Source organism: Pinus tabuliformis, chromosome 5_2, assembly GCF_031772625.1.
Source record: "Pinus tabuliformis cultivar Carrire ecotype Pingquan chromosome 5_2, CPIR1, whole genome shotgun sequence".
In the NCBI taxonomy this organism is placed as follows: domain Eukaryota; kingdom Viridiplantae; phylum Streptophyta; class Pinopsida; order Pinales; family Pinaceae; genus Pinus; species Pinus tabuliformis.
This window is the reverse complement of record NC_142306.1, coordinates 175,567,142-175,639,230: the sequence shown is the minus strand read 5'-3', so window position 1 is coordinate 175,639,230 and position 72,089 is coordinate 175,567,142.

The following is a 72,089-nucleotide window of genomic DNA, read 5'->3' as shown; positions in this document are numbered from 1 at the left end:
CCACTCTCCTCTCTCTCATGTCCTCTCTCTCCCACCTCCCTTTGTATCTCCCCCTAATCTGTTTGTCTCTCTCTCTCTCTCTTTTCCCTCCAAATATGTCACTATCTCCCTCCCTCTCCCCTTCTCTCCCATCTTCTCTCCATTTATCCTTCTTTGTCTCTCTATCTCACCCAAAAACATACACATTCTTTCTCCATCTCTCCCTTGTCACACCCTCTCTCTCTCTCCACTTGTATCTCTACATGTCTTTCTTCTTCCCACCCTCTCTCCCATTCCAACTCCATCTCTATTTCCCTCCCTCTCTCTTCCTCTCTCTCATTCTTCCTCTCTCTCCCTTTATTTCCTACCTCCCTATCTCTCCCCACTTCACTCACTCACTCACTCTCTCTCTCTCTCTCTCTCTCTCTCTCTCTCTCTCTCTCTATTCCCTCCAACCTTGTAACTATCTCCCTCCCTCTGTTCCCTTCTCCTCACTCCATCTTTGTGTCTCCCTCTTTCTCTATTACCCTTCTCTCCCTCTCTCACTCCTATCCTTATCTCTCTCTTAATTCTTCCTCTCCCCTCTCCTTCAGTGTATTTCCTTTAGTGTAAGTAATCAAATAGGATTAGCAATCACCATCTACACTAAAATCAATGCAACTAGTGCAAGAAATATTCTTCCCTCTCTCCCCCTCCATCTATATCTATATCTTCATCCATATATCCTTATTTGTATCTCTATCTCACCTCTCCAAACACACATTTTATCTCTCCATATCTATCTATCTATCCCTCACTCCCTCCCTCTCTCTATCTCTCTCTTATTGTTGGCTTATTAGGGCCTAACCCAGGTCTAGAGTTGATTTATGCAAACAAATCCTGGTACTACTGGCCCTTTCAGCAATAGTCCGTGGAGCGCAGACTGAGGTCTCACCTAAAGTAGCATGGGAGGGTGCTAGAACTGGGTTTCTGCACCCTGGAGATGTTTAATGAGTTCAAGTGTTTCGCAGTTCGACCCTGCGCTCTCGTCGCTACGCGCACTTTCCTGTACCTTGCAGCCTAAGATGCTGCCTTCGCGCAGCCCTACTTGGGGGCCGAACGCTGTTATTACCCAAGTACTTACTAGTATTCCAATGTTAGTTGATTATTTTAGCCTATTTGCATGCTTTAAGGTATACTTCACAACATAAATCATTCATACAGGTGTGCGTAGTAAATAAACAATATATTTGCAATTTATATCAAACATGCATTAATCCAAGAACAAATAATACACAAATTGGTAACAACAATTCTCTTTATTGATTTTTTCCTTGGTTACAGACTCGACTCTGCCATGTGCACTCAGTTGCAGGGGTCTGGAAACTCAGCTATGGACTACTAGGCCTCTGCGCACTCAGCTACAGAGCCTTCTCCTACTCTATGACCCAAAGACACACTTCACTTAGACTCTTCCTTCTCTCTACTGCTTCGCTCTTATCTTTTACACTTAGAGCCTCACTCTATTTATACAATCCCATGGTCCGTGGACCATGGGTAGGTCGACATTACATTACAAGTCTATGGCAGACAACCCTGTGACTCTATCATACATTTCATGCTCCGCGCCCACAATTCGCGAAGTCTTTACAACAATATTGGGTCAAAACTTGGGATTTGAGCCCCAAAACATGCCTTGGGGGGATTCCATGCCCAACAGGCCCCCAAAAAAAACATCGTGACTCGCCCTCGAGTCACTCTGTCGGTGCGACAATCTTTGCATGGAGTCCCTCCAACTGTTCTCGAACTGTGCTGAGGTCAGCAGCGAACTGAGCTACTGCTTGCTGAATTTGCTGCATCCATTGTTCTGAGACCTCTATGTCTGGAGTGTTTCTCTGCATTAATGTGTGCATCGCTTGTATGTGCATGAGCTTTCCTTCAATGTTTGCCGTGATAGTGAAGGCCTCGTCGATCCAAGGCTAAATGCGTGCTTTGAGAACTGCCTCCTTGTGTAACGCCGCGTCCACCTGCTCCTTCAGTGCTTTAGCTTGCTGCATCCTGGAAAGCCTCTAGGTGAGGACTACTATCTTTGTAGTTCCTCAGAGACTGTCGTATTGCTTTTGGAGTTCTCGCGCTTCTGTCTCCAAGTGCTGGATGTTGGGGTCTTCCTGCAGAGTCGTGAGGACCTCAAGTGCTTATTCCAACATGCTGGTACAGTCTCGCACTACACCTCCTATTTCCTCTAGTCCCGTTGTGATAGCACTAGCACGTTGTTCTCTAACTTCGAGGGAGTGGATGGCTATGCCTTTAACCGCAGCTTGACGATATGAAGATTCAGCTCTGGCTAAACCTTGGTCATTTCTTCCCTGGCCTCGCAGACTCTTGTTACTACCCTGCGGATCTACACCTCCACTGGTATATTTGCTGGGATGGCCAGCTTCGGGACGCTGCAGCAAGCATCATATACCACCTGCACCAACTGTTGATTTTGTGACACCAATTCGTCACGCTGTAAGCTGAGTTGTTCCATGTTTATCTTTTTCTCACTGAGGACTTGGACCGCGTAGCTCTCCCTAGCGCACAACTCTGCTGTTATTTCATCCTGTAACAGATATAGTGTCTCATGTGGAAGGGCATTCAGATTAAGGCCAAGGCTTTTCATCATGCTAACCGAACATCAATAAGCCTCATTCGATGTCACTAGAGCCCCTTCTGGCAACACTATTGTGTTTGCCATCTGTGCACACAACATCTGCTCTACTGCCAAGGATCCTATTGCGACGTGGGTTGAAAGGGTACCAACTTGAGGGGGATGCACCTATAACTCCTACAACTGCGCTCTGAGGGTCCACAACATAGTCTGGTGCTCCTGCATGAAATCCTGTAGAGCCTCATTGGTGACATTGCGCACTGTCTCTCCAATGTCATGCAGATCACCCTCGGTTAGGGTGATTGGGTCAACGGCCAATTTCGAGGCCTTGACCTTCTTCCTCGGTCCTATTCGCTTTTTCATGTGTGGGTGTTTCAAATTTGTGGACGCAGTTCATGGGTCCGCACCTCCTTTTTCTGTTTCTGCTTCCTCTGCCTCCTGCCCCTGCGAGGGCATTGCTTGGCCCTCACCCACCTTCGCGGTTGCTTCCTGTGTTGCTGCGGCTACTTCTGCAACCTTTTTCTTCTTGGCGGTTTTCTATGTCGCTTCCCATGATGCCCATACCTCGGCTCCTGTTGTTTCCTTCTGCCTTTTCTCGGCCAACTATACGATGTGTAGCTTGGCATCATCTTTCTTTTTCTGTGTTGTTGATCGCTCAAGTTCCGCAATGTCTGGGGTGCGCCATTTTGGTGGCCATGCCTCCAAGACATTGAAAATGGTGTTGCCAGTGGCTACAAAGGGTAGCTTTGTCCATTGCTTCGTCAGATCCTTTCACACCCTTATGTATATATTATGCATGTCTGCTTTGAATTTTGCAAAAATCTACAGACTGTTGTACACCATGGGTGACAAGTGTGGCTTCTGGTTGATCCACATTCAGATGTTCATCTCCATGAGCACCCTGAAGATCTTGATGTTGCGTATCCTTTTCACATCCTTTGTGGCCCAGAGCAAAGTGTACTTTGCGGCCTCCAATGAATCTCTGTCAATTTTGGGGAATTGACTATCCTATGGCAATTCCCTTGCTACGAGAACTATGGATAGCAACAACCATGCATAGTGGAAGGTTTTATCCTGCTCCTAGGCTTCGTGACAATTCTTCAAGAATTCTGTGCAGACAAATTCAACCCAGTTAAACTGGACCCCCTCTGTGCACTGCCCGGCCAGTGCAATCACCGGTGTAGGTACCTCGTCTACACGGCACTTTCACATAACTTTACCTACCAGGATTTGGGTTGCTATGTGTACCACTTTGTCCTTGATGCTGGAGATGGAGTAGCGCATCTTCTTCTTCTCCAGCTTGTACTTCGTCTTCATGGCCTCCGCGAGGGCCAAATCACTACCCTTCCCTTCCGATATGGTTGCGGGGTCCTTTCCTTTGTATGGTAGCCGGGAAATGTGATGAATTAGGTCTGCTATGATGGGGATGGGCTCCTCTAGCCATAGATACCCATCATGCACCAAGTAGAGCAGCTGCCTCATGACGAAAATGGCTATTGGGGTGCGGTGGAAATGCGGCACCCATAGTAGGTTCAGTAGCCCAGCCTTTTCCACTCCATGTAGCCACTTCCATGGCTCTAACGTTGTCACCACCCCCACAGTGTTCTACTTCATGAGGTTCCCGGTGTATAGGTTAGGGAAATTCTCGCAATCAGCGAGGTCCCAATCTTCAAATTTCATGGTTGGCACGCGGCCCAGGTGCGTGAGTTCAAACATAATGTCATTTGGGAGCAGCGGGGTCTGGAGTGAACTCTGGTCTGGAGTGAACTCTTGGTTTCGTCCAGGTCCTTGGGCACTTTGGCCTTCCCTTTTTACGGGGGAACATATGCAGGAAGTTTTGTCGCAGAGTGTGTAGGTTGAATATCCACCTCCATGCCTTCGTCTTCTTCCTTTGTGATGATAAGGGCCTGCAAATCTTCTTCTTCCTCATCTGTTTCTATCATGACATCTTTCCCTTCTCTTCCATTGATCTTTTGCTGTGCAGCGGGTTCCTCGAGGACATGCGTATAGGGGCCATTGCTTGTTTATCCTTCTTGGGTCTTAGCGTACGCGGTGATTTGAGGATCTCTTCCACAACCCTGGCACCTTCTGGAACATCCTCCATAGTTAGGGCCTATGCGGCCTCGCCGGTAGTTACCTCTTCTATTCCCAGACCATCCTTAGTTGCTGTCATTGTATCTGGGTTGTAATCTGTCACTCGTGAATTCAGGGGCTCAATCAACGCTCGACTCACAATGCTAAGGGATCTGCTCAATAGCTCAATTTGAAAATGACCAAGTGTTGTTTGTTGGGAAGCCCGTTGTGTTTTATAGCGCTTTTTGAATTCAAATTCGATCATTCCCCCCAATTCCAGGTCATTAATGCTTTCTTGGCAGCAGATTTTTCCAAATCTTGCCCATAAATCGCGTCTTAAATGCCTGCTGCCCACTCCATTTGGCCTCAAGTCGAGCATCCCATCATGAATAGTGACTTCAATGATCACTTGTTGGCCAACTTGTGTGGCAGCGTAGCCCCCCGTGCGCAGTCGTGGACCTTGTTACTCTTTGCTTCTGTGCGCATCTCCAATATCGCGCAACTCTTGGGTAGAATAGTTTATAGTCTCGTGCTCCCTTCCAACTGCCTGGAGCACTAAGACTATCCTTCCCCTGGCTAGTCAGGTGGTCACACCACCCATGTAGAGCTTCATCCTGTCCTCCATCAGGGTTCTTGGAGAATCCCCACCTTCTATTGTTGTGGTCGGCATCACGCACTTCACCATTTGCAATGTGCTACCCTGGTCACTACGCTTGGCGATATGTGATCCAAGCCAAGGCATCAGACTAACCAATTCACAATGATAGTTCTCAAACTTGTCAGTATGATCATACACACCTTGCCTTACCATCCTAGTGTTTTCAGCGAGAAACTCTTCCTTTATCTCGTCCTCCAGCTTCTTGACCTCCGCGTCCATCAAAGCGCTTTTCTCTCTTAACCATACCCTTTCTTTTTCAAGTTCGTGGAGTCTAAGGTTTCCCTGTTGGATTTCTTCCTCAAGTCTCATGTGTTCTGTCTCTTGCGGCTGTGTGATTCCTTCTTTCCAGGCTTCGTGAACCGTTGTATCTACGGGTGCTGCCATGTGCAGACTAGGCTTTGCATGCTTTAGAGGGATTACAACATCTGCTTCATACTTCAGTGTCAGAAGTGCCCGCGTGGTCAGGGTTTTGCACATGGTCCTATAAGCCCATAAAACCGCTGGTATGCGTAGGTCCCAGTCAGTGTGTCTCACATGGTGGACCATGTTCAGTACTTCACACACTTTTTCAAAGGCTTGCCTGTGGATAATCTTTGGCACACTTAGTCTTATCATACTTCGTCATTCGTGCCATCATCTGGCCTACTCCTGCTTGTTGGTCCAGTTTCCTATCACGAGGACGGTGTGCGTTCGTGCAAGTTGCGCACCATACGCCTGTACCCATCTGGAGAGGTGGGCACGTAGGATATTTCGTCCATCATACTCAGCTTTCATTCACCTTTGATGGTTTCCAAACCACATGAGCATCATCCTTCTGCATCCGCGCCAATCCTCAAAACTTCTTTGATGCATACCCCACCATCTTGCAGGTGTTGCATGCAGTGCCCATTTCAGAGCATCGAAAAACTATTGTTCCGGTACTTGTCTTTGAAATTTGTTTAGGAAATAATCCACCTCGCTCAACCTATCATACATAGGCAGATCTCTTACCTCTATTGTCACACAATGCAGTGACCTTATCATCATGTTACAATTGAGCATGGTTACCTCGTGTAACCGGTTCTACCATCGTTCTATCTCCTTGTTCGAATCTGAGGTGTAGGAGCCTTCTCACTCCCACGAAAACCTGCCATCTGCTGTTAGATTCATCTAATCCTGCACCCACATGGTTATCTTGTAGATACAGTCTAGATCTTCATCATTTTCGCAGTTGCACACCGGCTCTGTGTAGCATGATCCTTCCGCAGGGTCTAAAGGCACCACTAAGCGTAGTGACTTTTTCTCAAAAATCATCTTGCGCTTCTTTAGATTTATCAATCCATTCATGTCAGTGGCCCAATATATTCCCAGTAGTGTGGGATAGGGATTGTTGTCATCAATAATCTCTATCACTTCGAAATCTGCAAGCGCACTTTCACCTTCGATATCCACCATGATTCCCTGCAATCTTCCCATGGGTAGGATATTTTGTTGGTTTGCCATTCGCAATTGAGTAGGAGACCATTGCAATGCGGGCCTACCCATGTGCTCCCATGTCTGCTGTGGCAGGATGTTCGCGTTCGATCCTAGATCTAGAATCACTTGATCCATTTCATATTCCCTGATTTGCGCAGTCAATCGCATCTCTCTTCCTTTTCGCGTTGTGTGCTTTTCGAGCTTCCGGACTACGCATGGTTCTCCTGGTCCAGCACATCTAGTGATGAGTTCTTGTAACCCCTTCACTCCTTTGTTGTCGTGCAACAGCTTCATGCATGTCTCCAGAAAGGTAGTGAGCATTGATGGGTCCATTTCTGGTTCTAGTTTGTCTTTACTACCTGAAGTGGAGGCCTTCGTGAAGCTCTTCTTAGCTTCCATGAATGTCTCCTTCGCGCGCTCCAAATCAAACTCTGGTTCCTTTGTTAGAGCCTTGCGAACCCAGGAACTCTCTTTGGGCTGCCTACCCTTGTAATCTCCTATTGTGATACTGCTTCGGAGCACGATGTTTACATTTGGGTCCTCCTCGCATGGCTCAGACCTCATCATTTGCAGGTTCTGAGTCGGGGGAGGCTGGAGTGTTCCTTTATCGCACAACCTCGCTATCAGTGTGGGGCAGTCCTCCATCTCATAATCAAACTGGGTACAATATAAACATGATGCTCTTGTTGGATTTGTACAATCGTGAGCATAATGCCCTGACCCTTGGAAATTGTAACAAATCAGCTATCCGCATCCCCTTCCTGGTCCCATTCCACCTCGACCTCGTCCGCGCCCCTAAAATCTAGTGCACGCCATCCTTGCATTTTGATCGAGGGCTTGCGTTTTGGTCTGAACTCTATAGGTAGGAGTCCGATCCATCATCAGTTCATAACTTCTATAGGTACGCTCATCATGGCCTACTGACCTACAGAAATTATAGAACAACTGTTGGGACGTCTGTGTATACTTCTGTAACAGATGGCAGTTATCCGTAGCATGCTTCCCTCCTATCTCACAAATCGCGCACCATAATGCAGGCACCGCACTCGGTCCTACTGATGCCTTTGGTCTCAATGGCATTGACCCTTCTCCCCCTAGGTAGCTCACGAAGACTGAACAATAGTCCTTGTCATGTCCCTGGCCCTTGCACTTTATGCACCATACCTCCTTGCGCACTTTAGGGCGAGTTGTCCTGTCTTGTTTCAAACTCTGCATCTCAAGAAACAAGTTTTTCAACTGCGCGTGGATCTGTTGGACTCCCAGGTTAGGATCTTCTATTGGGGTCTCGTGTAGTCTCATTGCGATTTCCAAGGCCTCGGCCTAAGTTGATAGCTTTTGTTGTGACAATGCGTTCCTTAGATGCGACGTTAGCTACGCTACAAACCATGCGCGGTGTTGTCCATCCGTCAAGGTCATGTTGGCTTCACAAACCATACAATTTAGTCTTTGATCTAGCTCCTAGGGGTCTGACCTGGAAGCATCATGATTTCCTTAAGTCCAATAATCGACTGTGTTTCTGATTTTGGCCTGCTAAATTCCCTGTTTAGCGCAGCTTGGATATCCGCGATCTCTGCGTTTGGATTGTCATTGGAATGATTAATGTACCATGTCAGTGCGCGATCCTGCAACGCGCTCACCAATGTTTCTTTCTTTATATTGTCATCTATGACTCGTTTTGCTTCCCATACAGTGTTTAACACGAACCAAAATTGGTCCGGATCTTTGTTTCCTACTCCTTTGAACACCGACAATTTTATTGCGCTTACCATATTGAATTGTGGTGGTTGCAGGGGTGGTGTGGGCAAAGATGGGGGTGAAGATGGTGAAACCGGTGGTAGTGTAGGTGGGGGTGGTATGCGTGGAATTCGCTGTCTTATCAGACTGATCGCACTTCTTGGTGAAACTTTCTTGAGCTCCTCCTCGCTCTCCCACGAAGGTGAAATCAAGGGACTAGTCTCTGATTATTTGCTACCTTCACTTCTTTAGATCCTCCCACTTCGCGTAGCCCCAAACATCAATTTATTCACATAACCCGCTTTTCACACAATAGCATTTTAATCCAAGTGTTCAAAGATTTAACGTACTTACCTCGCGGTCCTTTGAGGAAGAGTCATTTCGCCTTGCTATAGATGACTGAAGTATCTACCGCTAACTCCATGACAAACCCTCCTATAATCAGATCGAGCTAATGGTCCACAACGTGCGCGATCTTATATTTCGATGCTTCTAGTCTATGCACCAACTCTGGAGTCCACATAATAGGTTTGTCGAGCCTACACCTTCCTTGACTGTCTGCTAGCTTCGCGATCCACTCATACAACTCAGAGGGGAAGGATGCAAAGAAAATTTTGTGGATTTCTATATATAAGTAGTGCTCTAACCACTCTTCCTTCGATACTCGCAGATTCCTATTTTCCTGTGCCATGAACTAGTGAATTTTCCTGTCCAACCACTCTTCAATTTATTTCGTTGTTGTATTCCAATGACACGACATGAGACATCTCTTATGTAGATCCCAATCCCGACAATGGACCCATTTGTTGGCTTATTGGGGCCTGACCTAGGTTCAGAGTTGATTTAGCCAAACAAATCCTGGTACTACTGGCCCTTTCGGCAACAGTCCACAGAGCGCGGACTGAGGTCTCACCCGAAGTATTATGGGAGGGTGCTAGAACCAGGTTTCCACAGCCTAGAGATGTCTGATGAGTTCAAGTGTTTCGCGGTTTGACCCCACGCAAGTTGCTACGCGCACTTTCCCTTACCTCACAGCCTGAGATGCTGCCTTTGCGCAGCCCTACTTAGGGGCCGAACGCTATTATTACCCAAGTCCTTACTAGTATTCCAATGTTAGTTGATTATTTTAGCCTATTTGTGTGCTTTAAGGTATACTTCACAACATAAATCATTCATACAGGTGCGCATAGTAAATAAACATTATATTTGCAATTTATATCAAACATGCATTAATCCAAGAACAAATACACAAATTGGTAACAAAACTTCTCTTTATTGATTTCTTCCTTGGTTACAGACTTGACTCCACCCTGCGCACTCAGCTGCAGGGGTCCGCGTACTCAGCTGCGGACTACTAGGCCTCTGCGCACTTAGTTGCAGAGCCTTCTCCAACTCTACGACCCAAAGGCACACTTCACTTAGACTCTTCCTTCTCTCTACTACTTCGGTCCTATATTTTACACTTAGAGCCTCACTCTATTTATAGTAGACCAACATTACATTACAAGACTAGGGCAGACAACCCTGTGACTCTATCATACATTTCGCGCTCTGCACCCACAATTCGTGGAGTCTTTACAACAATATTGGGTCAAAACTTGGGCATTGAGCCCCAAAACATGCCTTGGGGGGATTCCATGCCCAACACTTCTTCCCTCTCTTCACCTTCCATCTATATCTCTATCTAACTTTGTCTCTCTATATCATCCCCAAAACATACACATTCTTTCTCCATATCTATATATATATATATATATATATATATATATATATATATATATATATATATCCCTCTCTCTCCCCCTTCTCTCTCTCTCTCTCTCTCTCTTCCCCTTCTTTCCCTCTCTCCTCCCTTCTATCTCTCTTCCTTCCTTCTCTCTTCTCTCCTTCTCCCTTACCACTCCATCTCTCTCCACCTTTCTATCTCTATGTATTTATTCTTACCTCCCTCCCTATCCCCCTCCAATTCCATATCTCTCTCTTCCTCCCTCTCTCCTTCTCTCTCTCACATCCTCTCTCTTCCTTACTCTCTCTCCCTTTCTCTCCCACCTCTCTCTCTCCCTCTCCCCCTCTCTCTCTTTCTGCCCTCCAACTCTATCAGTATATCCCCCCCTCTCTCCTTCTCTCCCTCCCTTCTCTCCACCTCTCTTACTTTGTATCTCTATCTTACCCCCAAACATACACTCTCTCTCTCCATCTCTCCATTGTCACTCCCTCTCTATCTCTCCACTTTTATCTCTCTATGTATTTCTTCTTCCCTCCCTTTGTCCCTTTCCAAATCCATCTCTCTATCCCCCCCCTCTCTCCTCTTCTCCCCCCCTCCCTCTCTCTCCCTTTCTAATCTGAAATGGAGTAGATTAGTAATGTTGTGCTAATTCCCCATTCAAAATAGAACCCAAGATGCTTATCATTTTCTTATCAAGTGCTTAAGGATTCACCATGTTTTCTTAATTAATTGATTCCCATGAGAGTTTCTTGTGTAAATTTTATAAACAATTTAACATAAAACATATGTTGAACAACAACAAATTAACAACAAAGAACATCAAAATACAACACACAACACAAAGATTTGAGAAGGAGTTCACCCCTCCTAGGCTACGTCTCCTTGGTCCAGCTTCCATTGCTTGGGCCTCTCTATTATGCTCAAAATTAAAAAAAAAAAGTATTTACAATGCTCAAATTCCTTTGACACATGTATCAATGAGTTCAAAATGCTAAAAAATGGCTATCTAGCCTCTTTTTTGCATCCAATTTGGATAAGAACTGAAGAAGTTATGACTTCTCCTAGTTTTCCCACTATTTATCCACATATTGCTCCAAAAACCGACAGAAACCCACAAATTCACTACGAAATCCACTAACTAAGCAAATATTTCACCGCGATGCGGGCCATAACCTGTCGGCCATATCGCAAATCGCAATCGGTGAGTGCTGCGGGCTCTTATGGTTTGTGAATAGAAATGGTCAATTTGTGATTGCGATATCACGGACCCGATGGGATATTAAATCACAACCTATAGTGGCATCGCATCCGGGAACTATCGCATTTCACAATCGGTGAAGTTTGGTGAGTTGAGGGTCTTGTTAATGGTGGAATGTTGTGCGATGTGATATCAGCATACCGGACAGGAACTTAAACTGTGACATATAAAATATTGCGTCTGAGGGCTTATCACTATCGGAACTCATTGCTCATTGCAATCAGTGTTAATCCATGTATATATATATATATATATATATATATATATATATATATATATATATATATATATATATATATATATATATATATATATCGCCAGGTACTGGGTGCGATATACGATTGTGATATGTGATATCGCAAATCGCAGTCGGCAGTGCCTGGGGGTCGATTCTTAACCGGATCCCCCTGTGACCTATGATATGAGATATGTGAGGGCTAATGGTGGCATACCACTTGGCTCCTCCTCATTCGCTGGGAACTTTGCCACGTCATCGAATCCTACCATGTAGTCAAGTCAAACTTGAACTTTGACTTGCTCTAACTTTTGCATACAAGCTCAGATTGAGTTCCATTCACATCGTTGGATTCATAATGACGAGCTCTTCGATTTGAAGCTAAGTTTGACAAAATCTTGACACTTTGATTTTTGAGCATAAACTTGAGCACCTGATCACTCCTCCCCACTGGAAGCCTTTTGGACCCCAAAATATCATATTTAGTTATTGAACAGATGAGGGTATTGTTCCCTCACCTTCCCCTCTTCAGTCCATTTGGGATTTGATGGATTTGTACTTTTGAGGCCCACTCGAAGATAATCAATATTTCCCCTCTTTGATGACCTCGTTCTTCTATCAAGTATGGTGTCTTGTTGAAGCTCATCAAGAAATTCTGGAGAAAAATCTTCAATTGATGGAATCTATACACTTTCTCCTTGATCTTCAATCAAAGGAAGCTCATACAATCTCAAATTCTCAACATTAACAATGGAGTAAATTTGCATATATGAAGGCAACTCAAGTTGAAAAGCATTATTACCAATCTTTTCTAGAATTTTAAATGGACCATAACGGATTGGTTTCAGCCTTTTACCTTCACCTTGAAGTCTTTCCTTTCTAATATGAAGCCAAACTGCATCACCTACCTGAAACTGATGATCCACATGATGTTTATCATGCCTTGACTTATACTTGCCTTGACTCTTTTCTAGTTGTTCTTAAACAGTTTGGTGAATCAACTGAATTTTCTCAATGAATTTCTTTGCTCTGTCTATGTTGCTATGTCCATCTACAACTACATCTTTCTCAAAGATGAAATCCAAAGGCGATTTAGGAAAATAACCAAGACATGCCTCAAAAGGTGAAGTTAGAGTAGAAGAGTGTTTTTCTCGGTTGTAAGCATGTTGAATATAATGCAACTGTTCATCCCCAAACTTAGGATGTTTACTGCAATATCCTCTTAGCAAATGAATAATTGTCCTATTAACCACTTCAGTTTGACCGTCTGTTTGCAGATGGAAGGCTGTACTTTTCTTCAATTGGGTGTCCATCAAGTTCCATAAAATTGACCAAAAATTCCCAACAAATCAGGAATCACGATCACTTACAATAGAATTAGGTAATCCAAAATGAACCCATCCATTTTGAAAGAAAATTTGAGTAGTTTGTTCAGTTGCAATTTGTTTTTTACAAGGCATTAATATGCACATCTTGTTGAACCTATCCACAACTACGTACAAATAATCATAACCTTTTCTTGATAAAGGAATACCTCCTACAAAGTCCATAGAAACACTCTCCCATGGATGTGAAGGCACTAGAAGTGATGTGTACAATCCTAGTTTCCTATTACTAGGCTTACTGACTACACACAATGAACAACCTCTGATAAAACGTGACACACTTTCAAGCATACGAGGCCAGTAAAAATACCTCTGAAGATTTTCCATTGTTTTACTTACACCAAAATGTCCAGCAATAAGAGAAGTGTGCACTTCCCTTGTGACATTTACTCTCTCTTCCTGTGGAACAAAAAGTTATCCCAAATGATACAATAGATTATCATGTACATGGTAGTCTAATTCCTCAACTTGGCGGCCTTGACTCAAGTTTGAATATACCTCTTGAAAGTCAACATCATGTGCGTATTGTTCATCATAACGTTAAGGAAAAACATAATTATTCTTGAGTAAAATGGCTACATTAACAACTGGTCTAGAAATCATATCAGCAACTTTGTTATAAATACCTTTCTTATACCTGATTACCAAGTGGAATTGCGGTAAAAATCCCATCCAAAAAAAAGTGCCTTGATTGATGCAATTTTGTCTAAGATTGCAGATATTGCAAAGGTTGATGATCGGAGTGAATAATCGTTTCTTTACCTATCACATAATGCTTCAATTTCTTCACACTTTGCACCAATGTGTAAAGCTCTTTATAATATGTAGGATAGTTAACAAAAACACCATTAAAAATCTCAGAATGAAATGAAATGGGCTTACCATGCTATAAAAGAACTACACCCATGGCATAGTCACGCGCATCTATTTGTATTTCAAATGGTTGTTTCAAATCTGGAAATGCTAAAACTGGGGTTGAACTGATATTTTGTTTTAAAGCATCAAATTCTTTTTTCTGTTTTCCTCCCCACTGGAAGACAACCTTCACGCTAGTCAAAGCATGTAGTGGAGCTGCTATGGAAGAGAAATTGGCAATGAACTTCCTCCAGTACTGCGCTGCTCCCAGAAAACTCCTTACTTCTGTGGTTGATTTAGGTATTGGCCAATTCACAATGACTGAAAATTTAGAGGGGTCAATCTTCAACTCACTTCTTCCAACTATGTGGCCCTAATACACTAAGGAAGTTTTCCTGAATTCACATTTAGACATCTTTAGAAATAACTGTTCTTTATTCAAGACATCCAACAATTTCCTCACATGCTTGACATGCTCTTCTCATGATTTGTTGAATATCAAAATATCATCTAAATAGACAATTACAAAATCATCAAGAAAGGATCTTAAAACATCATTCATAACTCTCATGAATGTCGCTGAAGCATTGCAAAGACCGAAAGGCATAACCAACCACTGAAACAATCCATGTTTGGTTTTAAAAGTAGTCTTCCAAATATCCTCCTCAACTATTCTAACTTGATGATATCCATTTCTCAAGTCTAAAATAGTGAAATATTTTGCATTCTTCAACTGATCTAGCAAATCATCTATTCTCGGCAGCGAGTATCGATTCTTTATGGTAATTTTATTCAAAGCTCGATAATCTACACACATGCGCCAGGTTCCATCTTTCTTGGGTACCAAAACAATTGGTGAACCACATGGAGAAGTAGAGGGACGAATTACACGTTTATCTAACAATTTCTGGACTTGTTTCTTAATTTCTAAACTTTCCAGAATTGAAATTCGATACATACCGATGTTTGGGAGTGGATAGTCTTGCTGTAGCTGAATTTCATGTTGAATTCCCCCTTTTGGTTGCAATCCCTTTGGTTCTTGAAACATGTCTCCATATTGATTGACCACATTAGCCAATTCGGTTTTTAGCTTCACGTCACAGCCTGCAAATAATTCATGCTCCGTGTCATTCTTCTGCTTGATCATAAGGAGCATGCGATTCTTGCTGGAATTGACCAGTCACTTCATTTGCCCTGCACTTGCAAAAGAAAGATTAAGCTTCTTGCGATGGGATCTCACAATATACTCCACTCCATCTCTGAAAAAATGATATTTGTTCTAAAATATATGGAAAACGGCTTTCCTGTCATACATATACGACATTCCCAACAAAATTCCAGAAATATCTAGCGACATTACATCTAATTCGACTTCATCAACGAAATTGGCAATAATAGCAAACCTAAAAACACATTTCCTTGTTACCTGAAGATTTGCATCCTTGGTTATCCAACCCAACGGATACGGTTTATGATGAGGCACAGTTTCCATATTCAATTTCTTGACCAAGTCTGGAGAAATTAAATTTTCCTGAGATCCACTGTCAAACAATGTATCAATCTTGGTGTGTTTGGAAATAACTCGGATATGGAACAAATCAATTTTTTTCCTCATTTGAAGCGTTATTGGAGTTATTTTTTGCATTGGTGCTTGCCACAACTTCCTCTTTACTTTATTTCGACACAGGTTTTCCCTTAGTGACTGTGGTTGCAATCTTTGATTCATGACCTGAGTCAAAACCCAAGTCTTATTGTACAACAATGTTTGTCTTATGTTTCCCTTTATTGTTAGATTTATTCGGTCTTAATTCAGGATGAAGCTTCCAACAATGCGCTTCATCATGACCCTCTTTGGAATAATTCTTGCACACGAGTTTCTCCCCTTCTTTCTTAACATAAGAATTTTTCTTCTACTTTCCTTTTCCACCACTCTGGAATGGCTTCTTCTTGTACATTTTTCCCTCTTACTTCGAGGTGTGTAGCTTGAACACATATCTCATCAAGATTCGTGGGATTAAACATAAGAATGGTATGTCAAAGATAGCAATGCAAAATTCCTATATATTTCAGCAAAGTATCTTGTGACTGCAAGTCTACTCCTAGCATAAGAGCTCTTCTCCTAAAATCTTAAGTATACTCTTGCACATTTTTACCTTTTAACTGTCTAAATTTTTTCCAATTCATGATAGCTTTTTGCATATGGGCTAAAGGGTAGAATTGTCTTTTTATAGCAGCAATGAAATCAGAGCAAGTAATAGAGATCTTACCATGTTTTTTAATCTCCTCTTGAGTCCTTGCTTCCCACCAAATGAGTGTTGCACACTCCATTCTCAATGAAGCCAACTGAATTTTGATATCATCCTCTTGAAGGTTCTGAATTCTATAGTACACCTCCAACTGATGAATCCAGTTATCCAGCATTTCTGCATTAACTTCTCCATTGTACATAGGCAACTCGAATTTAAGATCAAGCTTTCGAAAAGGTGATTTACTAGTTCCTTTTGCAGAATGATGATGAGTATGAGTAAGGGTTGTATTAGTGGAAGAGTGTGAAGATGCTTGTGAAGTAGAAGATGAAGAATACGTTGGAGAGGGTGGAGGCTTGTATCCATTCCCATTACCTCCTTTTCCATTACATCCTCCTGAAGAGCCTTCTCCTTTGGGAGGTTTGGAACTTTATCCTTGCAATCTGCTATTCCTCTCTTCATAAAGGACCTTCACCATCTCTGTCATATCAAAGAAAGCCTTTTTGAAGGTCATCTCATATTCTATCATGATATGTTCTCCTTCATGGGACGTTGTCTCCGAAGACTCAACTGCAACTTATGCAACCTGAGGATGTACTGGTGTAGAAGAATTTGACAACCTTTTTCTTCTTCGACTTGACCCAAATTCAAGGCTTCCAACTAGCTTTCCTTCTCCTCTTTTGAGTTTTAACCTTCTTAGCATGACAAAAAATTTCTAACAATTAAATCCTTCTTTCACAAAGAAAATATGGTAAGCAGAAACTAGTGCTTTGATAGCAACTTGATCTGAAATGGAGCAGATTAGTAAAGTTGTGCCAATCCCCCATTCAGAATAGAACCCAAGATGCTTATCATTTTCTTATCAAGTGCTTAAGGATTCACCATGTTTGCTTAATTAATTGATTCCCATGAGAGTTTCTTATGTAAATATTATAAACAATTTAACATAAAACATATGCTAAACAACAACAAGTTAACAACAAAGAACATCAAATACAACACACAACACATAGATTTGATTAGGAGTTCACCCCTCTTGGGCTACGTCTCCTTGGTTCAGCTTCCAATGCTTGGGCCTCTCTATTATGCTCAAAATTACAAAAACAATGTGTTTACAATGCTCAAATACCTTTGAAACCTATCTCAATGAGTTCAGAATGCTAAAAAATGGCTATCTAGCCTCTTTTTGCATCCAATTTGGATAAGAACTGAAGAAGTTATGGCTTCTCCTAGTTCTCCCACTATTTGTTCCACATATTTCTCCAAAAACTTACAGAAACCCACAAATTTTCTCAAAAATTCGCTAACTGAGTGAATATTTCACCGTGCCGCAGACCATAACCTAACAGTCGTATCGCAAATTGCAATCGACAAGTGTTGAGGGCTCTTATGGTCTGTGAATAGAAACGGTCAATTTGTGATTGTAATATCGCGGCCCGATGGGATATTAAATCACAACCTATAGTGGCGTCACATCCGAAAACTATCACATTTCACAATCGGTGAAATTTGGCGGGTTGAGGGTCTTGTTAACGGTGGAATGTTGTGCAATGCGATATCGGCCGACCCAATGGGGACTTAAACTATGACATATAAAATATTGCATTCGGGGTCTTATCGCTATCAAAACTCGTTTCTCATCACAATCGGCGTTAATCCCTGCATCATCTATATATATATATATATATATATATATATATATATATATATATATATATATATATATATATATATATATATACATATATATACATACATATACACACACACACACACACACACATATATATTGGTGGGTACAGGGTGCAATATGTGATTGCGATATATCGCATCGCAACCCTCACTATGCCAGGGGTCGATTCTATAACTCCTCCTTTACTACAATTGCAATATGTGATATCACAAATCGCAATCGGCACTGCCTAGGGGCCGATTCTTAATCCGATCCACCTACAACCTGCGATATGCGATATGCAAATGTCAATGGAGGCCTGTCACTTGGTGCCTCCTCATCCAATGGGACCTTTGCCACGTCATCCAATCTTGCCATGTAGTGAAGTCAAACTTGAACTTTGACTTGCTCTAACTTTTGCATACAAGCTCAGATTTGAGTTTCGTTCACACCGTTGGATTCAGAATGACGAGCTCTTCGATTAGAAGTGGAGCTTGAAAAAAATCTGACACTTCGATTTTTGAGCATAAACTTGAGCACCTGATCACTTTCTCTCCTACCTCCCTCTCTTCCCCTTTCTCTCCCTTTCTCTCACTCCCTCTATCGCTCCACCTCTATCACTCTATGTCTTTATTTTTCCCTCCCATATATATCTAGAGTTAACATATATCATGATATATTAATATATATTAAATATAGCAAATAATATTACATTAAATTTAATATTTTATTAATCCAAAGTTATTAAATTGAATAATATTAATATTATAATTTGTTAATATTAATATTAGATTTAATGATGTTTTTTACATGGTATGATAACAAAATTTATAATAAAACTACATCAAATTAATATTTTCAAATATTACAACTTTGATGTGGAAATATTGTTTTTAAATATTTTAATATATCCATAGGATATGGTTTTTCCTTTTAAAGATTTATATTACAAATATTTAATTAAAAAAAATATTAAAAGATTTTGGAGCAGGATTTTTGATTCTTTGTGTTGAATTAACTGTTTTCCTTTGATTTAAGAAATGGTATTGGGTTTAGTGAGTAAAGATGTTTAAAATTTTACCTAATTTGGAATTTTAATGTGGTAAAAAAATTTGTTGAATGTAAATTTATGATCCATTCAAATTCAACATATATGATAAAAGGACTATTAAATGAATGAGATAATTGTATTGCAGTTTTTTTTCATTTTTTTAGGGCCAACATTTATTATTATTATTATTATTATTTTATTGGACTGACATACTTACACATCATCCTTGAATCCCTCGAGGTGCAAACCTTCTTTTTGGAGTGTAGAATTTGAGAAAGGTTTGCACCTCGAGGGATTTGATCCCTCTAAGTGCATGATATATATGAAGTTAGATGGATCTATGTTGGTTATAGTTGGGGAAATAATGTCACATTTTTGGATTATCATTATTATGTATATGTTTGAGATAAACTTCATGCTTTGAAATTTACATCATGTTTTCTTTGCTTGACATGACCATATCATTCTCTTCTTTAATTTAGTCTACATTGCTTGCTTTGAATGATTTGTACGTCTATGTTTGGATGCTTTAAGTGGTTTGTGTGCTTATGTGTTTGGATTTCAATGGTAATATTTGATAATATTACAATTGTTTTGTTATATTTCTATATGTGTATGTAATTACCTGTTAGTAATTAGTTGGTGATGAAGAAGGGAGACAATCTTGTCAATAGTTTGCAAGAGGATTGATATTACACATCTATTTCATTTAATATTAGGTATCACAACATTTGACAACTAATTAATTATTAATAGTGTCCCTCTAGGTATTACTTAAATATATCTTAAAGAGTAGTTTTGATAATTTGATGCATCAAGATTACTCCTGAAATTATAGGTATCACAAGTTTTGATAGCTAATTAATTCTTAATAGTGTCCCTCTAACTCCATAGTGTCACACCTTTTGACATATTCATAATGACACTATTAGTTTTGTCATATTTTCATATCGATTATATGAAAAGGGTAGTGGAAATCATAAACCATTCAAATATTTAACTCAAGCTATTGTAGTAATAATCATATCTTGTCTCTCTTGATCTCCAATATTAATAGGTTGAATTACTATAACAAAAAAATCAATGCACATTGTGAATATTTTTTTTGTTCTTACACTGAAATTAATTTACACTGTTAGTATAATTACATTAGAATTAATGTACCATCGTACATCTAGTTACATCAAGTCAGAAATCAACGTATACAATGAAATCAATGCATCTAATGCAAGCAATCAAATAGGATTAGAAAACAACATCTACACTGAAATCAATGCATCTAATGCAAGAAATCAAATAGGATTAGAAATCAACATATAATGTACATTAAAATCAATGCATCTAGTGCATGAAATAAAATATAATTAGAAATCAACACCGACTTTGAAATCAATGCATCTAGTGCAAGCAATCAAATAGAATTAGAAAATATCTACACTGAAATCAATGAATCTAGTGCAAGCGATCAAATAGGATTAGAAATCAACATCTTCACTAAAATAAATGCATATAGTGCAAGTTATCAAATATAATTAGAAATCAACATATACACTGAAATCAATGCATCTAGGGCAAGCAATAAAATAGGATTATAAATCAACGTCTATATTGAAATCAATGTATCTAGTGTAAGAAATCATCTTCCCTCTCTCCCCTCTCCATCTATATCTATATCTCTCTCCAGCTCTCCTTCTTTGTCTATTTATCTCACCCCTACCCCCAAACATGCACACTCTCTTTCTCTCCATATCTACCTATCTCTCCCTGCCTCCCTCCCTCTTTGTATCTCTCTCTTCTTCCCTCTCTTCAGTTTCTATCTATATCTCTATCTACCTTTGTCTCTCTATATCACCCCAAAAAAATACACACTCTTTCTCCCTATATATCTATCTCTCCCAACCTCTTCCTCTCCCCCCTCTCTCTCTTCTCCTTCTCTCCCTCTATACCCCATTCTATCTCTATTCCCTCCTACTCTCCCCTCTCCCTCTCTCTCCATCTCCCTTATCACTCCCTCTCTCTCTCCACCTTTCTATCTCTATGTATTTATTCTTACCTCCCTCTCTCTCCCCCTCTAACTCCATCTCTCTCTCTCTCCCTACCATTATCCTTCTCTCTCTCATGTCCTCTCTCTCTTCCTTCCTTTCTCTCCATTTCTCTCCCACCCCTCTCTGTCTCTGTCTCTGTCTCTCTATTTTCCCTCCAACTCTGCCACTATCTCCCTCACTCTCTCATTCTCTCCCCTCTTCTATCCATCTCTCCTTCTTTGTATCTCTATCTCACCCCAAAACATACACACTCTTTCTCCATCTCTCCCTTTTCACTCCCTCTCTCTCTCTCTCTCCACTTTTTGTCTCTATGTCTTTCTTCTTCCCTCCATCTCTTTCCTTCGAAATCTATCTCTCTGTCCCTCCCTCTCTCTTCCTCTCCGTCCCTCTCTCTCTTCTCCTTTCTCTCAAGTCCTCTCTCTCATTCTTCCTATCTCTCCCTTTCTTTCCTATATCCCTCTCTCTCCCCACATATCCATTTCTCTCTCTTTTCCCTCCAACCTTGTCACTATCTCCCTCCCTCTCTCCTTCTCTCTCCCCCTCTCCCCCTTCCATCTTTGTGTCCCCTCTCTCTCTTACCTTTATCTCCCTCTCCCACTACTCTCTTTCTCTCTCTCTCTTCAGTCCTCCTCTTCCACCTCCTTCTGTTTATCTCCTTCAGTGTAAGCAATCAAATATGATTATAAATAAATATCTACATTGAAATCAATGCATCTAATGTAAGAAATCTTATTCCCTCTCTCCCCCTCCATATCTATATATATATATATATATATCTCCCTCCATCTCTCCTTCTTTTTCTCTCTATATCACCCCCAAAAGATACACACTCTTTCTCCATATCTATCTATCTCTCCCTCTCCCTCTCTCTTCCTCTCCCTCCCTCTCCTTCCCTCTTCCTCTCCCTCTCCCTCTCTCTCTTCCCCTTCTCTGCCCCCTTCTATCTCTCTTCCCTCCTTCTTTCCTCTCTCCTTCTCTCTCCATCTCCCTTGCCCCTCCATCTCTCTCTAGCTTTCTCTCTCTATGTCTTTCTTCTTATGTCCCTCCCTATCCCCCTCCAATTCCATCTGTCTCTCTCCCTCCATATATCCTTCTCTCTCTCACTTCCTCCCTCTCTCTCTCTCTCTCTCTCTCTCTCTCTCCCCAACTCTATCACTATCTACCTCCCTCTCTCCTTCTGTCACCTTCTCTCCCTCCCACCTCTCCATCTCTTTGTCTTTGTATCTCTATCTCATCCCCAGACATACACACTCTCTCCCCATCTCTTCCTTGTCACTCCCTCTCTATCTCTCCAATTTTCTCCCTCTATGTATTTCATCTTCCCTCCCTCCCTCCCTTTCCATCTCCATCTCTCTATCCCCCCTCTCTCCTCCTCTCTCCCCTTTTCTCTCCTACCTCCCTCTCTCCCCCTTTCTCTCCCTTTCTCTCACTCCCTCTATCTCTCCACCTCTATCACTCTATGTCTTTGTTCTTCCCTCCCATATATATATAGAGTTAACATATATCTTGATATATTAATATATATTAAATATAACAAATAATATTACATTAAACTTAATATTGTATTAATCCAAAGTTATTAAATTTAATGATATTAATACTAATATTAATATTAGATTTAATGATGTTTTTTACATGGCATGATAACAAAATTTATAATAAAACTACATCAAATTAATATTTTCAAATTTTACAACTTTGGCGTGGAAATACTTGTTTTTAAAGATTTTAATATATTCATAGGATATGGTTTTTCATTTTAAATATTTATATTACACATATTTAATTAAAAGAAATATTAAAATAGTTTGGAGTAGGATTTTTTATTCTTTGTTTTGAATTAACCTTTTTCCTTAGATTTAAGAAATGGTATTGGCTTTAGTAAAGAGTAAAGATGTTTAAAATTTTACCTAGTTTGGAATTTTAATGTGGTAAAAAAATCGTTGAAGGTAAATTTATGATCCATTCAAATTCAACGTATATGATAAAAGGACTATTAAACAAAATGTATATAATAAAAGGACTATTAAATGCATGAGATAATTTTATTGTTGTTTTTTTTTCATTTGTTTAGGGCCAACATTAATTTATTATTATTATTATTTTATTGGGTGGGCATACTTATACATCACCCTCATACTAGACTGTAGATTGCACCTTTAAACATAATGAATTGTATATTAATAATTTTATAGTGTATTTTAGGGTGGTATCCATAATAAATGTCTATAGTTGAGAGGTGAATTACTTCATTTCTCGCATAAAATTTAAATTAAAAATAAATATTTCTCCTTGTTTTCTATGCATATATTATTTTTATTTTTTATTTTCCAAAATATGAATTATATGTGTCAAATGGTACATTAACTTTCGTGAAAATGTAAGTAGGCATGATTCATTATAATATCCATGGTCCAATGATGTTATCTCATATATAATTGTTGTAGAAATTGCTCGTTGTTATGCATATGTGAAGTATGAGTGTATGAGTCATACTTGTGTTATGCATATTTAAATTATGCATTTAGTTGCATTATGAATGCCTTTGAAGGTTGTGAAAAGTTTCCATTTGGGTCATAAGCAACCATTAAGCCAATAGTGGGGGAAAATTTTGAGGTTTTGTACCATTTTGTCAAAGGAAAGGCATATGGGTACATGACACATGATCATGTCGTTACCATGAACCATGTACCATGAATTTCAAGTGATTCAAACTCTAGCTTTGGGTGCCTACATGATAATTCCTAGTGTGTAGACCTGTCACTCTTTCTCTATGAGAAACATATATTAATAACTTTAGATGATATTTATTTAGAATAACAATTGGTACAATAAGGTTGCTTTTATTAAAACAATGTTGTCACAAGGTAAAATATACTTGCATTGGACATAAAGAGGTGATGAGTGGAGAGAATTATAAGTTCGCAACATTCCTAGTATGAAGTGTGACTTAGCCAAGTCACTTGGGTTGTGTGATTTAGTGTTTGATTACGGATGAGTAGGAAAAAATTCGCACTTGGTTGATAGGATGATTTATTTAAGATGATGTAAATAACATGATTAAAACTCATTGGAAGAGTTTAGTTAGATCAACATGATTTCAATTGAACAACTATGACAAGTCTAAAAAGTAGATCACGTGTCCCCTCAATCTATGATTAACACCACATGTGGCTTTAACCTTACTAGCCCTAACAATTCCTAGCATAAATAGTAATGATAACGTGTATAATGTGATTCTCTGTTAGTTCAGGATATGATTAGCCACCTTGTTGTGCATCACTAGAAATCTTTTGAGTTTGGTGAAGATGGTAAGACCGTGTCCAAGTGGAACATGAATTGAAGGAAGATGTCACATAAGTCAAGGGAATCACGACCCACAATGTAGAAATGTCTATGTAAGAGTATCACTTTGTGGATCCCAACAAGGTTGTCACTTCTAGGAGCATAGATCATAATTCACCTGTTGACATATAAGCATTGAAGTCCATAGTTGATTTTGATCTACATAATCTAGTTGGCGTCCAAAATGCCTCATCTATGGAGGATGTGCTTATTGATTTCAATTTATTATTGAATAGGAACAAGAAATATGGTGAAGGAAGGAAGAATATTGAATAGTGGTGGGTTATGATATTCTTCCTATGAAAAGTGCTTAATAAATATGCTTTCAAAAAATGGTGTATTATGAATTGGGTGATTAAAAAATTCTTAATGAATTTATATTGAGACCTCATATCTCATTATGTATCTCTCCTATTTAATTTAGATCTTGCTTCTATCTATGTTATGTAATATGGAACTTGGAACATTGTAGGGTCATTGACTTATGTACAATATTGGATTAAAAGGTTAAGAAAACTACCACTTATGGATGAAACCCTTGGCCTTACAATGAATTTGCGGACTTTTGTTGAAATGTTCACACAACACCTTGGTAATCTCTTAATCCTAGATGGTAGAAGAAATTATTTTAGGGTCAGCCCATGGGTTTGTATTTAAATTTATTTATAAAGGAAGCTACCTCAACAAATTTTAGTGTTTAGTACCAAGGGAGTCGATGAACAAAAAAACATATGGTAATCTAATATACCTAATTTGTATTTTCATTTCAATCACAAGACCATATCATTCATGACTTCCCTCGTAAAAGGAACAAACTAAATTGAGAACTGAATAAATATTCAATTTAGAAGGTAGAGCAAATCCCTTTAGAGACAGGTCAAAAAGATTATGCCATGGTGTTCTCAACCTAAAGAGGATTCTCATTCTTCAATTCAAATTTATTTGAGAATTTAATGCATGGAGGCCATTTGATTCAAACTCCTAAGCATTACACACCACTAATACAAATATCTAAATTTGGTGAAGAAAAGACTCTTGTTGCATTGTTAAAAGGTTTAATAGATATTAAAAATGGACAAAAGGAAATGTCTTAAAGACTTGAACCACCATTTCATTACCATTATGAATAAATTCCTTACTAGTTCTGAACCAACTGATACTATGTATTCAAGTACTACACATTTGCATTGCATGCATCTACTACCATGTTTATAAATAGAGCTAGGAAAATTACTCTAGTTGAAAATTTTGATAAAGCTAAAGTCAAGAAAGAAATGTCTAGTTTGGTATGGATTCTATGGAACACATATACCAAAAATTTCCATGGTGCTAATAAACCACCTACATTGTCTAGATTTTGTTTTTTGATGGCTTCAAGTCAAAGGAAAGGAGTTGGGGTAGATTGCATATTCATTGCTCCACAAAACATTTGAACTTCAGTTTGAGTGCACCAACAACATCATTGAGTGTAAGGCTTTAATTTAAAATCTTAAAGATCTATGAATTTAAAGGTAAATTCTTGAAATTGTTTGGAAAATTAGAATTAATTATGTGGCAAGTAAATAATTCTATACACTTTATTTCACCTTCTTTTAGAGATGATCAGTCAAAAGTTTGGAATTTAATCAATAATTTTGATTCATTTAATATTAGTTCCATGCTTTTCTCTATGAATACAACCATTAATAATTTTTCTACTATTGCTTCTTGGTTTTCTCCTTTAAATGATGGTTTTTCTATTAAACTTATTTTCAAGCCTTAAATCCTAGATAATGCCACAAACCATAGGGTGTTTAATGATGGTGAACAACTACCAACTTCTTGACTAATAAAGACATGCAAAGATGTAATTATAGATGACGAGGAGCACTCAAAATCCATGCAAAAACTTAAGGGTGGTATGGGTAATATCAGATGTAACCCCTTTAAGGGAGTCTTGACACTAAAAATTATGCTTAATATTTAGAGAAAATTTACAAAACTAGTCAACATCAAGACAAACAACTCTTCCATGAATTATGAGATAATCAACTTGGGCAATGAAGAAAATCCCTAGAATATAAATCTAGGGACCCACAATTTTATAAAGATAAAAGTTGATCATACAATCAACTACTCGGACAATACAATGATTCATTCACCTATATCTGTGAAGACATGAAGACTTATGATACAAAAGTTGTCTAGAATGCCAGTTCCTTCAAGGGATATGAGTACCTTTTTAGTGAAAATTATGTGGTTGCATTCAACTCTTGAACCATTGATCCATACATAATTTAAGAAATAATTGAATTCAAAGATCATTTTCATTTTTTTCTCATTCTAACTAGGTTGCAAGTCCATTACTTATTAGATAAAAGTTAGGGAAAATATGGCTTCGTGAAAAGTTTCCAACTTAAACATAACATTCGATAAAGATAACTATTTTGTTCCTCAAATGGAGTAAATTTTATAGCTTTTCTATGGGTTTGAGATCTTATCATTATTAGATAGATTCTCTAGTTATAACTAAGTCTTGGTGGTTGAGTCCAATTGGGTGAACCCACTTTTTTCACAAAATGGGAAACATATGCCTACTAAGGAATTATTTTTGGCTTAGTGAATGTAGGTGTTATGTTCTAATGAGAAATTGATATAGCTTTTAGGGCATTGATTGGTTATACCATGGAAATTTACCTTAATGACATCACAACATACTCTAAGAAAAGGGTAGACCACTTACAACATTTAAAAAATTTGAATGGTTCTAAAATATATTATTTCTCTGAACCTAAAGAAAATCATATTCATTTTTCTAAAGGGAAATTACTAGGAAACATATCAAAACATGGAATATTAGTAGACCTATAGTTAATCAAAGATATCATGTAGATTCCCATACCCACTAGCTACAAATCAATGGAGTCCTTTTATAAGATAAATTTTATTCAAAGGTTTGTAGTTGACTTTGTTGAAATTGTCAAGCCTTTTGAAGAGAAGATAAAGTAGGATGCTAACTTTAAGTAAATTTGGGTGAGAAGGAAGCTTTTGAAAAGATATAGAATGCAATATTTTCTACCCTAACATTGCATACCTAGATCTTAGCAAATATTATTCATTTTATACATTTGCATCGAATCATTCTCTTATAGTATTTTTCATTGAAAAAAATAAGCAAGATAATGATTATCTAGTTTCATTCATGAGCATTGATCTATAGGGGGAAAGATAAACTATCTAGTGATTAACAAGAAAGCCTTTTTTGTTTTTAAGGTTTTCAAACAATTTAGGCCTTAAATTTTGAAGAACCATACTAAAGTGATTGTTCCCCACCAAGTCGTGAGATCATTGTTTGTGTAGAAAAAAATTGTCTAGGAAAGAGGAAACTAGATGACATCTATCTGAGAATATCATCTAGAATTTAAGCATGCAACTATAATTAGAGGCTAAGTTTTGTACAACCTAGTAGATGAAACGTTGCACCTAGCTAATCTATTGGAAGAAGGTTAGGAAAAATGAGATGTATCTTTATGTTTAGGAAGTGTTGTATGTTCTTGAAGATATAGATTCTTATGCAATACTTGCAGCATGGAACTACACCTAGCTATTTAAATATAAGGCAAAAGATAGTTTTAGGTCTTCCTAGTTCTAGCTAATAAATGGTGTCCTATTCTGAAGAAACGATGATGGAGTACTCCTTAGATATCTTAAGAAGTAAGACAATGACAAAATACTTAAGAATATACACATTGGGCCTACTGGGGAACACTTCACTAATGAGACAATAGATCAGAAGATTCCAAAGCTCATTACGTTTCGCCAATAGTATTTAGATATGAAAATTCAGACTCCCAGAAGTGAAAAATTTATCAAATGTGTGCTAAATGTGAAAAGAAGCTAGTTATTGTTTTGAGGCTTCTGCAATTAGTACTTTGTGTATATTTTTCTTCTGGAGTTCTCGCATCCATAATTGTTTGAATCAACGTTTCAAGCCATCCACCATGGCTCATCATCATGATAGATTAGTAAGTGTGTAGGACAGATCTCATCAGAATGAATAAATAGAGTTAAGAGATGGAATGGGATGATTGTAGCCGACCCTATGAAGGGTCTTTTACATTTTAACTTATATATTCTAATTAATCTTAATTTAGAATTAATCCTTTATGGAGGATTTTGAAACTAGAGCCATTGAATCTTCTCCATTAAAACCCAAACTTTGGAAAAGATTTGTTGATGACACTTTCATTCTTTGGCCTCATGGAAAAGAAAAATTAAACACTTTCTTGCAACACCTAAATAGTTTATCTAATTCTATCAAATTTACCATGGAAATAGAGGAAAATGATAGCCTTCCCTTTCTTGACATTCTGATCAACAGAAACAAAGATGGTTCCATGTCACACCAGGTCTATCGTAAGAAAACCCACACGAAACATTACCTACATGCCAACTCTCATCACCATCCATCCCAAAAAATCGGTGTTCCCAACACTCTAGCAACCAGGGTTGTTCGTATTTCAGATCAAGATCACTTTGAAAATGAGAAGAACTATCTTATGGATGTATTAGTAAAGAATGGATACAATAAACACCAAGTGATCAAAGCCTTTAAGAATGCGGAGAATCCCGAAAACAAACAACCTCTAGATGATCATGTGGGGAAGGTTCACCTCCCCTACATATCAAGCACAACAGATAAAATTGCATACATTTTAAAAAAGAAAAAAATTAGAACCACTTTCAAACCCATGAATACCATCAGCAATTGCCTAAAATCGGTCAAAGATCCCGTTGATCCCAAATGCCACAAAGGAGTTTACATGGTTCCATCTTCATGTGGAAAAACCTACATTGGAGAAACTAGTCGATCTATCCTTACTAGGATTCAAGAACATGCTGCCGACATAAAACACAACCGCTAAAAAACCTCAGCTCTGGCTCAGTAAAACCAATCATCATGTCTGTATTGAAAACTCCAGTGTGGTAGCCAAAATTGATCATTATCACCATAGAAAATTTAGAGAAGCCATAGAAATAGGTAAACACCCTAATAACCTCAATCGAAACAAAGGATGGAAAATAAGTGACAATTGGATTCCTACTTTAACATCCTAAATTACCCTCTCCTAACTTATCCCTTCCCCCTTTGCGCTTGACCTTTCACCTCCTTCTCTAACCCTACTTCTCTCTATACACTTCACATTCGTATTAAACACTAATCCTAATTTTCAATTTTTCACTGTTTATTTACATTCTAACTAAAAATAAAGACTTACAATTTTTAAATATTTTTTAATAATTTTAAAAATTAATCAAATTAACTAAATTATTCCTAATCAAAATTTCAACTTTTGGATTAATACTAATATTAACATTAATATTAATTAATATTAATATCTAAATCACTTTTCTAAAGAATTAATTCTAAATTAAGATTAATTAGTATATATAAGTTAAAATGTAAAAGGCATTTTATTTTAATAATATTCTTAATTGTATTTTTTTATATAATTTAAATAATTTTTAAATTTAAAAAAAAAATAATTAAGTTAAAATTATTTTAAACAAAATCTATAATTTAGATTAATAATAACATTAATACTAACATTATTAATTACTAATACTAATATTGATATTAATTCTTAAATCATTAGAATAAAAAACAATTCATTCATTCTAAAATTAATTTTAAATTATAAGAATTTTTAAAACTTTATTTTAAAGAAGATTGATAGAATTCTAAATTAAAATTAAAATTAATTTATAGATCATAATTAATTTCAACCTAAAATATAAAACTTTCATATATTTTTAAATAAAATAAAAATTAATAAAATTATTTTTAGTAAAATTTTTTAGGATCAATACTAACATTAGAAATTATTATTAATTAACATTAATAGTGAGATTAATTCTTAATCATTTATTCTAGATTAATATTAAAATCAATTCAATTAATTTATTCTAAAGTAAAAACAATTCCAAATTAAAATTTTATAAATTAAAGTAAATCAAAATTAAAATAAAATAAAAACTTTTAAATTTATTTTTATTCTCAATAGATTTCATAAAAATTAAAATTAATTAAAATAATTTTTATTCTTAATCTAAATTTAATTAATTCCAACTAAATTAATTTCATCTAAATATTATAATTATTAATTGTACAAATTATAAGCAACATTAATAAATTATCAGCAATCATGACAGGGTCGGCTACTATCATTCCCATTCCATCTCTTAACTTTATTTATTCATTATGATGAGATCTATCCTACACACTTACTGATCTATCCTAATGATGAGCCACGATGGATGGCTCGAAACGTCGATTCAAACAATTATGGATGCGAGAGCTCCGGAAGAAAACTATACACAAAGAAGCTAGTTGTTACTCTCCCTTGTAACAATCAAAGGGGTTGTTTGAGTTATGGGGCCTAGACATCATAGGGGTGATTAATACAAACTATTTCAAGCAACATATGTACATATTAATTGCCAAGGATTATTTCACACAATGGATATGAGGCATGTCGCTAACCAAGATTGACAAAGTAACAATCATTGAATTTTTGGAGCAATATCTAATTTCCAGGTTTGGCATTTCATCAACGCTCAATTTCATTAATGCTACCTTTCTTCCTTCTCTAAAAATGATTGATTTTTCTTTAGATAAATGAATACTTTTATAATATTTATCTAAATGTTAGTTATAAGGTAATGGATTAGCTAAGTTCACTGATAAGAACTTGATTCACATTCTAGAGAAAAATATAGTTGACCATCAAATAAATTGGTACAATAATTTTCAAAATGCCATGTGGGATAACTAAGTGTCCCTGAAAGCTACTCTAGGAACTTTCCCTTATTTCCCAATATATGGAAAATAATCCATGCTTCCCCAAATATTTTCAAATATTTTCAAACCCCCCCTCTAGCTATACCAAGCCTCATGTGGGAAAATCTACCCAACCATTCAGAGTTGGATTCACACTCTACTAGAGTTAGAGGAAGAAAGAGAGAGGAATAAAAAAATGTTTGATACCTATTATTTATCACATTAAAATGTGGTTTGATGAGAAATATATATGAAAAATGGACCATCAAGTGGAAGAGTCAGTGTAAAATGGGACAAGTAACATGAAGAAAAAGGGAAACACACTAAAATCCAATAGTTATGGATTGGTCATTTCCTAGTGGTTGAAAACAATTGTTTTAGGCATATATAAATTGGAAAATTCAAAAGGAGAAGTAGACATCCTTCCTATTATAATCCATATTTTTGAAGCATTAATTCAACTAGCCGCCCTCAAGGCCATTAGCCTATACATAAGTATCTTTTATTTTATTATGTCTTGTTTTCACAATTTTCATTTGGTGCCTTGCTTTGATTTATCTTTTCTTGTATGTAGGTTACTTTTAGTTTTTGTTTGATACTTTATTTCTCCATTTCAATCTTTTTATTTTAAATTTTTTAGAATAGTTTTTGCTTTCTAGTTTTCTCCTTTGAACTAATTATTTGACATTGAAATATCTCATGGCTTCATTTTCTAATCCCCCACATGGGTAATTGTTGGGTCTTATGAAATAAATGCACACTCACTAATATGTATAATCTCCCATTTTACTATTTAGTCATGCCTTAAAAAAGCCTGAAGCTATGACTAAATTCCCCACATACTACCTGAAGAAGTTAAAAGAATGGTGTAACTTGAACCTCTTCAATTAACTAAATCACAAAAAAAATTAATTAAGTGGGGATTCAACCAACTTGAACATACCACCCATTCACATTAAATGAACACACCATTCAATTAGACATTTACGGTTAAATAGATTCAAATCATGTTCTTATTATGAAGGCAAGATCTACCCTTCCCTAAGAATAGGCATCATCCCTACCAGGTTGTAAAGACCAGTCATTTACCCCATCCACCATTTTTGTAACATGTATATTAATTTGGTAAAGGATTGGGAAAGGATATTTAGTCATTTTTCAGGGAATGCAGACATCTTTAATGAGGCTATGGATGCTTATTGATAATGTAGCAAGGTATATGACATCAATTCGACTCCACTAGGACCACAATGGGTCATAGATAGGGAAAGTAAAACAACTTACATGTTCAAAGCCTTCAACTCCATTTAAGTAAAATCTTGCAATTTGGACTATTAGCTAGAACATAAAAAAAATTGTAAAGGAAACAACACCATACTTTTGAAAGTTAGGAAAATATGTTGAATCACTAAAGTTGTAATACATTTAGGGATTCTCTAGTTTCATGTTATAAAAGAAGAGTTGAAGAATACATTTGTTGGAATTTTAAGAATGTTTTTTTTCAAAATTTTGGTTTCTTGTATAATATATGGTTGAATAGTAATGATGTAGATATTTGTGTCTTTTCTTGGTGTGTCACCATTTCTTGAGGCCTTAACAAGCCCTGTGTTAACTTTTCAAAATTGTAATTAGGTCTTCTGCATCTTGGTCTAAAGCTCATCTTAATCCTACTCTTTTGGGAAATGATTTCATTTTTTGTTTTTGTCCCTTTACAACAATTTTTACTGTTTCAAGTTTTAAAATCTCTATATCTCAAAATTTTCACCAATATTTGATAAGCTTGCAAAACTCTTGATTATTTTGCTAAGTGTTTGCTAAGATTTTCATTTTTGGATCCAAAACCCAAGTTTTTCTCTGAAGTGATACCTTCAATCATTTTTGTTGTGGATCTATTTTGAAGTTTTTGTGGCATAAATTTTTAGTTTGCATGGAGGTAATATTGTTAAATCCATTAAAAAGGCTATACTTCAAAGAGTATAAAATATTACCACAAGATTGTTTGGAGGAAACATTTGGATCTCATCATCGACTTAAAAGTTTAATATTTTACTGCATCAAAGTTTCAACAATCACCACAAGCTCCTTTTGTGTCAGCATCAATGCACACTTTTAACATAGGAAAGCTTAGAAATTCACCATAGAGGATGATTGAAACCCATTGCAAAACTCTAATTTGAGAATGTTTTAATTTTGTACACAATTTTTGGTTTATCAAAGTTTAATAATTTAACATTGTGACGGGTTTTCAAGTTTAATTTCATAAAATATTTGGTTTGTGCTAATAGAAACTATTAAAATATCATTGTAAAGGGTTACTACAATTGTTTGAAAGGCCCATAATCAACTCTTGGAAATTTTAAGACTCTTTATAAATAGTAAACCTTTGAAAAATCATTAAGCATCGTTGCAGTGTTATAATATATAGTATCAATACCCCCCCCACAATAAAGTTTAATAAATCACTACAAACACAATATTAGTGTTACTTGGTGACTTTCCCTTAAGAGGAAGATCTAGAGTTTAATTTTAAACATGAAAGTATCCGTGCAAATGTTGGTAAAACTTGTTATATATCTCAACTAAAATAACATTGTGACATTTTCTTTAATAATTTTTAGAGTCAATTTTTCAACAAGCGACTACGAGGAACACCTTCTAAAACTCACCACAAATATTATAGCTGAAAATGTTTCAAGCTCTCCTACAAGGTTATTAATGGCAATCTTTGAAACTTACCAAAATACAATATTTGGTCTATCATCGCAATACATGACCATGGAACATATTTTCAAATACTATCTCAACCTTTGATCATGATAGGCTTAATTTATAAATGTTGTGATCAAAAAATTTTAAATTTTAAATACTCCTATTGTGTAGAACTATATCCCAACCTTTGATTATGATAGACTTAAGTTATAAAGGTCATGATCATTTTTTTTAAATAATATGTCATTTATGCATATAGGTTATAAAGGATGGCCAAAGGGAGAAAAGGCCCAACATAACTTGAAACCCTAGAATTTCTCTCCTTGATGGGGGTGTGAATGTGGGCGACAGTTGGGCCTCTTCATAACCTAAGCCCACTGTATAGGTGTTTGTATTTGGTTATGGCATGGTTGAGGTCCATGAGTTGGCATTGGGGCTGACACAATAGGTCCCTTTGTTATAATGTAGGGTAAATGTAGTGGGCTAGTGAAGGTACGCTCATTGTGGGAAAGGAGGTGAGGTTTCATCCTCATCCTCTTTCCCCTAGTTTAGTTTTCAGTTGTTGTTCTTGATTTCTCCTTTGCATGCTATTGCAATTGGGTTCACTGACAAGCTCATGCCCATTCCTCTTCATCTGGCTGGTCTGCTAGGGTACATTGAGGTATTTCATTTCCTTTATCAACAATTGGCTCTACCTATTGTTAATTTAGGTTTGTTACATTGTTTCTTACAATTTCATAAGTTTCTTTCTTTTTTGGTTAAAAGGGTTTAGATGGGTTGCATTTGGTTTACCTTCTTGGAATACTCGACATCTATATACTTTTTTTTTAATAGTTTTCTGTCATGTTACTCTCTTTAATTTGATGTGTTTTCACTTTGCAGATGACATTGTGTGATGTGTTAGCTGGAGTCCTTCTGGTTGTTAGTTTAGGTATTGCGTTCCCTCATTGTTCAACTTAGTTCTAGGGAATTTGGTGTTCTATATCTTTGTGTTTCCTTGAATTAGGAAATCTGCTTGAGTTTGGTCCTCTAGTGTTGTAAGTGGGGGATAATCTATTTTTTCTTAGGTTAGGGGTTAAAGGGCCAGTGGTTTGTCCATTTTCTAGTTTCGCAAGTCATGGCTCTTGTAATTTCTTTGGTTTTTCTCTTGCTCCAGTACTCATGCCTCCTTGTCAGAGAATGATGAGCAAGAGAGGCAGTGTGGGCAATGATGGATTCAAGAAAATTCATAATTTTTCCTACGACTCAATTGGAACATACTTTGATGTTGTTCCCCTTGAGGTGTGAAGAGAAATTATTTTGTTGGAGTCAAAGGAAATTGGGCCCTTATCATTTCTATTTAGAGGTGCTAGGTGTAAAAAAGAAAAGGGTTCTAGATCCAAGTAGGTTATAGAAAATTTGACTTCATTTTTTGTATTCCCCAGCTTTACATAAAAAATTGGATACTCTGATGCGCCTAATTTTTAAATACAAGAAAGTTGAATCTTATGTTGGAATTATCATGCATGTGTTGTACTTGATGGCAAACCACTTATAGCAGAACAAGTATATAGTAACTAGATGAATCTACATGACAGATCAGAGGTGACAAAATGATGGAACAAAATAATGGTCAAAGGTTTGATATAGAGAGATTGTTAGTGTGCATTTTCCTTGATAATATTTGTTCTTTGATGAATGAACTAATTGATAAAAGTATAAACATGATGTGACAGAATGCATGGCAATTGTGTTTACGGATGTGGCAAAATGCAGGGCAGTTCAAAGGAATCAGTTCAAAAGTAATATACAATGGAAAATCACATTATAATAGGTCTATTAAGAGGTAACATAGTAATGGTACAGAAGAACAAGATGATGGAACAAAGGACTATAGATCAGAAGCATGGAATTGAGGAAAAATAATGTTTTCAGGTATGTTAAGTTGTATACGTGGGTTCACTGTACGAGTTCACTATACAAAAAATTGCGTATACAAGCGGGGTTCACTGTACAAAAAATGCGTATACAAGCGGGGTTCACTGTACAAAAATAGCATATATGTATGCACACACTTTCACAAGAGGAAACACGTGTATGGGTCATAAAATCAAGGAAATTTAAGATTAAAGAATACCAAGGGTCAATACCATGGTATTATCCCACAATATTGAGCGGAATAACTGTTACTTGATCTCGTCCACGAATACCACAAGTTCTAAGTGTTGTTTTGGTCCGAGGTATTAAGAAAGGCTAAAACTATATAAGGAAGAGAAGATCAAAAGGCTAAGTGCACAAGTAATGAATATCTTATGAAGTGTTAGATCAAAAGAAAATATGCATGTTATGGGTTTCTGATGCTTTGCTTGATCTGAACTAAGTATGCACCTGAGTGTTTGATGATGGATCATGATCATAATGACTTGTCATTATGTGATCTGATAATGGATAGGCTATATCTAAGTGCTAACAAATGTTTTGTCCTTTAAATGTTATGATATGGGTATATCTGAAGTCTGGAATAGCTGTGAAGTTATAAGTTTTTATTTGCAAATCTATACGCTGGTTCACCTTAGTGAAGGCGCGTATACATGTTGGTTAGGCACTTCCAAGTAGTGTATGAAGAAGAAAAGCTTGTTGTTCAGGGATGACTGATTTATCTAATCAATGCGGTTGTTTCGTTGTTGTTTGTCAATGATGTCTTCATTAGATCTGAAAGTGAAATTGTTTGTATAAGGAGATTAAGTCTACCTTATTGATTGATTGAGAAAGAAGGGTGATCCTTGCTGCTATCTGTTTAGAACTATGTAGATATTCAGAATTTCATTGGTTGGTAGAGTTTTGATTCAGAAGCTTTATGATTCAGTATTTTTAGAGGTACACACAGGTTGGGTTAAAGGAAGTAGTGCATACACAGAGGATGGCTTCATTGAAGTAGCGTATACATTCTAACACATGATTTTTGAGGTTACAGTTGGTTTTGGTTGTTGATGCAGTGTTTTGGATTCATATCTATGTGATCTGACTATTCCAGTTGATTGGTTGTATTTTGATTAAGTATCAGTTGATTCACTTGTGTCAAAGGTCAAGTCATTGTTTCAATGATTGGTTGATTCAAAAAGTGATGATTGGGTTTCAGTTATATTAGAGATTGATGATTGAGTTTCAATTATTGGTTGGTGCAGATTGTATTTGATAGTTGTATTACTGTGGTGATTGATTTTGGGCTTCAATGTTACTGATGGGTTCAATATTAAAATTGTATGAAATGTGGCCTTCATATTGTATTGATGTTTATCAGGAGCATCCAGTATGAAAATTTATGAAACGTGGTCCCTGGAAGAAGAGAGAAGTTCGTAGCCTTCTGTAGACTAGCGCCTATGTACTGGTAAACATATCGGCCAGTACAAGAGCTAGGGTGTTGTAGCTCCCTTCCAGTAGAAGCTGGAGAATGAGAGAAGGTTGTAGCCTTCTGTAGGTGGGTGCCTGCATACTGGTATGATTCTGCACTAGTACAAGATTGTAAACATATTTTCTTTATATTAAAAATAAGACAGAGATGATAGCAGTGGGTGGTTTTTCTCCCACATCGTTTCCACCTTAAATCTTGGTGTTCATGTGTGTTGCTTATATGTGATGGTTTATTCTATTATTACTACACATGGTTACTATTTAATGGTTAATAAAGTACTAATGCACTGATTAAAGATCAACATATGAAGAACTAACTGAATCATAGGTTCACTAGATATATGCTGGTTGCCTTAAGAACAATTGCATGCACACGTGAGTTCCCTTCACTGAAGTAGCGTATATAAATATGATTATGAAATGAAAAAGTTATAGAGTTGTAAATACTGATTCACCCACCCCCCCTTCTCAGTATTTTTCCCAACAATTGGTATCAGAGGAGGTCCTTTGGCAGAAGCTTGATCACTTGAAGGAGATCTGTAGTAACAATGGGAAAGAAGAAAAAGAAGAAAGAACCTCAGAAGAAGAAGACATCTCAAATGAATTGTAACAGTGGGAGAGACGATTAGATATTATGTGGAATAAAATCTTCAGATTCAGAATCACCTTAGAATGAAGATGAACAAGAAAAATAATTATCAGGTACAAATTTGTTGTCCTCTGGTGATACATTTCTCTGTACATTTGAAGACAATGAATGTGACAATGAAACAACTGAATTTGCTCTTATGGTTGAAAGAGAAAGAAATCGAATATAGGTAGAATATAAAAATCTCACAGACACAATTAGAGATAAAAAAGATCTAATTGATAAAAGGGAATGTGCCTACAAAGAAGAAGTTACCAGGTTAAAAGCTCAGTTGGAGGGAGGAACAAAATAAGGAAGCAATACAAGGAAAAGGAAGATCAATGTCAAAGGTTTCAGGATGAAGTGAAATCATTCAGAAATGAAGTAAATGAAAAGGATACAAGAATCAAGAAACTTATAGAAAGATCTAGTTACTATAAAAGTATTGAAGTTGGGATGGTCTCTCTAAAGGAAGATTTTGAAAATTCAAATAAGCAGAATGAAGAACTACCTCAAGAAGATGGAGAACAATAAAATGAGATTCTCAAATTAAAACAACAAGTGGTAGAAGGAAGAAAAGCTGAAGAAATCATGAAAAATCAGTATCTTGAAAAGGAAGAGCAATACCAGGTTGAGGTAAATATCCTAAAAGGTAAATTAGAAGAAAAGGATAAACTTTTACGGTTTCAAGATATTACTAAGATTCTGGATGATATTCTTAGTAATCAAAGGTCTCCTTCCATCAAATCTAGTCTTGGTTTTCATGAATTTGTTAAAGGTGAATCTAGCTCACAAACTGAAGGAAGGAACTCTAATGCAAAATCTGAAATGCTCAACAAGGAGATAAGAGTCCAACCTAATCAACAACCATGGAAAGAAAGTCTTCAAACAAAATCATTTACTCCTAACCATGGAAGTGTTAATCGATTCTTTCCTCTAATGAATAATGTTGAATGTTTTATATGTCATAATTTTGGACATGTTGCAGCTAGATGCAGAAGTACAATGGTTCAAGCTAAAAACCATCTCACAGAAAGATCATAAGCTTCCAGGTAATTTAAGGGATATTGTTTTTCTTGCAATATGTTTGGTCACAAAACCATAGATTTCTATAGAAGGAATATGAAACATATAAGATGTTATACTTGTAACAATTTTGGGCATATAGCAAAAGAATGCAGGAGAAAATTTTGGCCAACATACGAAAAGGAACAAACATCATCACACTCCAAGGTATGGAAGAAGAAGGAATTTCAGTTAGAAAGATGTGGCATAGCTTAGTATACAGACAGAATAGACTCAAAAGGAATTGAAAGTATGAAAGTTCAGTGTTCTAATTCTCATACACAATTATCATGAAGACAAGTCACATATATACATGTGTTAGAAGATGCACAGTCACATATATGTTGGTTTGATGAAGATGCAGTGGGACAAACTCAAGAAAAGGGGTCTAATATGGTTCAGACAATTATCAATTATCTTTTCTGTCTAGATGATTGATGACTATAGTTTGTGGATGTTACTTAGAAGCGATTTTGACCCTCATAAGTTGTTTATGACTTGATGTGTAGCTAGTTGACGATGACGCCTTGACGATTCTTATTGATATGTGCAATGATCAGATCTGAGAGTGAACAATTGGCATAAGTTCAGGGGGAGAATATGCTATGCTTCTAATAATGCATTGTTGGCATTATGTTTAGAAGTCTTTGGTACATAATGATTCTTATCAATGGTGAGGATTCTTATGTTGTTGAAGTGTTTAAATGATACATCATGCTATGCTGCAGTCATGAGTTTCCTATGATGAAATCTCAGATGATACTTATATTGCTTGAGCCACATAGTTTTTATTCAGATCAGATTTATGGATGATTGTGGATGACTCTTTTGATGATGCATACAATACATATGGTATGTTTCTTACATGGTGATCTTCATAAGGACAAGGAGAAGAACAAAGCTTGAGTACACAACTTCATTATTTGATAAGTGTCATTTCTTTTATGTTGTTGTCATCATGCCTTCAAAGATGCATAAACTTCATATGGTGCAGTTATGGATGAGGATTCCTATAGTTCTTGGCTCTCACATGGTTGGGGATTACTGCTATTGATAGTATCAAGAAAGCTTGAAAAATGACTATTAGCTCATGGTTTGCTAGATAAATATTGCTATCTCTATGATAGATACATATTATGTTGATACATGAATGATTACTTAAAATTACACATTGGTAAATATTGTTGGTTGGCCAAGAGAATGGTGTTATTTCAGGTTTCATGAAGACATAACTATTTGAAGACATGGAGACATGGCTTACATAGTCACATAATGATGATGACTTCTTACTTTATGATGATAGGTTTGATTCTCACATATGTTGATTATCATGGTTGATGCTCAAATGTGGGATGTTGGAAAAATCCCTAGGAAAGATAAATGGTTGATATATTGAGGGATGTTATGGAAAGATCATACAGTTCTTGGTACGATGATGATGGTATAGTCATGGATGATGACTATGGTGTTTTCACATACATATGATATGATATGAATTATTTTGTGTTACTGCTTGGAGATATGACATATTCTTAGTTGATTCATGGAAGGTTATGATAAGGCTCTTTTTACTAAGGAAACAAAGCAAGTTGATCTTGATGATATCAAGAGGATGAGTTGATATCTATATGCAACATATTTTGTCACAGGTTGATGATATTAATGGTACATTATCTTATCTTGTGAATTGATGATGGACATATACAGGTTACTATTCTAGATGTTGCTAACAGATGCTTATGGTGCAGATCATATATGGTGTATGATAGTTGCTGATGACTATCATGGTCTTGTTTAGATCGTTGGTCTTTGTTATAAATGTCATGTATATCATTTGATGTAAAGGTCATGCAAATACTTATGATGTAATAATTGTTATATTTAGTCATGTAAGGACTTTTGAGATCATGTCAAACATGTAAACTCACTTGGTTGGGTGGTTGAGTCATTTGGTGTATCCCCACTTGGTTGGATGATTGATGTATGTATGAGTCATTGGTGATAGGAAGGTCATACTCACATAGTTGAGTTATAGAGTCATGTTATTATTTTGAAAAATATTTCTACAGACTCTGCATCTGCTCAGGGGGAGCATGGAAAATATAGTGCATCTCAGCATGTACTAAGGGGGATTTTGAGTAGAGAATTCAGCATGTGCCTAGGGGGAGCACGATCAATGTTCATATTCAATAGATCAGATTTGGAAGCCTTCATTTTACATTGGTCAGCCCTTTGCCCTTGATGTCAAAGGGGGAGAGTATCTTGGTGTTGTTTGATATATCTAACAGGTTCTACAACTTGACGTGATAAACACCAAAGTAGTTTCCATCAAGTCCAAAGGGGGAGACTGTTGGCATTATGATGCATGTGTTGTACTTGATGGAAACCCACTTGTAGTAGAACAATTATATAGTAACTAGATGAATCTACAAGATAGATCAGATGTGACAAAATGATGGAACAAAATAATGGTCAAAGGTTTGATACAGGGAGATTGTTAGTGTGTGTTGTCCTTGATAACAATTGTTCTTTGATGAATGAACTAACTGATAAAATTATGAACTTGATGTGATAGAATGCATGGTAGTTGTGTTTACAAATGTGACAAAATGCAGGGCAATTCAAAGGAATGAATTCAGAAGTAATATACAATGGAAAATCACATTATAACAGGTCTATTCAGAGGTAATAGAGTAATGGTACATAGGAACAAGATGATGGAACAAAGGACTACAGATCATAAGCATGCAATTGAGGAAAAAAATGTTTTCAGGTATATTAAGATGGATATGTGGGGTCACAGTACAAAAAAAGCGTATATAAGCATGTTCACTGTACAAAAAGAGCATATACATATGCATGCACTTTCACAAGAGGAAAAGCACGTATGAGTTGGAAAATCAAGGAAATTTAAGATTAAAGAATACCAAGGGTCAATACCATGGTATTATCCCACAATATTGAGCAGAATAACGATTACTTGATCCCATCCATGAATACCACAGGTTCTAAGTGTTGTTTTGGTCTGAGGTATTGAGAAAGGCTAAAACTATATAAGGAGGAGAAGATCAAAGGGCTAAGTGCACAAGTAATGAATATCTTATGAAGTGTTAGATCAAAAGCAAATATTCATGCTATGGGTTTCTGATGATTTGCTTGATTTGGACTAAGTATGCACCTGAGTGTTTGATGATGGATGAGATCTAATGATGGATCAGGATCATAATGCCTTACCATTATGTGATTTGATAATGGATAGGCTAGATCTAAGTGTTAAAAAATATTTTGTCCTTTAAATGTTATGATATGGGTATATCTGAAGTCTGGAATAACTGCGAAGTTATAAGTTTTGATTTGCAGATTTATACGTTGGTTCGCCTTGGTGAAGGCACGTATACACACTGGTTAGGCACTTCCAAGTAGCGTATGTAGAAGAAAAGCTTGTTTTTCATGGATGACTGATCTATTTGATCAGTGTTGTTGTTTTACTGTTGTTTGTTAATGATATCTTCATTAGATTTGAAAGTAAAATTGATTGTATAAGGAGATTGAGTCTGGTTGATTGATTGATTAAGAAAGAAGGGTGATCCTTGTTGCTATCTGTTTAGAACTCTGTAGATATTCAGAATGTCATTGGTTGGTACAGTTTTGATTCAGAATTTTTATGATTCATTATTTTTAGAGGTATTTGAAGGTTGGGTTAAAGGAAGTAGCGTATACACGCAGGATGGCTTCATTGAAGTAGTGTATACATTTTGACACATGATTTTTGAGGTTACAGTTGGTTCTAGTTGTTGATGTAGTGTTCTGGGTTAGATCTATGTGATTTGACTGTTCCAGTTGATTGATTGTATTTTGATTAAGTATCAGTTGATTGGGTCTTGAATGAATAGTTGAATCAATTGTGTCATAGGTTCAATGATTGTTTGATTTAGTTGTGTCAGAGATTCAATGATTGTTTTAATGATTGGTTGTTTCAGAAAGTGATGATTGGGTTTTAGTTATATCAAAGATTGATGATTGAGTTTCAATGATTGGTTGATGCAGATTGTATTTGATAGTTGTATTATGGTGGTGATCGATTTTGAGCTTCAATGTTACTGATGGGTCCAGTATGAAAATTGGATGAAACGTGGCCTTCATATTGTATTGATGTGTACCAGGAGTATCCAGTCTGAAAATTTGTGAAACGTGGTCCTTGGAGGAAGAGAGAAGGTCGTAGCCTTCTATAGGCCAGTTGCCACATACTGGTAAACATATCAGCTAGTACAAGAGCTACGGGGTTGTAGCTTCCTTCTAGTAGAAGCTGGAGAACGAGAGAAGATTGTAGCCTTCTGTAGGTGGGTGCCTACATACTAGTATGAGTCTACACCAGTGCAAGATTGTAAACATATTTTCTTTATATTAAAAAGAAAATAAAGATGACAGCAGTAGGTGGTTTTTCTCTCGCATTGGGTTTCCTCCTTAAATCTTGGTGTTCATGTGTGTTGCTTATGTGTGATGGTTTATTCTGTTATTACTGCACATGGTTACTGTTTAATGGTTAATAAAGTACTGATGCATTGATCAAAGATCAACATATGAAGAATTAACTGAATCATAAGTTCACTTGATATATGTTGGTTTCCTTAAGAACAGTGGTGTGCACACCCGAGTTCCATTCATTGAAGTAGCATATATAAATCTAATTATGAAATGAAAAAGTTATTGATTTGTAAATACTGAATCAACCCTCCCCGCCTCCCAGTATTTTTCCCAACATCTTTCAATGTATTTTCTAGGCTAAAGGATACTAACCGCGTGTTACGAAATCGATGTTTCTATCTTGATAATGTTGAGTCCAGACTGGTTCAGGTGGAAAGCTTTCTTGTGTTGGATATTGCCTCTAGAAATCTCACTCACCGTCCTGGTGATCCTACTAATCCACCTGATAATAGCTCAGGACCTCACTATCATCTCATCTTACCAAGATTAATTTATGAGTTCAAATGTTTTTTATTACCATTTTGCAAATCTTGTTACAATATTGTAGATGGTTCTTCTTGGCTCTCAATATGGAACTTGTTGGGTATATGGTGGTTTTTTTTCTCACCCTAAGTACTGATTTTTTATGTGCAACTCAATCATGTTAATAGATGGTTCTTTACAGTTGGATTTTATCATTCAAATGTTATCGAGAAGCTATGGAAACACTCCTTTGTGTCTCATTTTGGGTTATGTCTGTGTTGCACCTTGGCAAGGATTTTCTTTTTGTCTTTTTGTTTAATTCCTGGAGCCTGGTGTTTACATTTATTATTTATGAAATGGAGGTGTTATTTGTGGTGGGGGCGTGTTTGGTGTTGCACCCTCTCTATTTTATGGGTTCTAATGATAATTTGGATGTTTTTCTTTATGTGGTATGCTTGTCAATTGGTTCATGGCCAAATTCCGCTCTCTGTCACTTTTGTTCGCAGCTCTTTGTTCCTGGCATTTCCTCCCTCTAGTGTTTTGGGCAATAACTATTTGGATGGGAAATTGATTGCTTACAATTCCTTCCTCTAGAATTTTGGGTCATGGCTATATGGTTGTCAATATGGTTTTGGCTTTGTAAAGATTAAATCTAATTAGTTACATCTCTATTGCTATATCGACACTGGTCAAATAATTGTTTTGATGTCTTGGCGTAGCCCTAGCCTCTTGGTTGTTAAGGAAAATGGTCTAGTCACTTAGTTTTTATGATATTGTCTTTCTTGATAAAAATGTGTTGTTGTTGTATGTTGGCAATTTTTTTGCAAAGGTTGACTAATTTGAATATTATTAAAATGTATATTTTCTCTTATTAATCGAAATCTATTTGCAGCAGTTTACAAGGAAAAAAAACCTAAAATGTCACATGTCAAAATATAGAAGTGCATATGTCCAAGATGAGAGAAAAGCAAGAACCAAAATAAAAAATGGCCTTTCATATAATTATTAAAATAAATAAATTAAAAAGATGAAAATTCCCAAAATAAAAAATGGTCTTTGAGATAATTATTAAAAAGGGTTAAAATTGAAAAAATGAAAATTCCATTGGGTCTTAGGTTCCCCCAAAAAAAGTAGTTATTTAAAAAAATCTATAATGAATTGAATAAAAGAAGAGAGAGATTTTCCTTTTGCGATGAATCTTGTAAACTATTTAGAAAAGTATGAACAAGGAGAAGCCATTTTGGCCAACGTTTTTGAGGAGCTTTAATTCTAGTGTTGTGGATAAGTTATGGAAAACTACTATTATTTGATACAATAATGGGATTGTTATAAGGCTATGTTTCTTGCTAAATTATTATTAATGTGTTACAAATTCGTATTCTTATTTTTATTGCTTTGGAAATGTTCTCTTTGCTACTATAGTTTTATGATTATAAACAATAATTTCGTTATAGAATTTTCTCAACTTTATTATTTATGTATAATTTTAATATTATTTTTTAAATAAATTTCCAATTTGTTGCAGATATATATTTTGATAAGTATTTACTAGTTTAGATGTTTTCTCCTAGCTCAGATAAGTAGATTATAATTGCATCTTGTATGTAGATTATAGTCATTCTTGTATTCAACATTTGACATTTTCATTTTCATAACTAAAACCTAATAATGGTTCTTGATCTATGAATATGGATGGGTTCTCTATTCCAAACAATCTGAGGTCTATTTAGAACTTCATACTAGTGAGAACCCTTGTTATTGAAGAGGGGAATTTTTCTTACATCGACATGGTTATAATCCATTAGCTCATCCGTCTACCTCTATTGTTTTCCTCTACTCCCCATACTTTTGGTGGGAGACATGACGCCCTTGCCCATAACGCACTAGAATAAACATGTTGATATAGATGTCCCACTTTCAATTCACATTACTTTCCTAGATTGGCATGTCTTTATAGCTCCGAGAGACTATTGATTGGTCTTTCGTTACACAATTTTTTTTTCCTTATTCAAGCATAAACAAATCCCTAATAATTACTGATATCTTAATTATTTCTCAAAATGTAATAGAAATGTAGTTTTCTATGTTTATTTTCTTCTAATGATAATATGGTTTGGTAGGAAATAATATGATTTAGAAGTGCTAAATGGATAATTCGTTATATATTTTAGGCCTTCCATTCATACAAGCTTTAATAATCAACCTTCTCCTTTGAAGAAGGCAATTGTAAACTACTTGGTCACCCTATTTGGTGATATATTCAACCAAGTCAAAGTAACCTCAGTTGATAATTACTTGAGATATGTGAGGGAAACATATAAGGTTATCCTAGAAAATAACCCAAGGCATGAGTGTTCTTTAGTATTTTTTGAGAAACATTAGAAGGCTCTAGTGAAGGATGAAAGAGAGAAGAGAATGATACAATAAGGAAAGACATCACCAAATGGAAAAAGGAATATAATATATTTAATCGAAAATGTTGTTTCTTTTAAGTTTTACAAAAGAGAGTGAAATATTTTAAAATTTTCTTATGACTAAAGATACCTCAAAGTTCACTGATATGAGATTATAAAAACATCACCACCAAAAAATTAGATAAGGCAGTTACTATAAGTTGGTAGACAATATTGGAATACCAAATAATTGAATCATTTCATTATTAATATTATTCAAGATTGATTTAACTGCATCAAATATTTAAATTTTATAATGTTATGCATTGCGATGGGATAATGACAACTCCCTACCCACCCAAGAATAAATCAAGATTTTTTTTAAAGCCATTGTTGAATGGAAAGAAAAGAGGGAGCAATCACAAAATCTCATGTTTCTTGTTAATTAGGGATAAGGACAACTCCCTACCATGTTGGCATTATGACACAGATTTGGCACTATGACACAGGTGTTGTCCTTGATGGCAACTCACTCAGATGATAGATCACAGTTCAGACTCACGGAATGAAGAAAAAGAGGTATATGCAGGTTCCCCAATGACCAAGCCGTGTGTACATGCGGGTTCGCAGACCAAAAGGCGTATAGCATACACACACACTTTCACGAAAGGAAAGGCACATACATGTTGGAAAACTTAGTTTTGGTCCATGGTATTTGGTCCATGATATTTTGATCCATGGTATTGGTCCCAGGTATCGTGTTTGAAGTGTTGACCCTAGGTATTTGGTCCAAGGTATTGATTCTAGGTGGTTTTGGACCATGGTATTGAGTAAGGCCTAAGACTATAAAAGGAAGAGAAGATCATTAGGCAAAGGCACTCACGAATTGAATATCTAATGAAGAGCAAGATCTAGAATATAGGTTATTGGGTTATGGTGCATAGCTGGATCTGAATCAACGATGAACCTGAGCACTTGATGAAGGATAAGTTCTATTGATGGGTCAAGATCTTAAGGCTTGAAGACAAGTATCTTTGTGTGGTTTTGATCTATTATCTGAATAATTGGCGCATGTTGTAATATGTAAATATGATGATCTGGTTATAATTGATGTCTGGAATTGTTGTAAAGTTTAAATCATCATTTACAGATCTATACGCAGGTTCACTATAGCAAAGGCGTGTATACATGCTGGTTTGGCATTTCAAAACAGTGTATACGCAGGTTCGCCTTGATAAAAGTGCGTATGCACGCAGGTTAGACACATTTAAGTAGCGTATACCTCATAAAATATGCTTTAGCTACTTTTGTTTGTTGTTGCAGTGTTCTGGGTTCTGGCTTAGGTTTTGGTTACTATTACTATATTCTGGTTATAGTATTTTGAGAAGTGATTGATTGATTCAGTTTTGGTTGGTGCAAAGGAGATTGGTTGATGTAGAAAAATTTGATGTTTGATTGATGTTATTGATGGATCTAGTCTGAAAATTTATGAAACGTGGTCCCTGAAATAAAAGAGAAGGTTGTAGCCTTCTGTAGGCCTGCACCTACGTACTAGTAAACAGATTAGCTAGTACCAGAGATAGGGGGTTGTAGCTCCCTTCCAGGAGAAGCTTGAGAACTAGAGAAGGTTGTAGCCTTCTACAGGTAGAAGCTTGCGTACTAATATAAGACTGCACCAGTACAAAAATTGTAAAAAGAAGTTTCTTATTAAAAGAAGATAGAGACGATTACAGCAGGTGGTTTTCACCCACATTGGGTTTCCACCTTATATCTTGTGTTCATGTGTGTGATTGTCTGTTCTGTTTTACTGCACCTGGTTACTGTTTATATGGTTCTAATGCACTGATTAAAGGTCAACATATGAAAAATTAACTAAATCATAAGTTTGTAGGATATACGTTGGTTGCATTAATAAAAGTTGCGTATACACACAAGTTCCATTAACTGAAGTAGCGTATATGAATCTGAGTATGGAAATTAAATATTATTGACTTTCTAATACTGATTCACGCCCCCTCTCAGTATTATTTCCAACAATTGGTTTCAGAGCAGGTCCTTCAGAAGAAGCTTGATCGCTTGAAGGAAGATATATCATCATGAGTAACTACAAAAGAGAGGGATCCATTAGACCACAAATATTTGATGGGAGAAACTTCATTTATTGGAAGGTAAGAACCACAACCTATCTTCAATCTCTTGGAATAGATGTTTTGGATATCGTGGAAGAAGAATATACATTTCCATCAGCAATTCCTACAGATATGGCAGGTAAAAAGCAATATGAAACCAATGCCAAGGCTATCAATACATTATTGGGGAGTCTGTCACAATCAGAATTTGTCAAGGTTATGTAGCTCAAAACCACCAAAGAAATATGGGACAAGATCGTTCGAAGCTATGAAGGAGACAATCAGGTAAAACATGCAAAACTACAGTCTCTCAAAATTCAATATGAAACTCTCAAAATGCACAATGATGAAATTATAGTTAATTACTTCCTACGTATAGATGAGATTGTTAATTGCATGAAAAAATTGGGTGAAGAGATAAAATAATTTACTTTAGTTGAAAAGGTTTTAAGATCCTTGTCTACTAAGTTTGAATCAAAGTTTCTGCCATAGAAGAAAAGCAGGATCTTTAGAGTATTACTATGACACAGCTGCATGGAATCTTAACTGCTTTCGAAATGAGAAAAGGAGGTCCATCAAATATGAGAGAAGTCGCATTTAAAGCTTTAGGAAGAGAAGAGCTCAATGAATTGGGACATATTTCAGAAGGAGAGGAAGAAGAAAACTTTGTCAAGAACTTTCAATGGGGTTCTGGAAGATTCAGAGGTAAACTACCTTTCAAATGTTTTTCTTGTGGAAGAGTCGGTCATTATGCGGCCAAATATCCTCATAAAGAAAATCTTGATAAAGTTAAGGAATCATCAAAATGGAATAGAAAATAGAATGTAAGTAAGAAGAGTTACTATACACATGAAGATAGCGATGGTTTATCAAATAGTGATGAAGATGAAAATAGTAATGACTATAGACTTCTTATGGCTTTTGAAGATGATGATTTCTTGGATGCTTTAGATGAAGATGACCTTTATGAAGAAATCTCTAAACTCAAAATCTGTTTATAGGAAAAAGAATATGATTATAGATACTCTGATATTCCAGTTTGCTAAAAGAGAAAAACGCAATGAAAAACTAGAATGTGAAATTGTGGGTCTAAGAAAAGATATTGAGAAAGCAAAAGCTCTCAATCTTAGATTTGCTAAAGGATCAGAAACTTTAGATGAAATTATCAAAGTGCAATGCTCTCCTTTGATAAAGACAGGTCTTGGATATACTTAAGAAGAATCTCAAGCACAAAAGCCGTCAACCTGCACTAAAAGCTATCTTGATGCAACAAATAGAAGTGAATAGTTTGACAATCGTCAGCAAAGGCATAAAGCAGATCACCAGGTAAATCGGGTTCAATCTACTTCAAGGATGAATAGAAGTTACAACCAACCTCAGGTAAATCATACTCAGTTTTCTTCAAGAATGAATGTCAATGGAAACTACAATCACCACATCAGTAGATTCGATAATCGCAGGAACTTCTTTAATGGCCAATGTTTTTCATGTCACAACTTTGGACACAAAGTTGCTCAATGTGTTGCCTACAAGACCATCATGACTAGAGAAGCACAAAATCAAAGGAATGTGACCGGGATCATGAAAAAGACCTACAATAACTTTTCACTTCTTGAAAATGAAATAGAATGTTCTATCTCTAACAACTTTGGTCATGAAGATTTTGAATGTAGGAGTAAATTTTGGGAAACATCTTAGAAGGAGAAAACTTCATTGAGTCCCAAAATATGCAGGAAGAAAGAACCACAAACAGAAAGATGTGGTATAGCCTTGTATGCAGAAGGAAAAGAAAATCAGTGGTACATCGATAGTGGATGCTCGAAACACATGATAGGTGATAAAGAAAAACTTCAGTCATACAATGCCTTAGAAAAGGAAAAGAAGGTCTCATTTGGAAATGACACTCCTGCTGTCATAAAAGGTAAAGGTTCTGTTCTCTTAAAGGAAAAGGTTAAAGCTAGGAATGTTATGTATGTTGATGGTCTAAAGCATAACCTATTGAGTGTCAATCAAATGTGTGATCAAGGAAATGAAGTAGTATTTCTATCAAATGGATGTGTTTTTCATGAGCTTGATACAGGAGAAATCGTGATCAAAGGCATAAGAAATCCAAACAACTTATACATACTCAAGAGAGGACAACAACAATGCTATGTAAGCAAAAGTGATGAACACTGGCTATGGCACAGAAGATTGGGGCATCTAAGCTTCCCACAAATAAGGAAAGCATGCAAATTCCACGCTGTTCGTGACCTTCCTGATATCAACATTCCAGAAAATACAATATGCAAATCATGTCAATTTGGTAAGAAAACCAAAGCACATTTCCCTGAGAAGGAATGATCAAATAGTAAGCCTTTTGAACTTGTTCATACTGATTTATGTGGTCCATCAAGGAAAAAGTCACCTCGTGGAGAGGAATACTTTATATTGTTCATTGATGATTTTTCCAGAATGTGTTGGATAGGACTTCTAAAGCATAAAGATGAAGCATTTGAAAATTTCAAAGCCTTCAAAGCTTTGGTTGAAAATGAATCAGATCGCAAAATCAAATGCCTCAGATCTGATTGAGGAGGGGAATTTACCTTGGATGAATTCTTCGACTTTTGTGAAGAACATGGAATAAAAATAGAATTCTCCACCACAAGGACTCCTCAGCAAAATTGAGTGGTAGAAAGGATGAACAGAACTGTGTAACAAATGGCTCATGCCATGCTAGATGAATTTGCAACTCCTGCAACCTTCTGGGGTGAAGCTGCATTTGCTGCCATCACTATCCTCAACAAAGCAAACGTTCGGGTAAATAACACTCAAACTCCACATGAACTTTGGTATGGTAAGACTCCTACTATAAAATAGTTCAAAGTTTTTTGAAGCAAATGTTACATCAAAAATACTGATGAAAAACTTGGCAAGTTTGAACCTAGAGCAGATGAAGGCATTCTCCTTGGTTACTCTTCCCGAAGTAAAGGATATAAGTGTTATAATAAAATACTTGGACAAATTATTGAAAGTATTGATGTTGTGGCTGATGAAGTAGGCGAAAATTAAAAGCAGGTAAAAACCGAAGAGTGTGAAGAAGATGAGGATTATCCTTCCACATCAAATTAGACAAATTCTGAAGAAGAAGCCAATGAAGCACCAGAAGAATAGATAATGGCGGAAGAAAAGACTCCATCCAGGTATGTTTAGAAAAATCATCCAGAGACTCAAATTTTGGTATAGAAAGAGGCAGGTGTGAAAACAAGAAGAACTATTACAGAAGCTTCAAGCTATTTAGCATTACTTTCCTCCATTGAACCTCAAAATGTAAGTGAAGCATGCAAAGATGAATATCGGGTCAAGGCCATGAATGAAGAACTTGAGCAAATTGAAAAGAATAATACTTGGGAATTAGTTCCTAGACCTCATGATAAGAATATCATAGGAACCAAATGGATATTTAAAAACAAGCTAAATGAAAATGGTGAAGTTATCAGAAACAAGGCGAGACTTGTTTGTAAAGGATATTCTCAACAAGAAGGTATAGATTTTGAAGAAACTTTTGCACTTGTTGCTAGACGTGAAGCCATAAAAATGTTCCTTGCTCTTTCTAGCTTTCAGAAATTCAAATTATACCAAATGGATGTAAAATGTGCCTTTCTTAATGGAGACTTAGAAGAAGCAGTATATATTGAGCAACCAGACGGATTCATCCTTGGAAATGATCCAAAAATTGTATGCCGACTCATAAAGGCTCTCTATGGTATAAAACAAGCTCCAAGGGCCTGGTATTACTGTCTTGACAAATACCTCCATCAACAAGGTTTTTCAAAAGGATTAGCTGAGAGCAATCTATATACAAAGATTGATAATGATAAATTGCTAATACTTGTAGTGTATGTTGATGATATCATTTTTGGTAGCAATGAAGAAGCCATGAGTCAAAACTTTGCTTTGGTAATGTAGTAAGAATTTGAAATGTCCCTGCTTGGTGAGCTCACATATTTTCTCGGCCTACAAGTTCAACAAAATAAAGATGGTATTTTTCTATCACAAACCAAGTATCTCAAGAAGATCTTGAAAAAATACGGCATGGAATATTCTAAACCAGTATGTACCCCCATGGTAATAGGATGCAGTCTCAGCTCAAATGATGGATCAGCAACAATACATCAACCAATCTATAGATCCATGATTGGTAGTTTGCTTTATCTAATAGGTACCTGACCAGACATCATGCATGCAGTGGGAATAGTTGGAAGATTCCAAGCAAATCCAAAGGAATCACACCTTCAGGCAGTCAAAAGGATCTTCAAATATCTTCAAGGAACTCAAAATTTTGGTTTATGGTATCCTAGGGATACAAATCTTACACTTCATGCATATACAAATGCAGATTGGGCAGGAAGCGTGGATGACAGAAAAAGCACTAGTGGTGGTGCATTCTATATGGGTTCCAGATTAGTGTCTTGGTTCAGAAAGAAACAAAGTTCAATTGCATTATCTACAGCTGAAGCAGAATATGTGGCTGCTGCATCTTGCTGCGCACAAATCCTTTGGATGATGCAAACATTGCAAGACATTCAGATCACATGTACTCCACCCATCTCCATTCTATGTGATAATACAAGTGCAATAAGTATTTCAAAGAATCCAATCATGCATTACAAGACCAAGCACATACCCATCAAATATCATTTTCTACGTGAACAAGTGCTTGAAAAAAAGGTCGAATTGGAGTATGTTCCCTCCAAAGAACAGGTTGCTGATATATTCACCAAACCACTGCCCAAAGAGAAATTTGAATATCTCAAACAGAAGCTGGGACTAGTTGATGCGTCATCTTGTTGTTAAAACTTATCTATTTTAGGGAAAAGTGGTTGTACGCGAGTTTCATGAAGAATATCCGCGTACATACGCCGGTTTCTGTGGATATAGTCATGTATATGTTGGTTTGAAGAATAAAAGTAGATGAAAGGAGTCTGATATGGGTCTGACAGTGATCATCTGGCACAGGTTCAGGGGGAGCATATACTTATAGTAATGCATTGTTGGCATTATCTTAGAAAGATCTTGGTACAAATACACAGTTGTTTTTGATTCAGGTGGAACATGTTCAGGGGGAGATCATGGTTGCTGGTCTGGATGGTGATTGATAGATGTTGTTGATAATAGTTGCTGATAACTATCATAATCTTGTTTTAGATATTTTGTCTCTATGTCATGTATATCTTTTAATGTCAAGGTCATGAAACGACCTATTTTGTTTCCCCACTATGCATAGGATGGATGATGTAATGTTTTTACATGTATAAACAATTGGTATATCCCCACTTGGTTGGGTGGATGAGTCAAACTTGGTATATCCCCACTTGGTTGGGATATGGATGTATATATGAGTCATTGGTGATAGGAAGGTCATTTATGATGTATGTATAGAGTCATGTTCTTCTTTTAGAACATCTTTTTGCAGACCTTGCTTATATTCAGGGGGAGCATGGACTCAAGCGTGGTGCTCAATCAGCACACTTCAACATATCAGAGAATTCCGCATGCACTCAGGGGAGCCTAACCCTTTTCCCTTGATGACAAAGGGGGAGAGTGACTTGGGGTTGGGTTGCCATCAAGTCCAAAGGGGGAGATTGTTGGCATTATGACATAGATTTGGCACTATGACACAGGTGTTGTCCTTGATGGAAACTCACTCAGATGACAGATCACAGTTCAGACTCATAGAATGAAGAAAAAGAGGTATACGCAGGTTCCCCATTGACCAAGCTGCGTGTACACGCAGGTTCGCAGACCAAAATGCGTGTATAGCGTACACACACACTTTCACGAAAGGAAAGGCGCATACATGTTGGAAAACTTAGTTTTGGTCTATGGTATTTGGTCCATGGTATTTTGATCCATGGTATTGGTCCAAGGTATCATGTCTGAAGTGTTGACCCTAGGTATTTGGTCCAAGGTATTGATTCTAAGTGGTTTTGGACCATGGTATTGAGTAAGGCCTAAGACTATAAAAGGAAGAGAAGATCATTAGGAAAAGGCACTCATGAATTGAATATCTAATGAAGAGCAAGAACTAGAATACAGGTTATTGGGTTATGGTGCACAACTGGATCGGAATCAAGGATGAACTTGAGTGCTTGATGAAGGATAAGTTCTGTTGATGGGTCAAGATCTTAAGGCTTGAAGAGAAGTATCTTTGTGTGGTTTTGATCTTTTATCTGAATAACTGGCACATGTTGTAATATGTAAATATGATGATCTGGGTATAACTGATGTTTGGAATTGTTTTAAAGTTTAAATCATCATTTACAGATCTATACACAGGTTCACTCTAGCAAAGGCGCGTATACACATTGGTTCGACATTTCAAAACAACGTATACACAGGTTCGCCTTGATAAAAGTGCATATGCACGCAGGTTAGACACATTGAAGTAGCATATACCTCATAAAATATGCTTTAGCTACTTCTGTTTGCTGTTGCAGTGTTATGGGTTCTGGCTTGGTTCTGGTTACTGTCACTGTATTCTGGTTACAGTATTCTGAGAAGTGATTGATTGATTCAATTTTGGTTGGTGCAAAGGAGATTGGTTGATGCAGATAAATTTGATGTTTGATTGATGTTATTGATGGATCCAATCTAAAAATTTGTGAAACGTGGTCCCTAAAAGAAAAGAGAAGGTTGTAGCCTTCTGTAGGCTTGCACCTACATACTAGTAAACACATCAGCTAGTACAAGAGCTAGGGGGTTGTAGCTCCCTTCCATGAGAAGCTGGAGAATGAGAGAAGGTTGTAGCCTTCTGTAGGTAGAAGCCTGCGTATTGGTATAAGACTACACAAGTACAAAATTGTAAAGAGAAGTTTCTTATTAAAAGAAGATAGAGATGATTGCAGTAGGTGGTTTTCACCCACATTGGGTTTCCACCTTATATCTTGTGTTCATGTGTGTGTGACTGTATGTTCTGTTTTATTGCACCTGGTTACTATTTATATGGTTCTGATGCATTGATTAAAGGTCAACATATGAAAAATTAACTAAATCATAAGTTTGCAGGAGGTACGCTGGTTGCATTAATAAAAGTCATGTATACATGTAAGTTCCATTAACTGAAGTGGCATATATGAATCTGGGTATGGAAATGAAATATCATTGACTTGCTAATTCTGATTCACCCCCCCTCTCAGTATTATTTCCAACATATCCACCCAAGAATAACTCAAGATTTGTTTCAAGATTGGTTTTAAAGCCATTGTTGAATGGCAAGAAAAGAGGGAGAAATCACAAACTCTCATGTTTATTTTTAAAGTAAATCAAATGTATGGATTCTAAATGTTGATTTTTCTATAGCACATTCATAGTTTATTATTGCATATAAACATTATGGCTTCATTTATTTTATGCAGGAGAACTCTAGCATTAATGAGGCTAGCAAGGGGGGCTGCCACCATGATGGTATTATGGGTGTAAGATTAGGTATATGATAATTACCATGATTTGGTTGGAGGGGATAACATCTATTCAAAGTGATGTTTTGGGATGAAATGGTGAGGTTTTATACTTGCGAGTCTTGATATGGTGCCGCTCTCAAGCCTATGCACAACCTGGATGCAAATGGAGATTGCAGGATGGGAGATTGGCATATCCAAAAAAGGTTTGCAGAGGAGCTCACGACTTTTGAAAACCTGTTAAATGACTTGATTCACTGTTTTATAGATTTAGATTCCCCAGTGGTAGAACAGCCTCTGCTTTGGCCAGATCCAAAGTCTTCCTTGTTTTATCAAGGCATCCTACATAGATCATCCTACCGTTTATCATATATAGTCTTCCAAGTTGTAGATCGACCTCTGCTTTGGCTAGATCGGGAATTCTCTTCTCTGTCTCGAGTAGCCCTACATCAATCTAACATCTCTCAAGTCAATCGCAATGGGGGGCTTTCTTTGATGGATTGTGTAATGAAGGATGGGGCCTGGGACATCTGATAGTGTACATTTTTTCCATTGCAACCCCTTCCACTCCTCTTTGATCCCTTCCCTGATTTTGATATGGATGATGACTTGCGTGATTCTCATGAATGGGAGTCGGATCGGGGAACCAAGACAACTTTTCAATTTTTTATTAAAACCCCAAAAGGAAAATCAATTTTATTTTGGGTTCAGGCCTCAGAGAGCGTCAACCAACTGAAGCAAAGTATTCTGCACATTCTGGGTATTTCGATGCTCCTACAAAGCCTAATCTATGGAAGAAAATCCGTGCATGATGAACCAAGAATACAAGAACATAAAATTAGTCCATCATTTACCATCATATTTTGAGGCTTCAGAGAGGCTCTCCTGGACCAAGCAATCAAAAGGGAATAGAGGGAGTATCTGGATCTAGTCTCCCCAAAGGAGCAAAATTGAATCAAGGACCAGTAAATGGAGGTCCTTCGTTCAAAGACATCCTTAAAGGGAAATCTGGTAGATCAACAATACCTGATCAAACACACAATATACCCAACCCCTATATAGTGGAGAAACTGAATCAAATATCAGCAATGACTGTAGATCTATCAGAAACAATTGATCTATACACAACCTATGAATCTTAGGAATTTATATGTAGGTTCAATGGTTTTTGGTCAAAACCAATGGATCTTTTCAACTGGATATTCACAACTTGGACAATAAATTGTGAGATTTACCTATGCTCCAAGGACTTTTTCATAGTAAAGTTTGCATCATCAATAAAATGTGAATATATATTGCGAGAGGGCTTGTGGTTCTGCGGAACATTTTGTCACCCCATGGTTCCCAGATTTTGATGCCAATACAATGGTGGTATCAAGAATGTCAGTTTGGGTTAGATTGCATAATCTCCCCCTACATTTTTGGCACCATAAAGTGCTTGAAGGCATTGGGGACCTCTTAGGGAGATACATAAAGATAGACACACAAAGAGTCAAAGAACGAATCTACACTTTTGCCAGAATTTGTGTGGAGGTGGATCTCAACAAAGGATTGCTGGATCATATTCTCCTAACACATAACAAGCAATGTTGGACACAATTTCTAGATTTTGAGAACATGACGTTTAGATGTCGAATATGCCGACAAACCAAACATTTACAAATCTCATGTCCTGATACCTAGAAAGCACCTCGAAGGAAGAAGAAATCAGGAAAGCAGCCCAAGGGATGGCAATTCCCACAACAACTGCCTGAAGAAGAAGAGGATGATGAAGAAATGGCACCCCCTACCACTGAAGAAACCTAGAATCCACAAGACAATGTAGAAAAGGAGGGAGTTAATCATGAAGATTCAGGAATCCCAACACACACATCGTGGCAAGAGATCATCTCTAAAGCAAAGGAGAGAGGGGGCTCTAAACGTCATCATGTATCTGAAAGTTCAGATTCAGATAAGGAAAATCCAAGAAAGAATGAAGGGTCCCAACTAGCACTTGTAACGACCACTCCATCCCAAGGAGAATGGCGAAAGGTAGAAAAGAAGAAATAAAGAAAATGGTAATCTATGTACCTCCATTTCGAAGTAGTTCTTTTGTCTATGTGAACACCAATTTTGACTGGAATGATTGAATGCATTCTAAGAATCTACAACAAGTAATTTTGATTTCATTAATAAAATTATGATTTTTCCTCGGGAAGATGATAATTACCATGATTATTTTGTATTTGGTATACTTGTAAATTTTGTTTATTTTAGGGGGAAAATCTTATAAATAAAATTGCTTGAAGGTGATAGGAAGAGATTACCTAAACCACAATATTCATTATTTCATTAAGTAATACACATTGTAATTATATTTATATTTAACTATTAAATTGAATTTTCAACATCAATGAATCATGATTTATATATCAATAATCGCTAACCATATAAATTCAACCCTTTCTTTTTAGTCAATGTTCATTTCACTTAGCTTTGATGTAGCACAAGACACATTGTAATCTAATAGGTAGTTTGAGTCAATTGAATATGAGCATCCACCATGAGAAAAAATAGAGGGAATAAGATGTTATTTATGATTTTTGTTTTCAAATAAAAAACCATGTAGTAAGTGATTGTATATAGTAGGAAATTGTATGGGGAGGAAACAATATATTTTAATAATAAATTTTATTAAACATAAAATATTTTTAAATGTGAGTTTTTCCTACTATTTTTTTATGTCTTATGATATTATGTCACTTTTAATTATTTTCTTGTAGATAGACTAAGGCATAGGGAATTTAGGGTGATGTGAGGAGGTATTACGGGTAGAATGACCCTAGGTTCTTAGGTTAAGAACCCCAACAGAGAGGAGGGCATACAACATAAAGAGACACACAAACAAGCAATCCTAATACTTAAACTATTGAAGTAGGAAGAGGAGGTATTACCAAAGGTCCTACATTTGAGGTCGTTCACGTAGGGTCCAAACCCTATGCTTCTTCCAATGCCTTAAAACCTGCAACTCATTCAAGCAAAGCATATACAACAAAAATAATAGAAAGCATGTTCATGATACAAGTGTTAGGTCATATAAGCATGTAAGAAAATAAGAATTAACTTAAGATTTTATAAGAAAATCATAACATAAATTAACGCATAAAGACCATAATCATCAGGAACAAGACATCACTTCTTTATTGATGTAAGCTAAAGAAAATATGGAAGAACTACAACCTGAGTCGTCTGCTGGCTCCAAGAGAAACCGTCCTCCGGATCCATCCTGCTCAGGCCTCAACAATCCTCCTCCATATGTATACACAAGGATTTCATGAAGGGATGATCGACATCTCCAGAAGGAAACAGAGGTTTCCTATGACTTGGGAGTGCAGAAGGGACAATGATTTCTTCAGACTTGATTAGGGATGTAATCAACTATAATATCAATATCTAATATTTTCTCCTCCCTTAGGCCTTCCCATGGAGGTTTATCTATACTTCAAATTTTTATTTTTATTTTTATTTATTTATTATTTTTTTCAGTTGGGAAACAATTGGGCCATGGGCTATAGTAAATGAGTATCAGGTCAAACCCGTAAATGCCGCCTAAATTAAGGGAGATTATATATTTTTAATGTTTTAACACATATACGCAGGTTGGGTATAGACTGACCCGCGTCACACACGTTACATAGAGGGAAAAATCATATGTGATTTAAAACATTGTTTTTTAGAATTTGGACCAAGTCTGGAAGGGAAAGGTTTCCCTAGGCCATATCACAGATCATCGAATCTACCAACGGTGGTAAATGGTGCTATTATAGATTCCCCCTAATATATGAGGTCGGAAGGGGTACATGATGGCCGAAATGTATTATGTGTATAGAAGGAATCATGCCAGGACTTTAGAGGAGTTCACCAAATTTTAGCCTGCCAAGCTAGTGGAATAGATCAGAAAGAAAGCTGTTGTCTGAGGCGGCCATACCCTTGCTCAAAGATAATAAAGCATGTCCGCATATCAAATACAAAAGTGAATCCAATATATATACAAGTATAAAATAACTGAAAATACATAGTGGATCATTCGATCATATCCTTAGAAGTACATGTCACAATATCACATGTAATGAACTAATCAATGATGCTGAAGTAGAAAGTTGATCATTGAAGTCATGAAGTTCATCCAAAAAGTACCAAGTCAAATAGTGGAACAAATGGTAATGCACACAACTCAGGGTGCCAACATATAGGATGTTGCTATAATGAACTACAACATATAAGGTAGATGGTGTCACTGGCAGAAATAGGAGGGATCGACAAGTGAACAAACAAATGTTGATGCAAACCGAGGTCTTCACCGACTGCCATGGTACATTTCTACACAATGGGAATAAATGATCTGAAGTCGACCATGTTGGGAAAAATACTAAGGGGGGGTGAATCAATATTTTCAAATAAATAACTTTTTCTTTTCATATTCATATTTCCATACACGACTTTAGTGAAAGGAACACGCGTGTGTACGTGACTATTCTTAAGACAACTAGTGTACATCTAGTAAACTTATGATTCAGTTAATTCATCATATTTTTGTCTTCAGCCAGTGCAATAGTACTTTATTAAACATTAGATAAACATTAAGAATGTGTTGTAATAACAAAATAAACCATCACACATAAGAAACACACATGAACACCAGGATTTAAGTTGGAAGCCCAATGCAGGAGAAAAACCACATGCTGCTATTGTCTCTGTCTTCTTTCTATTATAAACAAAAATTTGTTTACAATCTTGTACTAGTGCAGACTCTTACCAGTACGCAGGCACCCGCCTACAAAAGGCTACAAACTTCACTCGTTTTCCAGCTTCTATTGGAAGGGAGCTACAAACCCCTGGTTCTTACACTGACATAAACTTGTACCAGTACGCAAACACCAACCTGCAGAAGGCTACAACCTTCACTCGTTCTCCAACTGTTATTGGAAGGGAGCTCCAACTTCCTCACTGAAGGCTCCAACCCTCGGCATTATCCATGGACCAAGTTTCATCAAATTTTTAGACTAGATCCACCTGCTTCAACACATCATAACTTGTAGGCCACGTTTCATCAAATTTTCAGACTGGACCCATTATCATCACTTAAGTTCAATATAAAAAATCAAATTGTAACTCATTAATGCAACACTGTTATTTATCTCTGACATAACTGAATCAATTAATCACTAAAACCCAATCTTCAATCACTGAAACTCAATCATCAATCTCTGACATAACTGAAACCTAATCATTAATCTCTGACATAATTGAAACCCAATCATTAATCTCTGAATCAACCGATCACTGAAACTTTTGACATCAATATTTGACACAATTGAATCAATCATTGAAAACCCAATTAACTGACACTTAATCAAAATTTAACCAATTAACTAGAATAGTCAGATCACTGTAACCAGTACACAAAATTGAACTTGGAACACTACATCAACAACCAGAACCAACTACAACCTCAAAAATCATATGTAAAAATGTATATGCCACTTCAAAGAGGACAACCTGCGTGTATACGCTACTTTCTATAACTCAACCAGCGTATACCTCTAAAGATATTGAATCATAAAACTTTTGAATAAAAAACTGTACTAACCAAAGACATTTTGAAAATCTATTGTCATATTACAGAGTTATAAACAGATAGTCGTAAAGATCACCCTTCTTACTCAATCAATTAGTCAGCCAGATTCAATCTCCTTATAAAATTAGTTTAACTTTAGATTTAAGGAAGACATCATTGACAGACAATAGTAAAACAACAACACTGATTGGATAGATCAGTCATTTATGAACAACAAGCCCTTCCTCTACATATGCTACTTGGAAGTGTTGAATCGTTGTGTATACGCACCTTCATTAAGGCGAACTTGCATATAGATATGCAAATAATGGCTTATAACGTCGTAGATTTTCAAGACTTCAGATATACCCAGATCATAGCATTTAAAGGATAAAACATGTGTTAGCACTTAGATATAGCCTATCCATTATCATATCATACAATGATAAGTCATTTCAGGTCTCATGATCCTAATCTGACATTGTATCCAAGGGTGCACAAGATGCTTTAGATCTATATCATAACCATAGCCTTTACAACACAAAATATACTTCAGATAGAAGTATTCATGAAAAACCATTTCACTTCACTTTTAGTCCTTTGATCTTCTCCTCCTTATATACTTAGATCCTTTGTCAATACCATGGACCAAAACAACACTTAGAACCTATGGTATGCTTAAACGGGATCAAGTAACCATTATTCCACTCAATATTGTGGGTTAATACCATGGTATGGACCCTTGGTATTCTTTAACCTTAAATTTCCATCCCATAAACGCTTTTTCTTCTGTGAAACTGTGTGCATGCGTATACGTGCCTTTTATTCTGTGTACCCATGTGTATACGCGAGTTGGACTAGGTTAAACAATGTATACAACTTAAAACATCCTCTTTCCTCAATTTCTTGATTCTGATCTATAATCCTTTGTCCCATCATCCTGTTGTCTTGTGCCATTACTCTGTTACCTATGAATTGACCTGTTACAATGTGAGTTGCCATCATACATCACTTTATCATTTATGAACTGACATGTGGATACATCTATTTATCATATATGTGGGTTGCCATCAAGGACAACACATGTACCATAATGCCAACAATCTCCCCCTTTGGACTTTATGGCAACCATATTGGTGTTGATCACTTCAAGTTGTATAACCTGTTATATATATCAAACAACACTAAGATACTCTCCCCCTTTGAAATCAAGGGCAAAGGGCGGACCAATATATTCTCCCCCTACTGTCCATGCTCCCCCTGAGCACATGCAGAGTCTGTAGAAATAGTTTTCAAAAGACTAACATGACTCCATAACTCAACTATGTGAGTATGACCTTCCTATCATCAATGAATCATATATACATCAATCACCCAACCAAATGGGGATACATATTTGACTCAACCACCCAACCAAGTGTGATTACATATTTGAAATGATCTCAAAAGTCCATACATGACTGAATATGACAATTATTACATCAGAGGTATTTACATGAACTTTTGATCAAATGATATACATGACATTTATTACAAAGACCAAAGGCCTAAACAATATCATGATAGTTATCAGCGACTATCATACACCATCTATGATCTACATTTGTCAACAACATCAAGAATAACAACATGTTTATGTCCATCATCAATTCATAAGATAAAACAATGTAACTTTAATATCATCAACTTGTGACTAAGTATGCCATATATATATATATATATATATATATATATATATATATATATATATCAATTCATCCTCTTGACCTTATCAAGATAAACTTACTCCCTTTCCTTAATATAAAAATCCTTATGTTTATAAAAAGCATAACCTTCCATGAATCAATTAAGCATATGATATATCTCCAAGCAATGATACAAAACCATTCACATCATATCATATATATGTGAAAACACCATAGTTGTCATTCATGACCATAACATCATTATCGTAGCAAGAAATGCATGATGTTTTCACAACAACCTCAATATATCAACCATGTATCATCAATAGGGATTTTTCCAACATCCCACATCTGATAAGCATTGTTGGGATGGGGTCCCCAGGGGTAGAATTTAATAAACTAGACAATTTTTGTAAATAATTTTGTAAGAGATGTAAAGTCTTTGCAAAATGTGGATGTAGAGCGCATAGATAGATAGATACAAAGGTGATTTAGCCCCTTGTTTTCGATCGGTTTTGAAGACTCACCCATGATCTGGGGGCCATGGCATTGTATTAGAAAAGTTATAAATAATTGAATCTTAGCGAGTCTTAGTGATAACTTGGAGTGGAGATTAGAGTTTGTTGAAGGGTTTTTGTTGTCTTGAGCAAGGGCTAAGGTAGGAAGGATCTGCTTCCTGCGCTTAGGTAGAAAAAGGGAGGCTCCTGTAGCTGAGTGCGTAAGAGGCCTAGGTAGAGTCCGCAGGTGAGTGCATGGACCCCTGCAGCTTTGTGTGTAGGGTAAGAAGAGTCTGTAATCGATGAACTAAAGATAAATAAAGACATATTTTTAAAGAATTGTTGAGTGTTTCCACTGTATCTGTTTATGTTATATGTTTTTGATTAACGATATGTTTTATGAAATAAATATTGAATGCTATGTGAATTTACTCAATCTGCCTTAATAATGTATGAAAATAATGCTTAGCCACTTCTGCGAAGTTACATGCAATTTCTCTTATGTTTTCTAATGAATTAAGTATATCTACGCGAACTACAATCTAGGGTTGCTTTTTGATGTGTGAAATTAGGTAAAGCGATTGTTTAAGGTCCGCAAGCACTAATCGAGGACCTTTGTGAAGGTCTGAAAGCAAATTTAACTTATTTATAGTAACGAGCCCTAGAATTCTATCGATCTGTGTGGAGGCAGCTCTAAGGCATTGGAAGACATCACACTAGTCTCTCGATGCCGAAACTTGGTTCTTGCATCCCCCAATACTGCTTTGGGTGAGACTGTAGCTTGCGCTACGCGGGTTGTTGCCGAAAGGGCCAAAAGTGTAGGGTTTTGTTGGTTGGCACAACTAACTCTGAACCTAGGTCATGACCCCATAAGCCAACAAATGGTTCCGTTGCCACGACCGGGATCTACTTAAAATAGATGTGTGATGTCACATCTTTGGAATCTGATTAAGAAAGAGATTGAAAAGTGGTTAGATAAGAAAATTCACGAGTTCGCGGCTCAAGAAAATAGGAATTTGTGTCTGTCAAAGGAATATTGGTTAAATAGATATATGTATACATAGGTACACGAAATCTTCTTCTACACTTTCCCAATTGAACTATACGAGTGGTTAGCTAAATTGGCAAATAGCCAAGGAAGGTGGAATGTCAATAGTCCTATAGTGTGGACTCCAGAATTGGTGCGATGACTAGAGACCTCTGAAAACAAGATCGCGTGGGCTATCGATCATTGGCTTAATCGAATTCTGGGAAGATTTGTTATGGAATTTGTAGTTGACGCCTCATTCAACTATAGCGAAGATTCTTCAAAGGACTGCGAGGTAAGTATTTAAGGTCATTGAATACTTGGATTAAAATGCTATTATATGAAGTGGAAGATTATTTATAAATTGTGAAGAATCAAGACCAGAGTATTGCCCATTAATTGGACCTCCTTCAAGCAATGACGAAGGGGCAGTGTAGACTACACCACGAAGTGTTTTTTAGTTAATAACTTAGGGTATTCCTAGAACACATCATCCATCCACTCCACCTCCACCTCCGCCTCCACCGCATATACCCTCACCTACACCTGCTCCTCTGCCTCCACCATTCATCATGGAAAATGCAATGAAGATGCCAATCTTCAAGGGAGTAGGGAGTGAAGATCCAAAGAAATTCTGATTTGTTGCGAACGTTGTATGGATCATGTAACAAATTACGAATGATAATATAAAGAAGGCATAGTTGGTTACCACCTTGCAGGATCATGCGCTGACCTGGTACATTAAGTATTGCACTGATAACCCTCATGCATCGTTAGCAGATACTCAGACAACTTTGAAAAAGGAATTTAGTAAGCCCAAATTTGAAGCGCAATCGATTATCGAATTTAGGGAGATTCTAATGAGAGTCGATGAGACACCTTGGGAATTTGATTAGAGGTTGAAGTTCCAGATCAGACAAGCTAACATGCAAATCTCAGATAACCAGCATCGCAACTGGTTTATCGCCTCTCTTTTGCCACATTTAAGAATTGCTCTATCACAACAAAAGATAGCAACATAGCCAAAAGCCTTGGAGATCGCAATGAGGATGCATGCATCACCTATTCAGGATACAAATGTAGGGGTACAACATATTCACTTGCAATTAGTGAGCCTGCACCTAGAATTGTAGAGCTTAGAGAAAGAAAGGGAGGCTAAACCAGAAGTACATGCAGAGGTGTGGTGTTTGAAGTGCAAGAGCCACGGGCACAATAAATATCATTGTCTCGTGTAAGCAAATTATATTACAGGGGGAGGGCTAATTCCCCTAAAGCCAGAAGCGCGAGCAGGGCGGAGCATGGGGGCTGTGATATCGTGTGCCATTTGTTAAGTTACTAGAAAACATGTGATGGATCACTGCCATCTACTTCAAAAGTTCATTCAGACACCCCAATAGCTATTCTGTAATTACTGTAAATCGGTCTACCACGATGAGCATCACTGTCGAAGCTATGAGTTGATGATGGAAAGAACCCCTACTTACCGTATACAAGTAGAAATGCAGCCTCCAGATCAAGGCATAGGAGGAGTCCACAGATGTTTTCAAGGATGAGGACAAGGACAAGGAGGAGGACTTGGTAGAGGCCGCATTTAGATTATCTGCTACAACTGTGGACAGCTGGGGCACTTCACAAGAGATTTCCTGAAACTGACACACTCTTCGTGTCAATACTAGAGAAAATTCTACCATCCCATAGAAGAATGTTTGGTGTTAATAGCTAAAATCAAAGAGAAGAAAATGCAGCCCTAACAGCCTACACAAAATTTACAAATGATGAGGGCTGAGCCTAATGAGGAGGATCAGAGCATTAATATTGTACTATGAAGTAGTATGAGGACTGGTGCAGATAAGGGAAAGCAGCTTGAAGACGATGGATGGGTCCACAAAGCTCCAAAGAAAGGCACTGAATTTGACCTTAATCACACTAAGGAAACATTCATGGAATCCAAGAAGAGCTTTGTTAAGGCCTCCACCTCAAGAAGCCAGGACAAGGCACAAGAAACCAGTGCGACCCCAAGAGGTTGATCATTTCATACTCACTACATTTTTGGAGACTTGCATAAAGTTACTGCATGATAGGAAGGTAGTGGAAGGATTGTAGAACTTAATAGACAAGTGCGCTAATAATGAAAAGACTCCTTTGGAGTAGTGCATAGTTAGAAAAATCAGTAAGCATAATGTGCGAACAGGATGTGAAATGCAGCTAACAACACAGATAGGTGATTATGAAATGGACCAGGTCATCTTGGATTTGGTGTCCGATGTGAATTTTCTACCAAAATAGACATGGGAAAGGATGGGGAGACCTGCACTGTAGTGGTCTCTGATTCAGCTCAGGATGGCGAATCAACAGAAAATCATCCCCATGGGATGCTTATATGGAGTAACGGTTGATATTAAAGGTGTCAGTGCAGTAGCAGACTTTGAAGTTATAGAAACTGTCAATGATAGTAATCCCTACCCCGCGCTCCTGGGAATTAACTAGGCTATTAATATGAATGGGGTCATTAATCTGAAGAAGAGGACAATGTTGTTTGAAAGAAAGTCGCTTAGGGTTATAGTGCCACTGGATCCTGTAGAAGGGGCGTGCTATACTAAACCAGTCCGCGATTATGTGGAAAGTGACGATGAGCTAGATCAAATCTACAAGATAACAGCGCGAGATCAGGATTGGATCAATCCAATGATAGATGGACAGATTGCATGGGACTGGGAGAGTTCCTGCACTTCTGATTCAAATGAGGAATTAGAGCATTGGAAAAACCACTTACATGAAGTTTCTACATTACGATGCAATATGATGATGAAGTCACTGCGTTGTGTTTCATCAGAGGTAAGAAAGTTACCTTACTATGATGGTTTGACTAACATAGATATGTTTTTAGATGAATTTGAGCGTGAAGTCCTTGAGGACCACTACTTTCAAGCCTTGGAGTTGGCGCTGCGTGCTACACTCACATGATGGTGGAGTGCACATAAGAATAGTTTTGTTGGATGGCGTGATTATAGGAGAAGGATGAAGTTACGATTTTGGTATGTTAATAGAAGACTAAATGAAAAGTATAATGGGAAGGATGATCCACGCGATCACCTGGAAAAGTAGACTAAGGCGTGGGGGACGGAACCATAACCAAAATGGGTACATATATTTTTCCATACCTTGGATACAATCCCCATGAATTAATACCTCGAAACAGAGCTTCGCCACGACACTACAAAATGAGATGTATTAAAGGATGGATTCTTATTAACTTTCAGTTTCGAGAATGGATTTGCAAGCATCGATGAAGCACTTCAAGAAATTAAAGTGGTTATCTTCTAAACATCGAAGGAACCTATGGAATGAGCCCTGGTGAGCTCCAGTATTGCAGTGCAACTCCTAGGGCTCCCTACTTTACTTTTATCAACCTAGTAGTTCGTAACAAACTTGGAAGCGACGGTGCTGTATGTACAAGTACTAGCTCTTACTGTAGGTTGTCACTTGACCAGCTGACACAAGTTCGCTAGGAGCTTAAGATAGCTTCTATGAATTCTCAGAAGAATATTTTAACTGTGATGAAAGAAAGCTAACTCGAAAGAGGTGATTCTACTTGCAGAAAGAGAAGGAAAACTGAAATGTAACGCAAACCCTAATTTACCCACTGACCCTACTTTTGCAAGAAAAGAGATGGAAAATACTAAAATGGGTGCCATTGACTACTAAAAATGTAAATTGCATTTATTCAAGCTACTTCTGAAGGGAAATGATAAGAAATCATCTTTTTGTACTTTTGAGCACTTTTATGTGGAATTATTATGCTTGTGTTTTGACTAGTTGTGGCTGTGCAGAGGTTTGGTGGCAAAGGAAGATGGAGTTGGCTTTTGCAGAAGGTGAGGAAGGTGTGGAGGGGTCCTAAGAAGTCCCTAATACCCTTTTGAAGACTTCCATTGTGATCAAACTTTGAAAAATCATTCACATGAACTTCTATTGGAGGCTGCAAGGGATCTACAAGAGGTTCTATAGGAGGATCGACAAGAGGAGGCCGAAAGTGGTTTTTGGAGGTTTGAAGGTGGAAACATGATGGGAGAGGGGAAATGAAGGCTGGATGAAGGTGTTGGGAGGTCTATAACTTGTCAAGGAAGATCCGGGACGAAGGAGATGGTTGGATTTGTTCAAGGGTCAAGAAAGTAACTTTGTGAAAAAACGCAAAAATTAGGGCAGATTGGTGAAATGTGGCGAAGGAGTGGGGAAATATAGGAGAAGTGAGTTGGTGCTAGTTGTTTGATGGAGGGATGGTGAGCTGGAATGTTCTACAAGAGAGCTGCACACTTCTCAAAACTGACCAAAGCAAGAACCAAAAAACAGAGTTTTGTCTATTTTACCCTAAATTCTGACCTAAACCAGAAAAATGTTGAACAATACTTTATGAACAGAAAAGCATGCAAGAGAACTATGATAAAAGGACATGAAATGATCTAAGCAAGTGAATCTGAACAAATATCAACTCTTCCAAATCAAAGTATCACACTAGCAGTTGCATGAAAGAGAAAAAACTGTGTTTTTGGTGGCAGCAATAGTGCCTTGACCTCAGATCATGGTCCCAAGGAGGGAGAAAGGAGATCAAGACCTGCTGGTAGCCTTTTTGGATCTTTTTTTGTCACTGCAGCAACTTACTTAAGCAACTTGAAGCAAAAACAACTATTCTAACCATCAAAAGCAACCTAATCTAATGAAGCAAAATGAGTATATGCAGCAGAAATTAACTCGTGAATGGAAACAAAACATATAAATACACAAAGGAGGTGCTAGGCAACTTGGGTTGGGCCCTAACCCAAGAGCTTCAGCCCTTTGGAGAATATCAGTGCTGGTTCAAAACTTGGTTCATCTTCATTTATAAAAAAATAGCAGTTAGATCACATAAAAACTGTCTCAAAAAGAGCTCGAAACTGAGCTGAGTGCAATGCTGCACAAAAGTGCGAAAATAGACTAAGGAATGGCTAACCTACTAAGGCTTGAAGCCTTCTTATTTATACAAATGGGGACTCTCAACAGTCCTTCTAAACTTAAGGAACTTGGCTGCCTAGAACTAAAGATAACAACAGCCCTACTTGACTTGCTCAGATGCCCCTTGGAATCATCAATGTGGGCCTTTGTACTCCGAGCTGCTGATGGAGAATTTGAGGAAGGGGTATTTAATGAAGGATACACCCCTCCTACAAGTCCTCATCCCTATTTCCTCGAGTTTGGCTGCCATTTTTCTCATAATTTCCTTGTCTTTGTCCAAAATTGTCCAAAAAATCTACAATAAACATTCATTAGACTACATGGCAAAGTGACTATCCACATTCACTCTATTGACATAAATATATTCAAAAACATGCAAAAAACTATTGAGAATGGTGGATTAAATGAAAATAATAGGCAGAATGAGCCCATATAGTTACCCATTTCTGGGGCTCATCATCACCCCCCTGCTGAATGGGTTGCTCATCCTCTGAGCAACTAATCTAGCTCTTCATCTTTAATAGCTCTAACAGATTCCTTGACATCCCAAGCCTCTGATGTGATGTCCTCCTCTCTATCATGGAAACTTGCTTTCCTATCCACTTCCTCCCATTGTTTCTATTCTTCCTTCTCATTAACTCCTTCCAACAGTTCTAACAGTAGTGGAGGACTGAATTTAAGACCAATCCAGTTGGCTTTCAAGTTTTGCATTGAGTGTTTATATAGGGGTACTCTCCTAATGGCCTCTCTCATTTTGTTTGGGGAGTGATACTCCCTGATCCTTAAGCTATGTGGTAATGTATTCCACCTTCTCATGCATGCATGAAGGCTGTCATTGCCAAACAATCTCTCCATATCTTCAAAATGAGCAATAGCTTGTGCTTGCCTACCAACATAATTAGGGAGAGCTTGGGGATTGGTTGCAAGGTGTTCATGGGCATAGATGAGAGCCAATGGTTCTGATGGTTCTTCCCTTATCATCAGGGGCTCACTTAGCTCTTTTGCCATTATCTTTTCAATTTCCATTGCTCTCTTTTCCTCATGGCTCATCCAGGAAGCCATAACCATTAGCTGTAAGTCTCCCAATGCAGCATTTGGATCCCATAAATTCATGTCAGGAAGTGCCATGTTTTGTAGGTAAAATTTGGCTAGTTTTGCTTCATCCTCGGCTGAATTATGATCACATAAATGCATAAAATGACCATAACCTTGGAATGGGATTGTGCTCCTCTGGGCCAATTTGTTAATCTAGAATTGGAGCCACTGATCTTTGAGATACAGTATATATGATCTAGCTGGCTATCTGCACTGTAAGGCCTCCATTGTCCAGTTGGCCATGCAGGCCATCTAGGCTTCCTTTTCCTGCAGCTGCCTTTTCAAAAATCAACACTTCAGTTGCTGCCTGAGATTCTTTTTCTTGTTGTTGTTTCATCAGTGCCTCACTATCTATCTGTAGTTCTATTTCTTGCTATTTTTTCTCTGTTGCTTCACTATCTGCTTGGGGTCCCTCTTTTTGTTGTTGTCCTTCCAAAATTGGCAGCTTATCTCCTCCTTGAGGTGCCCTTTCCTGTAGCCGCTTTTTCAACAGGTCATTTTCTTCCTGTAGTTGAGATCTTATGATTCTTTCTCTATGTTTGACCATGCTCAATTCTCTACCCATCTCTCTCAACTTGTTTTCCATATGTCCAATGTCTTCTACTCGTTTTGATTTTGCAATCTTCATCCATATGTGGCTTCTGACCCTTTCTTTTTCCAATTCAAAGAAAAGAGGCATTGCAAATTTTTGTGGGATGATATTCCCACCTTCCAGAAGGTTGTAGTAGGAGCCTAAGTTAGGTTGAGGGTCAGGCTCAGGTATCTCTTTTGCCTTACCTTCCTCTCGGAGTTGTTCTTCTGCCTTATTTTCTAATTTTTCAGTTTCTTTGAGCTTGGCCAATGTCTCCTGTAGAGAGGTTTGTGCCTCATGTAGGACTACTTTAGAGTCCATTGATTTGACCCTTTCCTTCTAGGTGGAGGTCTTAGGACTCCCTCTCTCATAGGTGATGGAGATTTTTGAGGGAGATTCCTCCTTTTTCGCAGTAGGTGCATCCTCAATGACAATGGGTTCTTTTGATGGTGGCTGGGGCTTGCCCACCTTAATCTTGGTGCTCCTCCAAGATTTGAAATACATAGATGTTTGTCTTTTCTTTTTCCCCTTTTGTTTAGCTGGAGTGTTCAATGTAGCAAGGACAACTGCTACTTTCCTTACTAGTGTCTCAGGAGACACTTCTTCTTGAGGTTATTTTTCTTCATCCTCTACAGTTTTTCCTGTGTCTATTGTTTCTGTTGTCTCTAGTGGTGTCTTCTCATTTTCTTACTGAGTCTCTGCCTTTCGTGTGGCGGTATTTTTTTGAGCTTTCTTGGGCTTGTTCTTCTTAGCTCCTGTCCTTTTC